The sequence below is a fragment of the Sinohyriopsis cumingii genome, chromosome 4 (genome assembly GCF_028554795.1).
Source record: "Sinohyriopsis cumingii isolate HCF-2022 chromosome 4, ASM2855479v2, whole genome shotgun sequence".
Taxonomy (NCBI): Eukaryota; Metazoa; Mollusca; class Bivalvia; order Unionida; family Unionidae; genus Sinohyriopsis; species Sinohyriopsis cumingii.
The window spans coordinates 116422678-116494766 of NC_142964.1; the positions used below are offsets into that span (position 1 = coordinate 116422678).

Sequence of the window (72089 nt, forward strand, 5' to 3'; positions counted from 1 at the left end):
CTGTTCTTATAGTCCCCATCGAGTGAAGATGGAGATCAACAATTTAAGAAAAGTAAAGGACATGATCAGTGCTCTGATGAAAGAAATAAAGGAGGAGAAGGAGGATGAAGAGGAAAGGATAAGGATGAGAGAAAGGAACGAAAAAATTAAAAAGAAGAAGAAAATGAGAAGAGGAAGAAAGAAGAGGAGGAGAAGCAGAAAGAAGAGAAAAAGAAGAAAAAGAAGGAAGAAAAGAAAGAAAAGAAGAGAAAAAGTGTAGACAGAAAATAAGAAGCTGGTGGAGAAATAGAAGAAATTAGAAGAAGAAGAAGAAAACCAAAGGCCCTTTTCAGGGCCACTCCAATCTCTCGAAAAGAGATAGACTTTCAATTGCCTACCCCTTTTTATATTTTTTTTATTTTTTTAAAATAGGGTCCCGACCCTGTTCCATTTTCCCTTGTCACTCAACAGTCCCAAACTCTATTCCCCATGTTCAATTCCCCTTGGCGCTCAACAGTCCCACGATTTATTCCCCATGTTAATTTCCCTTGTCGCCAGGGTACAAACTTTTTTCTCTAATGTTAAATTTTCCATTGTCGCCAGGGTACAACCCCCCTATTTTAACATTAAAGTCCCATTGTCGCTAAAGTATCCCCATTAACTACTCACAACTCCTGATCTAACATGGCCATTAAGGTTATTAATCTTGCCAGAATGAAAAATACATACACCAGCAGTTGCAAGCCCTGAACTCCGCTGTACTATAGTGGGTTGACCTGACATTGTCATTTACTGCAGTTTTGACGTAAACTTAATATCACAACGTTGGTAGTGACTGACGGTCGAATCCACGTCGCACAACTTCTACAGTCTTTAATTTTCTCGCAATTAATTGCAGATATGCAAATGAGCACTTTTAATCTACATTCCAGTTGCTTTAGAAGAGTGGAAATGAGAGTAGTGTTAGTTTCCATTTAATCAGTGAATATCAAGAGCAGACATTAAAGTCGGAACAGTACCTTGTTTGCTTACTGTAAATCGCCATTTCCTGTAAACAGCGGAAAACAACCCCAAAAGGCATTTACTTATACTGCTCTTTTCTGTAGAAACAGCCAGTGTCAGGTGGCATAAGAAATTTAGTAAATTCAATATCGCACATATACCGCTCCACTGTAATATAGTGTGTCATTCAACTGCTTGTATGGTATCAAACGATTAGATTTCAGAGTTCATTGTTTAGAATCCGAGGATTTCCGCGCACATTTGGAGGAGTGCGTGAACCTTTGCTTGTCACATGACAGAGTTTTTATGTTCAATTTATGTATGGTACATAGTGTATTGATCCATCCGTCACTCTTGTGTTATGATAAGCTACCAAGGAACGGATCGGTGAGAGAGGGGCCGAAATTGGCGTGCCCTTCCAGCTCCCCCCCCCCCCCCTCCACGTCCCCGTGATGCCACTATAATAAGGCAAAACTATTACATATATATTACAGTTATTCTGAGCCCTGATACATGTTTAGCTATGGTCTGGTTAATTTCAATGGAACCTAGTCGAGAAGTTATAACTTCGTCATTATCAATCCAATCCACCAACCGTTTGGCATGCTTCCATTTTTAAGGTCAAACTGACAACACTGTTTCACTATTATGCATAAGCCAGCCCCGGGGAAGATAGAGTAACTCAGCGTGCCTCAGGTCTTAGGATGACAAAGTGTTAGAAGAGCAATCTTGGTTTAAATATTCATTTATTATGTCGCTTCACTCTTTCATGTTGAAATTATGAGCAGACGTTCTCAGCTAAACGATGTAGACGACGACATGTTAAAGTACATGCACAAAAACCAGCTACAGCTGTTGATTAACAGATAGTAGTGATTTCAACAGGTATGTAGATTTTATCTATCTATCTATCTATCTATCTATCTATCTATCTATCCAAACGAAAACTTATAATATGGCTCGCAAGTAGTCAACAAGAAATCAGCTTATTGTACAGCGCGTAGTATAACAGGTGGTGCACTATAGCGAACGAGGCAGTGCTTTATAGTGAACAAGGTAATGGACGGTAGTGATTAACGTAGTTTACTGTAATCAACAATATAGTGATTAACGTAGTTTACTACAATCAACAAGGTAGTGTACAACTTAGTTTACTAAAATCAACAATGTATTGAACTATAATGAACAGCGTAGTCTACTATAATCAATAAGGTAGTGAACAACGTAGTTTACCATAACCAATAAGGTAGTGATTAACGTAGTTTGCTATAATCAACAAGGTAGTGATCTGTAGTGAACAATGCAGTTTACTATAATCAATAAGGTAGTTCACGACAGTTTTTCTTCATTTCGACACAACATGCGGACAGCTGTATCTTAATATGTTGCATTGTTTCACGTATATTCATTCATACACAGAATATGCAAAACTTAACAAACTATCCATGCTTTGTAAAATTAAATTCCAGATGGACGATGCAGGGAAATATTACACCAAATTCTTAGATTTGGTAAATTGTGCCTTGAATCCATTATTAAAATACCAAGAAAATGATAGAGAGTTAAACTCAAGATTCATTAATTAATAATGTTTAGAAAACTGAATTACCAATTGTGGTATAATAGGTAATTCAGCATGCACAGAGAGACACGTGAACAGAAAATATGAATAGTTCATACTCTTCATACTGCTGATCGCGATGATGTTTGGGAATAGAACTGTGCGATTATTATTATTACCAAAATGTATACATAACTGTGTTTTTGTCTTCATCATAAAATGCTGCTTATAACCAATACAGGCCTTGGTAGCGTTTTTAGGAACTACTATCAAGGTTGTTCAGGACTGACTAGAATCCATTTTTTTCCCCAAAAGCATGTCCAGAGAAACAGCAGATGTTCAATTTCTCCAAACTACATACAAAATCCACTTCTCCTTGCCACTAAATGAATTATTCCTAAGTGTAAGTGGCATTTCATTTTCGCCTCATACCGATCCACAATACTGTACACTCCATCAACGTATGTGGACAAGAATGAATGGATTTTTTTTATTAGAAGATATTCTTTCACGCACTCTCTGCTAATTGGTGCATGAAACTTTACTGAAAGAAATGGGACAAAACTATTGCCATACGTTTTAACCGTTTCTTCACAATCAAAGTACCATACCCACTCAACCCGTACTAAATGTAGCTTTACCATTAGCCCCTAATAATTACACATATGCTTGGTGTTACAACTCTATGGTCCTAAAATGAGTAACAGAAAGAAGCACACACACACAAAAACAACTTGAGAAACGTAACAAACAATTTAATTATCAAATGTAAAATGTGAAAATTGAAGAGCAACTTAAATTATAATGAATTGATTCCAAAATAATCCTAACAAATTCTACTCAAGTCCTAAAGAATCGAATGTTCAGAATGACTTTCAGATCCTCGAATATATTAGGCTACCAATAGTCCTGCTGTATCGAAATGGTATTGTCCAGAAATCATTTGAATATTTCCCAATAATCCCAGAATAATATTATAGACCAATGAGCACGTTGTTTTTCCAATGAATAATCTAAACACATGTTTCCTCTTAAATAATATCTAAACACAACATTAAATGCATTTGTAGACTCATGTACAACAAGAACGAAGGAAATAAGAATGAAATAATTGTCCAGCCCTATCCACTTATATGCAGGCTTTAGGGGTGAAAACTCATTTTGCGCCTGCTCGGTACGTTACATTTTGCTAATATTCCACAATCGTAAAAGAAGCTACCTGATCTAACCCATCCAATGGGAAATAGATTAATTCTTCTAAGAACCCACCTGAGAGATCTATCTAATGGGAAACAACCCCAAACTTGTAAACAGGTTTTATTAAAAATATTACTCTTTAGGATCGTAAACACCTTAGTAAACACTTATTTATAGATCATACGCAATCTACACTTGTTATCTAAAATACAATGTTATACCCATATGCAAAATTTAGTTATATTTAAGGATGCAAATTTCTGTCAATCTATGAAGCACACATTAACTTAGGGCCAGAGAACAATTAATTAGATTTATGGGGACATGTGCTTGTTAAATCGCTAAACTGCAATGATTTATAATAGCTGTGTCGGGAAAGGAAGTGATTCTTCATTAAACCTTCGTTTACGTAATCGTTAGACGACAAGAAAAGGGAAGCTTGCCTTCGATTTTGTATCGGAACTGTCAGATTTGAAATTTTCCAGGTCTGCTGTTTGGAATTCTATAAGTCGTGCTGACCGCAATTTTGGTGCCTAGATATAAAAGGCGGTAAATATATTTAATCCTGATTGGTTACGCTAAATAAGGGGCGGGGTACTCACACGAAAATTCTTTGAGTCAAATTGTCCTCATCGAAAAAGTATAGTCAGTATGCGTTTTTCCTGCAAGAGTGAAAATATAAGGGACTCCGATAGTGCATGTGGAAGAAATTCCATCGTAAAAACATTGGTCAAAGGGACCGGAGTAATGATATGTTCCCAGTAGGACAACTGACAGAAGATTTAGGTCGCTTCTCTGTTTATTTTGGAAGAGGAAATAGCTCCACGGATGTATCCACTGACGTATCCACGTACCTACTTATCCAAGTATCTACGAACTTACGTATACACCTACTCACACATAGTTTGAGGCCCGAAAAGAGGCGAGACAGTAGGGAGGTCGGAACAGGGAAAAAGCGAAAGGACCTGGAGAAATCAGCATAGTGAAATCAAAGAGGACCGGAACAAGCAGGTTATGAAGCTGTTCAAGGCAATGACTTCGATCGTTCACTCGATTATATCATGAACTAATTCTATTATTTAAAACGGATCAGCTATTTATATGAATATATTTGTGTTAGAAATTCAGTGGACGATTTATTCCAAAAAGAAGTGTATCTTCCTAATGTAATGGATTATCCCAGTTGTTTATGTAATTGATTAAATGTTTGTTTTTCCACGGGGGTTCGTGTCATTCTGTTCTATATATCTGCTCAGATCTCTATTTATTCCATCTATAATTTCACACTTTATTTTAAAATTTACTCGATCTGGGCAATATTACCAAGGGCGATCACCCTCTTGATAACGATAGCGATATGGCTGAAACATTGTTATATCTACGTTAAAAATCCAAGTCACCCACCCAGCTACACACACACACACACACACACACACCACACACACACACACACCTAACCGACAATACATTTGACTCCAGAACTGATATGATCATACAGGCCATTCACTCTTACCAATTTGAAACATACTTGCACAAGCATTTGCAACCCATGAAGTCCTGTGTACTAAAATGGGTTGACCCGAGACTTGTATTTACTGCAGTTTTTAACTCAAACTTTATTTCACAATATTGGCAAGCGACTAACAGTCGTAACCACGTCTCAAACACTATCGTCTGCAATGTTCAGGTAATTAACTCGAAATATGCAAACGCCACTTTTAATTCGTATTCCTGTAGATTCAGAAGAGTGGAAAAGAGAGCTGTAAAGACAAAATCTTGTCTGTTTCCATGTCATAACTCGACATGAAAGGCAGACATTAAAGTAATCGGTAATATTTATTGTCTAAATTGGATTGTATCGAGCCTACACTTAGGGAAAAGATATCGGTCAACTGTCGACTGTCGACGTCTTGGTACTTAGATTGGATAACACCTTGCTTGTTTACAGTGAATCGCCATTCTCTGCTTTACAGGAAACAATCCCGAAAAGCATTTACTTATATTGACTATTTTATGTCGAAATTACCAAGGTCAGACTAGATTTTATAAGACACGTACAACTGTCATATCTTTGTACACAAATGATGTAATATTATATAAAAAATGACATGATATTTATCTCTCTTTTCATATCAGTAAAAATATGAAATTGAATCATGCATATTCCATTCCAAAGATATATAGTTTGTGGCTTTGTTGTATCAAACAATCAGATTTCATATTTAATTTTTAAAACTTAGATTTCCTCCAACATATGGTGTATGGCGTTGATCTGTTCCTGTTACATAATAATGCTCTTTCAATGTCCATTTTAATATTTGAGGTCTGCTTATAGTGTCTTCATCCACCCGAAACTAGTTTTTTTTGTGAATCAAATCATGCACAGTAGCTGACAGGGCGGAAGTGGCCGAGATTTGCGCCATTCAACCCCCAACCCACCCCCAAACTTAAAGTGAAAAAAACAGGACGTTTCCTAGATAAAATCCCTTAACAGTTAAATGATTAAAGGTATGCTGTCAGAACGCTTAAAAAAGACCGCACGCAGTGTTTCCGTCACACCGATACTGAAGTATTTATACAATTGCGAAGGCAGCTTTTAGCCGTAGTAAAAACTATGTTCAGAGCAGAAAGTACAAATGTCAAAATGGTTCACATATGACAGTTGCTAGTAAACTAAGGCTCATATTTATGCTCTTTAGTCTAGCTGCGACATAGTTAATTAAGGACTGGTTAGTTGCTTCATTTTTTATGTAGTGTATAGTAATTTACATTAGTCACTCAGTCTAATGACTGTCCTTATCATTAATGCACTGCATCTTCTGTTTAGCATGCCTGTGTTTAGAGATCAAACTTATATAATACATTCAAAGTGTGAGTTCATATATCTTGGAGTAAATATTCTCAGTTTAGTATGCTGTCTCACGCTTTAGTGTCGAAGTTATGGGAGAAGTTTTCAGCTCAAGGATGTAGATGTCGACAAGTTAAAATGCATACACGAAGACCATCTTCTGCTGTTGTTTAATAACTAGTATATATTTCTTCAGGTATGGATATTAAATCTATCTGTATATATATATATATATATATATATATATATATATATATATATATATATATATATATATATATATATATATATCAAGGCAGTGCTTTATAGTATCAAGGTAGTGAACTGTAGTGAACAATGTAGGTTGCTTAAATCAATAATGTAGTGCACAAGATATGCTTCCTATTTCGACGCAACTTGGAGACAGCTGTATAACCAGATATAGACAGATGTATAACCATATATAGACAGCTGTATTACCGTTGACAGAATATGCAAACTATCATGCTGTATAACCATGTATAACCTTTGACAGAATATCATATCATGCTGTTTAACTATGTATAACTGTTGACAGAATATGCAAACTATCATGCTGTATAACCATGTATAACCTTTGACAGAATATGCAAACTATCATGATGTATAATCATGTATAAGCTTTGATAGAATATACAAGCTATCATGCTGTTGAACCATGTATAACCGTTGACAGAATATACAAGCTATCCTGCTGTTGAACCGTGTATAACCGTTGACAGAATATGCAAACTGTCATGCTGTTGAACCATGTATAACCTTTGACAGAATATGCAAACTATCGTGCTATTTAACCATGTATAACCGTTGACAGAATATGCAAACTATCGTGCTATTTAACCATGTATAACCTTTGACACAATATACAAACTATCATGCTGTATAACGACGTATAACCTTTGACAGAATATGCAGACTGTCATGCTGTATAACGACGTATAACCTTTGACAGAATATGCACACTGTCATGCTGAATAGCCATGTATAACCGTTGACAGAATATTCAAACCGTCATGCTGTTTAACCATGTTTAACCGTTGACAGAATATGCAAACTGTCATGCTTTTTAGCCACGTTTAACCGTTGACATAATATGTAAACTGTCATGCTGTATAACCATCTATAACCTTTGACATAATATGCAAACTGTCATGCTGTTTAATCATGTTTAACCGTTGACGGAATATGCAAACTATCATGCTGTATAACCATGTATAACCGTTGACAGAATATGCAAACTGTCATGCTGTTCAATCATGTTTAACCGTTGACAGAATATGCAAACTGTCATGCTGTATAACCATGTATAATCTTTGACAGAATATGCAAACTATCATGCTGTATAACGATGTATAACAGTTGACAGAATATGCAAACTAACCTGTGCTGAACAAATGGCGTTAAACCACACAAAACAAACAAAAAAGACAGGAATACGTTATTGTCTCAAGAATCTCTGTAAATCTATTAAATACTATCAGGTGAATTTTTCTGAACTTCAGTAAGGTATGCTTGTCCACATTAGCCGCTATTTTAAAATTCCATGTCTATTTTATTATATAGTATACTAAATGTATTTGTTTATTTGATACTTTTTATGCTTAAGTGCGTTATTTTAAAAATAAGGTTCGTCATCGTGTGTTACTCTCATAGCTCGTTGACCGTTTTGAACGCCCCAGAAGTAATTAGTTGTCAATAAGGCTTTTCTATGTGTGCAAATATAATTATTGCGGAATGGGACTATTATCCGTAATGAATAATGGTATACATTGCAGGATAAGACAGCTCAAAATTTTCATCGAACTACTTTAATGGCTGTATAACATCAAAGCAAACTATGAGGCGCCGTAGCGGACAAAAGCTGGTTAATGGCATGTGTTTAGAATTTCAATTTCACGTATGGTATAAAAAAAATTATTGTCCATAAAGTTCCATTTTCTAGGTCGAGATTTTAGATTGCATCTGTTGAATTAACAGTAATGGTTGAGAGTTATATTTTCTATGTCGAAGTTTTAGATTGTGTCGTTTGAATGTGCAGGCCGTGGTTGAAATTTCAATGTCATACGTTGAGAATTTCTTATTTACGTATTGGTTCAAAGTGTTTATATTGATAGTTCCATTTTAGATGTTGAGTATTTAGATTTCATCTGTTGAAATACACAACGCTAGTTGAAAATTCGTTGTACAATATCGAGTTTTTAGACTGTATCTTCTGAATTACACGGTGGTTGTTGAAATTTTAACGTCATATGTCGAGAGTTTCAATTTAACATGTTGAATCACCTTGATTGTGCTGAAAGTTCCATTTCGTATGTTGAGTTTTTAGATTGTATTGGTTGAATTACACAGTGGTGGTTGGACATTTATTGTGCTTGTCAGCATTTTTATTTTTATATGGTGAAATGATGTGTTGGTGTTAAAAGTAACATTACACAATGTCCACTTAACAATTCAAAATAATATCGAGTATTAAGATACATCATTCGTGTATTCAGTTATGAGGCGCCATTACGTTTCATGCATTTACAGTTTGAAAGTTAACATTCACAGGTCGAGAATTACTATAAATTTCTTCGCTAGAGGTCGCTCTAGTAATCGAACCGCGTTATTTTTAAACAAGGAGGCTGCTTTTCGTTTCTGTGAAATTCAGCAGATGAAATCTTAATACTCACCATATAAAATGGAACTTTTATCACAAACAGTTTACATACAACGTGTGAATTAGGGATTCTCGACATATGATATTGAAATTTCAACCACCGCTTTGTAATTCAAAATATACACTGTAAAAGACATAGGAAATAGAACTTTACACCACCACTGTATAATTCAACATATAAAATCTAAAGTCTCGACCTAGAAAATGGAACTTTAAGGACATGCAGTTTCATCCAACACGTGATATTGGATTTCTCAACATACATCAAAATTTCAACTGCAGATTTCTAATTGGACCAGCTTTTGTCCGCTACGGCGCCTCATAGTAAACCAGAGAAAACACACTCTAGTTCTCACGCTAATGCTATCATAAAATATCGAGAGTTAAAACTGAGTTTGGAAACTGGAGCTTACCTTACGTGAACTGTAACTATCAGATCATGCCTTGCAACAGACTGTTAGTATCATATTACAACAAATGAACTCAGCTGCGGTTCTGTGATAGGAGTTATTCCGTATTTATAAATATTATGGTGACCAAATATTAAGTAAAACTATATAGCAATGACCTGTAGTGTCGTCGTGTCGTCGTAAATTAGAGAAATGGTCATGATGGCAATGCTGACATTGATGATTATATTGAGGATGACTGGCACAAAAGTAACTTTAATAATCTACTTCTGTATATATTATAAATAGAATAAATGTAGAAGGCGCATTTGCCTAGCCGTGTGTTATCTGGGCATGAAGGGAAGGATTGTCATCAGTCCCTATTATGTACAATTTCTAACATATTCTGACACGGTAAAAAGACAAATCAGAAAGCATAAGACAACACTAAATTGTTAAATTTATATTTGTTTAAAATGATGTGAATTTTTAGTTCTTTTCGTTTTAACTTGTTCTCAATCCCAATCCGAACACTCCAGAGCAACAGTCGAGGAAAAATATATATTGCAAAAATCACATTAACAACCAGAGAAATAAATGTGCGTATTTGCACATCAAATATAGGTAGTCATGAGAGAAAAGCGTTCGGTTATGTAATGATTGGGTTTTTGTAATGAGAGAGGAAAAGACCTGTTTCTACAAACACATGTTTATTCCATAGCATACAGATTATATCTGACTTGCTTGTCTGACCTACATCTAGCACCGAATATCTCAGCCTTATCTCCAATCTCTAACATGCTGATTCAGCAGTGGGAAAGTCTATATTACTGCATAGCACTGCTTCTAGAACACTACAGGTTACAAGTCCAGTCTGAGAAATTGAAACAAACAAGTCATTATAGCAGTGGGATTATGTGTTTGTAAGTAGTAGACAGTTTGCCTAGCAGGTTAATCACATTATTATGGAAAGATATTTGTCCCACGGTCGATCGTTTCATTATGTACTAATTATTTATGTAATGTTCTTTTCAGCATCACTCCCACTTTATTCTAGAGACAACTCTTTCAGCATCACTCCCACTTTATTGGTGGGATAACTCTTTCCAGTATCACTCCCACTTTATTGGCGGGATAACTCTTTCAGCATCACTCTCACCTTATTGGCGGGATAACTCTTTCAGAATCACTCTCACCTTATTGGCGGGATAACTCTTTCAGCATCACTCCCACTTTATTGGCGGGATAACTCGCAGATCGAACGAGAGAGCAATAAGAGTTCTGGCCTGTTTTATGGAAGTATCACTCCGTGCGATGTCGACGGTTACATCGTTGTGTGCGGAGTGGTGTTGGCCTTGAACTGTGATAAGAAGAAGGCTGAACTCTATAATGTGATATTTAAGTCGAGCATTTTTATTAAAATCACACAAGAGTCGATATAATAATAAAGTATTACACTTGAAGTTATAAATTTTGGATATAGAAATACATCAGCATGAGGTGACACGTTTTAAATATAGAAAATTACACAGAAATTACAATATTACTTCAAGCTTACCAACTTCATACAATTCTAGAATTTATATATTTTAGAATTTGATGAAAATAATAAAATATCGAATTAGTTAACGCTAGCCAAAATGTTTAAGAATTCGATATTTCAAACTAATACCAAAATTGTTTGCAGTAAATATCTAACCTTAAATACCAAAATATCATGTTCTGTAATTTCAAAGGTATTTTATTTCTAAATTAATTATTACTGACAATGAGATTGGTAGCGAAATCGTCTTTACAAACAAATCAATAATTCGATTACAGATGCATACAAATTCTTATCCAGTTTAATAATCCATGACACAATATATTTCGTGATTAATATTATATAATAAAAATCAATAAAAATTCTTCAAATTTTTCGAGAGAGAATTGGATCAAATCGTTTTTAAAATAAGCCAATATTATAATGTTTTCAAACATATAATTTATTGCACAGCTGTCCCAAAAGAAAATCTTTAAAATGTAGTAACGTATTTGACCATGTTTGCAAGAAGAAGGTGGAACTCTGTAATTTGAAGTCTAAGTCGAGCGTTTGCCCAACGCTTATATGATTTCAGACCGCGAAGAATACAGCATCGCTCCATAAATGGCCACAGGTTTAGGCCATGGACTCCCCCTTGTGTTTTAGAGTTAAGTAAAATGACTAGATATGTTTTCCAGAAATTTACGTAACATTCTAAACTAGTTTCTATAACACATTCCTTTTTTTCATCAATGGCCTCAATTGTTTTTTGGGCCAGAGCTCTTACGATTAGCTTCAGAATCCACAACCTTTCCAATATCTATTGTTTGCTTGACAAGTGCATATAGACAATCTCGCTGAAACAGCAACTGTCTTCATATCTGTACCGGATAATGATACTGAATTCGCTAACTTAGAATATAGGAGAAATCTTTGCAGTGTGGTTATACAATGTTAGAATTATTGTGGTACTTAACCAGCAGTCACAATCTTTATTAAATTTATGCAAAATTGAGTCATAACAATAAAATTGTGTTCAATGAAAGATCTTAGAAAATTCAGTGGTTACATTATATAGTCTGAGCAATTTTCAAGTATAGACAACATTATTTTTAACAATACATTTCTTAAATAAATAAGGCTTAGTCATTCCTCTGGTTTAATTGTACCTTTTAAATTCAGCCAAAAAGAGATGCAATTTTTGTGTATGGCATGTGCTCCATTAGGAGCTGGAATTAAAATGTTAAAAAAAATTCTTAATATTACCATTATTGTTCATAAACCTGAATATTTTTTATAGGCAATATCTTAAAGCGTAGAAAAATAAAAGAAACGCAAAAGTAAAAGATAAAGAAGGAGGAAAGAAGGCTTTTTGTAGTATCTAGTTGTCTAAGTAAACTTTATCAGATTTTTATATATAACAGATTAGTTTCTTTTTTTAAAACCCGGGATGCCTATTATCGAGAGTGGAGTTGTTGGGGTTTATTTTACTGTTTTGGTTTTTTTAGCATGTGCGGTTCATGATGATCTAACATTGGCTGTGCTTGATTTTCCTCTTTGTCTAAAAGGAGAGCTAGAATACACCTTTACATAGCCAATTCACTCGCAGTGTGCATAGTTATTTTACTCCCTGTCTTTGTATATAGTATATAATTTTGATCATAATTCCGTGTTTATCATATGTACGTCTGGTTTCTTACCCGCTCTGTTTGATACATTGGGTCATAGCATGTTTTGGGGAGTAAAATTGTGTGCTGTATAACACATTTCCATCATGCCTCTGATACCCTAAATTGTTAAATTGCTTGTCAATCAAATATTCTGAAAATAAGTGAATATTATAACCTATTTGATGGCATGATTTGTTTATCACATACTTTCCATACATCATTTCAATTTAAAGTTACATTTTAAAGTGCTATTTTATCTTTACTCTTATATTTTCCTCTTAACAATATGAACCGAATTCCTTTTATTATCTTCCATGATGTATATTGTTTTCTGAACCTTATTAATAAAAGCAGCCTGTTTGCTCTGTGGGTTATTCAAGTATTATTATTATATATATATATATATATATATATATATATATATATATATATATATATATATATATATATATATATATTCATAGCGTACATTTTAGTTATATTCTTTATGGTGTCTTAATCCCATTTACTGTATATTGCCATCCATGGATAGTTCTTTTAAACTGCCATATTTTTCAATTTATTCAACTAAAACGCTTATTTCTTTAGTTGTTAGGTTGGGTACATTTACTGCCCCTTGTACTTTGATTTTATTTATTAATATATTCTCCTTTTTGCAATTTTAATATAACAAAATCAACCCAGTCTTACTATGCACGACACGCACCTGAACCCATGTTTCGTAAATATCCATAGCCTCGTCATATAAATAAATATACGTGACTTAAGCAAGCGGTATGATTGGGTTGACATAATCTGTCACAGTAAATTAAATTTTTTCCATTTGATAAACTATTTGATCCTATATGTAAGTCCGATTCAGCAATACATCACAACGGGTTTTTGTGGCTGTTATCAAGGAAGTAAGGGGATATAACTTCAACAGTGCGCTAATGGAATCTGGTCAAATTTCATTATCAAAGATTAATTTCCGTGTCTGAAATGTAAGGCAGTTTTTATTTATTTGTTCTAGTTCACAAGGTACTCTTTTTTGTTGTTGCAGGTACAACATTTGTAGGCACACACAATCAATCCTCGCATGGCATGATGGGAAATTTTATATAGTCACATGTGAAATATAAGGATATAGGACTAAACATAATTTGACAATAATTTCGCCACAAAGTCTCCATATTTCACACTTAGGTATATAATAAATTAATTTATTTCACTAAAAAAACAAAGGGAAAGAATTAAAAATAAGAAATCACCATGATATAATTCCAAAATATCTTTAGATGAATTCACTGTAATTCGAATACAGCTATAAATCAAAATGTTTTTGAATGAATGTTAGAGCACTATCAGTCTAACGAATGACAAGTAAATAAATTAATCAATCCTCTGAATTTAACTGCTAAAGCTGACAATACTGCTAAGACTGACACATTCTAAGTTTTAATTTTTTTATATAGAATGCTAACGCCAACAAAGAGAAATGAAATACGAAGCTTGAATGAATCATCTTGTCATTTCGAATTACTCTATCAGTAAACAGATAAGCCGTTCTACCACATGCCGATAAGGAATTAGGCCAGTTTGGCGTCTCACATTAGAACTAATGCCATTGTCATAACACGTGTTGTAAACTTGTACTAATAGTAGGAACCAATCAATGAAACAATTTACGAACTACACATGACTCATCTTTAACGTGTGAACTTACTGTAGATAAGGAATTTAGTATTTAAAATAGTATAAATTTAAAATAGCATAACTAAATAACCCTTACGAAATATAATTATGAATGAGAATATGATAAATATAGGCATATATAACACACATTGTGAATGAGAATGTGATAAATATAGGTATATATAACACACATTATGAATGAGAATATGATAAATATAGTCATATATAACACACATTGTGAATGAGAATGTGATAAATATAGGTATATATAACACACATTATGAATGAGAATATGATAAATATAGGCATATATAACACACATTGTGAATGAGAATGTGATAAATATAGGTATATATAACACACATTATGAATGAGAATATGATAAATATAGGCATATATAACACACATTGTGAATGAGAATGTGATAAATATAGGTATATATAACACACATTGTGAATGAGAATGTGATAAATATAGGTATATATAACACACATTGTGAATGAGAATGTGATAAATATAGGTATACATAACACACGTATGCGATTGACTAGGACTATCAATAGTTTAGTAACGATTTCTGATCCGTTTTGTCAAACTTAGCAAATAGGCTTACATCATTGATATATTCATTGATTTGTATTATTAGCAGAATCTGCGTATATTGGTGAACTTCTGTGCAGTTTACCGTCCAGGACAAATATAGGTTCAAAAAATTAATTTGTCCCACGCACTTTCTCACTTGTTTCAACATTTCAATCCCTTGCCTATTTTAGTTTAGATGTATGAACTTTAGTTTATTGAAGGGATCACAGAAAAGAACATGAATCACATGTATTTCTTCTAAGGTTTTACGTTTCTTTAAAACAAACACAAAAACATAGGTTGTTATTATATATCTCGCTGGCCATGTACATGTCAGCGACCTCGACCAGCACAAAGACAGTAGTTCTTAGTAGTATCAGGGATATTATCTGCAATAACTACAAAACATCTTTCCTTCAGAGAAACTGAATTCAAGCCATGTGTATAAATATTTCACGGTTTTGTCATATCTGACAGTTTTTACTGCCACAGAGTCTGCCTTATGTCTTTTTGGAGAAATGATTACCTCAGACTCAGTGGCAGCTTTACGTTCTATCCCTCTACATTTATGTGACTTTTTTCTCTCCAAATCTTCCTTATTACCTTCCTTGTGAAAATAATTTGGTAAACTCATTTTATCCGCATACACCAGTATGGATCAACTCTCTTGATAACTACCTGAAAAGTGATCATAACATACATTTGGTCGTTTAAATATAAATACAGACAGATCCCTAATTAGCGTAATTGTTTCGCTTCAAATGCAGTAAGTTATTCAGTTACAAATTTAATCATTACTGACATTTAACAGATTCATAAAAGAATCTGAAACTACTGTCGATACAATGCTTTTCAATAATTTAATTGTATTGTCTCGCTTGATTGTGACCACTCCGGTGGCCTAGTGTTAGAGCGTCCGCCTCTGATGTGGGAGATCGTGGGTTCGATCCCCGGCCGAGTCATATCAAAGACTTACAAAAATGGTACTAACATCTGCCTCACTTGGCGATCAGCATTGAGAGGTTAGTGTTATGACTGGTCGGCCTGATGTCAGGATAATGTGACTGGGTGGGACATCATGCTACATGTCTGTGGCATCGTGCCCCAGTGCTAGACATCATTATAAACTGTCACACTGCAGACATCGTAGCGATATGACTGAAAAAATGTTAAACTACGTTACAAATCCAAAGCACACACAAAGACACACATACAAGCAGACTCGCTTGATTGAAATTAGTAGTCGATCCGCTTTTGAGGATCTGGTTTGAGTAAACACAATATTACCTGCCCGCTTAAACACTGCTACCCAGTCAATAAAAGCTTTGTTTGTTTGAAGTGTTCTGACTGGCCAATAATTTGGTTGATTCGACCAATATGTAGTCAAGCCGTATTTAGAACAATCGCACATGCAACATATATATGTATTTTGTCTGTCGTCCGTCCGTCCGTCCGTTAGCACAGGTTTGTTATCATGACTAATCATATGGTAATATCAACGTGGAGTTTCATCAATAGACTACCTATCATGCCAGTCTGGTTCAAAATGAAAATAGAGTCCCAATATAGCTTCCCGTGAGGCCAGTTTTATCGCTGCTCCTCCTTAACGGAAAGTAGTACTGACGTGAGGTTTTCTTCAAAGGTTTTACTACGACGTCTAATTTGTTCTTAAATGAAAGTGGTGTCGATTTGACTGTGAATTTTGCTGTCACAGGTGTCATATTGAAAATCTTGTTATAGACACTACTCCTGAATGGATGAAACATGGCTTCAACACTCAGCATTAAAATGAAGAAACGGCCTTGTCTTCAATGCCTGGAAAATCATTTCAGCCACTAGAACGTCAGTCCCTTTGAGGGACTCTTGTTTTATGTAGGTCCTCATATTTTCCTATTTGTACTTAGGTTCGCTTTCCCGTATGTTGCTACAAGTTTTGATACGCCTCTTTCGTATTTTCCTCATCCTTTATATATTTGTATAGGCTCTCCGTTCGACATGGTGCCTTTTATTTTTCTACAACGAATAATACCAGTTTAAAAAATAAGAACATAAAATAAAAGGACATACAGATACAAAATAAAACGACCATTACCACGAATTTTATCACGGTAAATAAATTGTATATCAGAAATTACAATCACCCAGTAATCTACACTAACCATTTGAATACTGCCATAAACAAAACAAATAATAACATAATATAGTTTGCTCTTACATTAGTATAAATGTATAATATTTTGAACTCAAATGAGGCTTGGGGATGATAATTTAAGAATTACAGACATAAACGCTGTGTCCATTGGCTCAACATTGGCATATATATATATATTTTCGCGTTGGAAGAGCTAATTTTTATTTTACTGTCGCCGAATTTGAAACTGCTTGACACGACCGAGAGCCAAATCTCTCTTGATCGAACACTGAAAGAGACTAAAACTCTTTAAAAAGTCTGGGAAATCAGGGGTGCAGAGTTTTAAAGCAATACATGTGTTATTAGGGATGCTTTATATATAAGGGAAATAATCATAATATACGAAGAGCAAGACGAAATGTTCTAGAATGTGTGCACATGCATACAAATTTGTGCAAATGTGGCCAGTCAGTTCTATCTCCGATGCCTTAATTGGTTCACATTTGCACATATACAGCTGTGTGACACCTTGTTGGCAGGCAGAGCACATACAGAGAGAGAGAGATAGCAGTGAACAAGCGTTCTTAATAACCTGGCATGTATGGTGACTGTGACGTAATCTATACAGATATATGCACAAAGCTACATACATGTTTTTGTACCGAATGGACGGACATATGTTTCTTAGTTTGGTAGGTATTTGTATATCAAAAGAGTTATTTTCTCCGACTCAGTACACAACACGAATGCAGTTTTGAATTTATGACATACTCCAACTTTTAGGCCTCTATGATGTAGAGAAATATGATATTCTAATTTGCATTTATTTTGTATTTGAAATACTGCTCAAACTCTTAATGAGCCCCATATACGTTAATATTGGTGTTGACAATATACAATGATAAGTTATTAATATTATTATTTCTTCGCTTATTCTCCCACTGAACACATGCATGTATAGTTTGAAACCAACGTCTAACCAGATAAACATGCACGTATATATATATATATATATATATATATATATATATATATATATATATATATATATATATATACCTATGGACTCAATAATCACCGAGAATTATCAATGCCGTTTGCACTTACGATAGTGACCTTGAACCAGGTACAAAAGTACCCTGAATTTTCATTGTCCCATAATTGGAGTATTATCATAATTGAAAATTAACACCAGTTACAATCAGTTATTAAAAACCTCGTCTTTTTGTGCGTTTGTATTACAAGTGGACTTGGGACAAGTTTATAATACACGTATAAAACAAATTGGACAATTTTAGCTAGTAGCAGACCTAATTTAAGGAAGGAAGAACATGTTTCGATATGTATATTTTTCCCTTTGGGGTGTGTGATAATTCAGCATTAAAACTGAATTATGTTTTGAAATCTAAAATGAGACTTGTCTTTTGATTATGAAATTTTAGTTTATTATCACTTAATAGCTTACAAAATAAGAGACAACATTAATTTAATTTGTCAGCTGTTTTGCAAAGTTAAAATAAAGACAAAATAAAAATTATTAAAGGTATAACACCAATAACATCACGACAACTATCTACACTACCACCAGCAAAACAACCACAACTACAGCAATAGCAATGATAAAAAGACAAAGGGTATACTTTATCACCATGTCCTTCAAACCAACAGTAAAGATAAAAAACAACGACACCATCACACTACCACAACAAAAACAACAATAATAATGATAATAATAAGAAGAAGGAATCAGATTGAAACTATCATAATGCAATTAAAGATCAGCAGCAACATCACCATCGTCGTCGTTGTCATCATCACCATCAATGCAGTTATAACATCAACAACAGCGAATTATGAAATTTACGTCTTTCTAGACAAAGATTCTGCAAACACTTAGTATTTTTTTCCGAATTTTGAAACTAGAGTTTTAAGTTAATGTTTGATATCTTCATCATCAGGCGTGCAGATTTAAAACAGTATGCACAAAACATTAGTTAGTAATGAACAAAAGAGATTTAACATGTAGGTATTAGTATTGTACCGTAACGAAATAGGGCACAGATACCATTAAACCTAATTAATAATAAGTATTTTATTTCAGTGACAAGTGCTTGGTAGCAAACATTAATACTTCAGACAATTTTGCATGAAAAGACACCAGTAAATAGTAAAACGAATGTTTAATCACATGATATGTTCATAAAATGAACTAAATTTTGAGCGGATTGACGGATGTGAAACAAATATATTGACTGATTGACATTTTGTTCTTTATAATATATTATCTTAAGTCTTTTCTCACTGCAGAAGTACTCCCAGCAAGATCTGAAAATGAGAAGAATTTGAGCTCAAATACTGGCAAGGAAGAGGGAGTACTCATCTTTGAAACTAGTTCAGTGACTTTTCATCAAAAATGATCCAAATACTGCTGGCAGTTATTAGTATTTGCATTATCTTTCTTATGTATCCATCATGGCTGACTAGATATGTTTACTTTATATTAATATGGATGCATAGATCAAAATGGCGGAACAATTTCATCAAGTTTCTCCTTAAAGGCAAACCACATTCAACCACAAGAGGATTTTGCACCGTGCCAGAAGAAATCGATCTCGTCGACAACCTAGATAAAACGTTAATGGACAGAATTGGCTTCTGCGGGTTTCACGAGGATGGGACTATGATTACGTTTTCTCAGCTGAAGGTAGCCAACTTTAAGAAAAACAGACTCACCTTTCAGAATTCCAGTGAAGAGGTCTTCGTGTGGGAGGACGATGTAATTGAACAAAAAACTATCAATAAGGTGTTTACAGGAAATATGAATCTTACAGTATTGGAACCCTTGAGGAAATGGAGAATTAGTTTCCAGGGCTTTCTGAAATCAGTCAGTGGAAGAGAAAAGTCAATTTATGCCAACATTTCTCTTCTCTGGCAGTGTTCCTCGGATCCATATGAATGTGTGCAAAATAGCACATTGTGGTCTTTTGCGAAATTCTCTGCAGAACGCCTTATGGCTTACAACGAGCTGAAGAAAATAATTAATGGAGAGACTTTCCGCTTTGATCAATGGGGAGGACTTTGTGGAACTCTGGATATTAACCAGTCAGGAGAAAACTTTTTTCAGTTAACTTCTCCGAGGAGCAGATCTTTCTCAAGGTTCAGTGAAAGAGACGGAACAACTCGAACAATACACTACATTAAGATGAAGGACAAGTGCTGGATGTTGATGCTAATGAAGGACTGTTTATATGACTTCAAAACTCTATCTGGATATATAGCCTATCCGAACGGTGAGATATGGCCCTTGACATGGAAAGATGCCGCTTCAGACACAACAGTTCATGAATCTTTCCTGGAAGAAACGGCATTTACCCAAGACGGAGACTGCAAAGCTCTAAAGATATCGAGTCAGCTAGATGCTAAATATGATGAGAAAATATTTGCTGGTGAAACATTTAAAAGATACCATGTAAACGATGAAGCTGCCTTTGGTTGTCAAGTGACTGAAGAAACCAAGCACACCGTATTCAAAATGAACATAGAAACCTCGCCAATACATAAATATGTTTATGACGACGAGGTTTGTAACTTTCCACTAGCGATATCTTTGAAAGACTCCTTGAGTAAACGTAGTGATCTTGTCGGAGGAAAAGGAGCCTCTTTGTCTAAACTGCTGGATATGGAAGATGACTTAGGTGTTATCATTCCGATGGGGTTCTGTGTTACCACTAAAGCATATTTAGAACACATACGAGAAAACAAGGAATTAGCATGCAGTATTGAAAGTATACATTATTGTGTTAAAAACAAACAAATAGATCAACTACTTAAATGCTGCGAGAATGCCACACTGACCATGGAGCGAACAAGAATGTCTGATGTTACCCGAGCGGTCTTGATTGGACAATTACACGCCCACTTCGGCAGTGAGTATGAAAATGAATGTCTGGCCGTCCGATCGTCTGCCGTCGGAGAAGATGGACACGAGTCATCTAGCGCTGGACAAATGGAAACCATTCTGAATGTGAAAGGTTATGACTCTATAATTGAAGCCATTCTAAAATGCTGGGCATCATCTTTGAGTTTCAATATTGTGGAGTATAGACGACAGTATGGACAGAGGCTGATGGAACCCATGGCCGTTGTGGTACAGAAGATGATTAAATCAGAGGTGTCCGGTGTTCTTTTCACAGCAGATCCTTTGACTAACAAAGGGAGCACTATAGTTATAAATGCTTTTCCTGGTCTTGGAGAAGTCGTAGTATCAGGGAAATCAAATGTTGATACAATATTCATAACGCGAACCCTAGGTCTACACCTGGATATCAGACAACGTATTTCGGCCGAAAAGAAACAAGATAGTGAGAAATGTACATCTCAGCAGGATATATGCCTGCCGGACGAAATGGCGTTAAAGATCTGTCATGCAGCTATATTGATTGAAGTTCAGTTCGGTGGTCATGTGGATATAGAATGGGCTGTTGCCGAGGGATGCGTCCATATCCTCCAAGCCAGGCCTATTGTCAGTGTTTTTGGAGAAACAGACAAGGAATTAATGCACGAGTTTGATACTCCAGTTACTGACTGGAAAGAATGCTTAACAACTGGTAATATTGGAGAAATGTTGCCAGGTATTGCAACGCCTCTTACAATTGATTTATTTGGACGCGCAGTGGACCTAGCTGCGAAAATAATGGATGGATGTAATTTTGCCCTTGGATACTCTACATATGCATCCATGCTTGTATGCACATTTTACTACCGAATGTTTATTAATCTTTCGGTTATTTGCTCAGGGTCTATTAGCAGTCTGGTATCGGACAAGAGCAAAGTGGAGATGTTTGTCATGGGAGAAACTCTACCGGAAAATTCCATGCAAAACTTAGTATCCTTTCGTGGGAGGAAACCGTCACTTCTTTCTCGATTGACTGGGTTTTTAAAAGTACGGTTTGAAACATGGAGAGCTGAAAAGATACTACGATCTTACGAAAAAATGCTACAAGAATCCACGATGATTCATCACTCAACCGATCTGAACGACCTAATGGAAGAAATAGAGTCGAATCATGAACATTATTTTAAAGTTTGGGGTGCTGCCATGTACCATAATGCCCAGTCGGCTATGGCATCTGCGATTTTAATGTCTCTTCTGTGTGGAAAGGTAAATAAGATAACTGCGGATGTGAGTGCCGATCTTGCCAGTCTCCTGTCCAATTGCAAGAATGTATACAGCGCTGATGTTCCAACGGCGCTTGCAGATCTTGCAAAGATAATCGATGAGTCAAATCAGAAGGACTATTTTATTGATCTTCCTGATGAAGAAAGTCATGCTTTTTTGATTTCATCAGAGATATTTGGAGAAAAATATCGATCATTCCTGGACCGACACGGTCACCGATGTGTGCGTGAAGCCGATTTTTCGGAATTGTCTTGGGCCATGGATCCGACAAAACTTATTCAGTGTCTCAAGGCTCTCATCTCCCGTGGTCTAGTCAATATCCGAACAGAACCACAACACATGAAAGAAATAGTAGAAAACTTGCGCAGTCCTCTTACTTCCTTTCAGAAGTTATTATTAAGAAGCTTTCTGGTTTCTCGTGCCAGACAAGGTGTAGCAAAGCGTGAGTGGGGAAAATCTCTTGCAATCAAAATGGGAGATGTCCTAAAGCAAGCCTACTGGAAACTAGCAGATTTGATGGTGCAGGAAAGTCGATTGCCTGAGCAGGATTTGCTTTTCTATTTGACACACAGAGAAATCAAGACCTTGATTGAGACAAGGTCACCAGAGCTGGTTAGAAAGAGCAGAAAAAGAAGGAACATATCTCAAACTCTGCTATTATATAGCTTCAAGAAAGTCAATTATGGCGCACCAGTTCCTCTGCCTATAGATGTAGAAATATCTGGATCTCCGACAGTCGAAGGACAAGGCATGCCTGTAAGCAGAGGGATCGTGACCGGAAGAGCATGCGTGATAAAGGATATCAGTGAGGTGGGACTAATACAAAAAGGAGACATCCTTATCTGTTTGTTCACGGATGTAGGTTGGACTCCATACTTTCCTCTTCTGTCGGGTCTTGTTACTGAGATCGGCGGACTTCTATCTCATGGTGCAGTGGTTGCTCGTGAATATGGACTTCCATGCGTTGTGTGCATGTCCTATGCAACAAAACTGTTCAAGACTGGTGACATTGTCAAGCTGAATGCTACGGATGGAAAATTGTGCAAGATTGAAATAGAATTGAAAAACTAAAAATAACTATAAACATTTAGCTGTTCGTCATACTTGCCAGCAATTGACATGGTAAGTTAGACAAACACTAAAGCGGGGGAAGGCGCAATATGAAATGATTCACTTAGCTTAAGTCTTGTATCAGTCCTTGCCCTTAAGAATATTCAGGCAACATAGATTGAAAGCCATCCTAACATTGATAGGTCGAAGGGATAAGATTCATATTTTGTCCCGCTTGTGTCCCGCTTGTATAGGATGGCTACAAAGCATTTCTGTGTGATGGGGTAGATTGCACATCGGATAGACAGATAGGTTGGTAGAAAAGTAGATTGATGATGGATTCATTCTTTTTCTTAGCTCGTTTGAAGTAGGACATATCTTCATTATGATGTATGTAGATTTTCAGAATTGGTGTGAATACAATATATTCTATCCTCCTTGTAATTACCTCTGTTACTCTAATGAAACAACTGAGTTGAATTTTTCTAATTATCTTTTATTATTCAATTTCAGTGCACCAATTGTAAATCATTTTTTGTGTTTATAATGGTATTAACTTTCCAAACTTATAACATATTGGTTTCTGTGTTTTCCAGTATCAATGTAATTGTATTGTCAAAAGTTTCAAATAAATTACTATGTATTTCCGACATTTTAGTCACGTTTGTTGGACTAGATCCTACAAAGTGACCTATATATTGCACCGTTATGCAATTCTTTGCCTAAGCCCTCATCTAAGAGCCCTCCTCTTTCTTATTCGTTATTGATAGATCGACTAGTCTGTACCTCAGCAAAACGTTACGCATGTTATTGATAGATCGACGAGTCCGTACCTCAGTCAATCGTTACTTATGCTATTGATGGATCTAGTCCGTACCTCAGTCAAACCTTACACATGTTATTAATGGATCCACTAGTCCGTACCTCAGTCAAACTTTACGTATGTTATTGATAGATCGACTAGTCTGTACCTCAGTCAAACGTTACTTATGCTATTGATGGATTGAGTCCGTACCTCACTCAAACCTTACATATGTTATTAATGGATCGATTAGTCCGTACCTCAGTCAAACGTTACGTATGTTATTGATAGATCGACGAGTCCGTACGTCGGTCAAACGTTACTTATGCTACTGAATTTCTTTATTGAAAACTAGATTGAAATGGATCTATCATTACGTGTACCGTATAAAGTTATGATCTTTGTGCTAATTACAAACGTGTAAACTGCAATGTAGCGATGTTCTAATACTTAGATGATACGCACATTCTCTACTATATTTGTTCCGAATGCCGAATTTACATCTTTACATCTTAGTGTGCGTTTGTTGCCCAGCTCGTGTATCCGTGAAAACAAACTCTGTTAACATTTATCTATAATGAGACACAGGAACAGTTACCTACAGAGAGAAATTTTTGTTAGTATTGTGCCACAGGTATGCAAAACATAATCATCATGTACATTTCTCTAACTTGAAGTCCAGGCAACATACTTCTCGACTATAAAGGTAAGTGCTTAACCCAGTTTTTCTCAGGGTTGCAAAGGCTGCTTATTGGTCATCTTCATTTTTTTTCTGAGTCCCCCTGGAGCAAGAGGCATTTATCTATATTATATTCGTGGAAACAAATATAGGTTACCTTTTTGGTTAGGAATAAGTAAATGTTGTAATAAATTTCAACGCAGCTTTGTCATGATGCACGGTATAATTGTATAATTAAAACAACATTCCTATTTAAAGCTAACGTGTTTTGCATCGAAAGTACTGTCAAAATTCGTAATGTGCATAAACAGTCCCTTTAACAGATTGCTACTAACTATTGACCGCTGCGTGTGTGTGTGTGTGTGCGTGTGTGTGTGTGTGTGTGTCTGTGTGTGTGTGTTTATCTAACTGCCTGGGGCAGGCATATATCCTGTTTTGTTGAAGTAGCTCTGACACCTTCATTACTGTCATTATATCACATTAAAATAGTCATAACTTCCCATTTTTGTCCTTGTATCTGTATATACTGAGAATGTTTTTCTTTCAATGGAACTGTTAGCCATGTTAAAGACTTAAACTGGTCTATGCATTGATATGTACATAATTAAGTAGGCGGATCTTTTTCTGCTCGGAAGCTCCATTAAGTAAGATTATCGAGGCTATCAACCCTGAGCTACTTCGGTTATTCAATTTGGAAAGTTCGTTGCCTGGTGCATATTACACGCGTTACTGTATATAATAAAGATGTGAATATATAGGTAATTAATTTAACCTTTAATATCAAATATATCACGGGGTATTTGGTAGGATGTGAATTATATGTGACATGATCCCTCATACCCATGGTGCGCTAGTTATGTGTATATCCTGTATCGAGCAACAATAAAATAATATATGAAATTAACGGCTGGAATGACAGAGATCTGGGCAAATATATAAAACATATGTAACATATAACACTTTAATCAAATACTTAACAAAATGAAATTGAACGTGACGTTTGAATAATACACTTTCTTTTAGAAATATAATGAAAAAATTGTGCGAAATGCAATTAGCCGTTCTGTTATACAGTTAAAACAAATTTCATCATAGAAAGGAGTGACAGATCGAACCCAAATTGTCAGCATGTCAGCATAACCTTGTTGCAGCCGGTCCTTTCCATATTGCTGTGAAAGTTCAGTGTTTCCATATTTCTTTTCCTTCTCTTTCCCTCTCTTTCCCTTCTCTCTCTTTCTCTCTCTCTCTCTCTCTCTCTCTCTCTCTCTCTCTCTCTCTCTGCCTCTTCAAGTCCTCAGCTGTAACTTGGCTGTCTGCTATCGTTTCCTACTTCGTGATCCACAGGTATGGAGCTATTATTCATTGTGCTTTCTCGAGACTCGCTCCTTTTTCATGAAGCCGAATATCATATCCGTGTCCCTCAATGTTATTTGGACAATTTTAGCGAGCAAAGTACTTTCTTCTGATCTAGGAGCCAGAGTCATCTAGGCAACACTCTCTCCCCCTCGATTAGATTATCTAACCAGGATTGACTTTGTTCCAACCGCCAAACTGTTAACACTCCAATCGAAGTTAGACTAATTTTCTCTCGTCCACCTTTATTAGTAACTATTCTGTAAAATATCATTTTACGCCACCTCTTTCAAATTGCCCAAGATTTCCCAAAATTTATCTCTGGCTTGTCTCCATTTTGTTATTTACTCTACTTGACCCTACGTTAACATATATGCTGGACAGTTGTCCTAGCGGGTCATAATTGAAATCCAATCACGCTTCCAAGCAATAGAGGTTAACCATCGAAAGCTGCAAATTTATGGCGCGCTTAGCCAATCTTAATGGTTACGCGTCGCGCTGACCACGATAGAATGTTCTGTTAAAATATCTACAAACGTCTGCTCCATGTCATTCATATTGATTCGAAAATATTTCCTGCCTGGGAAGAATATGCTTTTGAAAACTCATTACTTTCACAATACACTTTCTTCGGTTGTAGGCAGCAAAGTATTTCATGTGTTCCAGTACCATCGCAATAGAATTATCCCAAGGTTCAAAGGAATATATAGCACTGGCGAATGTACATCCTTCCATAATATCCAAACTATTACCAGAAGATACTAATCCAACACTACAAGACATTGTTGGAAACAAGTAAAAAGAAAGAGATAATTATACGCTGGCAGAGGTTTGCTGTCAAATATGTGCACTGATAAAACTGGAATACGTTGCTAAGTAGTCTTCGTAAATGGGGTTTCTGAGCCAAACCCTATTTTGTATTAGGACGACAGCATAATGTTTAAGCAAATACAAAAACTGCTATGTTGAGGCAACAGTGTAGATTTCATTAACGATTACCTGACTCGAAGACCTGTCAAGGAAATCATCGTCGTCGAATAGAATTGGGTCGGCTCGGAAACAACCCCCTTAATTAAGTCTACTGCGGTTTTTACATGAAATCGCAAGCAATTGTTTTTACTATTTACACAAAATTTTACTATTCCTATTTTTGACATTCACAGAAAATTTTCTGTAATAAATAATCTAAAAGAACTCCACCTTGCTATAGTCAACATCAGACGTTTTTTACCCTAACACAAATGTAATTATTAAATCAGAGCAGTATATTTTGTCATCCAAATTACGCAGACCAGATTTTATGATTACGTCAGTCTCAATTTTATGATGACCTGGTCATATTGCCATCTTTTCAACATAATCAGAAAATCAGTCTAGCGCAGCCTTAAAAATATCGAATCCTATCACCTTATCTCTTACATTTCTTTTGATGACTTTGTTCGTTTTTTAACTTTATTATCAGCTAATTTAAAATAATACATTTTACTCTGTAATCCGACAAACCTGTCACTGTGAAATCCGCTGGGTTTGTTTTGTTGATCATCTGAAAGATCAAATAGTTCTCGGCTATCGTAAAATTCTTGATAAATATCACCAGATTCTATCTTGTACATTAGCGAGTCAGTGTCTGTAAATAACAGCTCAGCACCAGACTACTTAACCGTAACAGAATCGTAGTGGATCCAGTGCATTAACGTCTTTGATATCTCAAGCACTGCCACACCAATATAAACTGGTTTCTTCAACTTCAACTTTGTCTTTCTTTTATGAACGACTACCAGATTGTCATTAAATAGTTTCATACTAACAAAATCATCAGATGCATTAAGTTTATTACGACGTTCCATTTTATTGACAATCTCTATATCGACTCGCTTTCTGATATTTTCCATGGTCTTACCAAAGACGCCGTTGTTCATTATTTTTAAAAACTTTTTTTTTTCTTATTCCGTTTATGCAACACCTGCTCGTCGGCTAGTATTAACGTTGATATAATCTTTCATCCAACATGATTGATTAAATTTTAGAACTCGATAAACTTTTATTTAGTATAAGACCATAATCAAGTGCCTGTCTCAGATTTTTATAATGTAAAATGTATCTACGTTTGTCAAGCAGATTAGGAACTAGTTTTCGAACAACATAATTGTTTGAGATAGATTTACCGTGAGAATAATTTCTTTGTTCATCAGATAAAACAAATTATAGTCGATCAGCATTGATTCTGGACGAAATGGATAATCATCATGTGCATCATGAAGCTCAACAGGATATTCAAGATCAACTTCAGCTAAATAACTAATGTCAGGATGCTCGCATTCGGCTGTGATGATTTTATCTGTTTCATCAAAACACTGTTTTTCACTGACCCATCTGAAACCACCACACGGCATAGAATCGGACATCGCATACTCATAAAGATTGTTGGCATCGAGATAGATTATACAACTTGATGGCGCCGTGTTATCATAGTCGGGCAGATATCTATTATTTGCCTTTGCATATTCATTTGCTATGACACTTATTCCGCTTCGGATTCCCCGCTCGATGTAACAGAACATAGATTGGTCTGCTAACAGTTCTAGTTTTAATTTGTTATGTTTCAGTAATGCATCCCAGCTTTGTCCCGGTGCAGTATAGTACCAACCTGGGTCAAACCCGTAGATGTCAGCGCTGACGTCTCTGAAATTTTCGAATATAGCTGCAAGCAACAGCACATCTAAGATCAGATACAAGTCATGATAATCACCGACGTTCTTTACAGCCGATCGAATCCCATATCGATTTAACATAAGCAGTATCATCATCACTAACACTTTCAAGATTCAACTGAGAATAAAACTTATCTTTGTCAGGTAAACTTGTTTCGTCACATCTGCTCCAATCATCGAGATACTCATAAGGAAAGAATCTCCCCACCAACAACAAAGCGAAGACAATATCGAGGTAGCAAATATTATAAACAGCAGGTGGTTCGTAACAAAAGAAGATTCTAGTTCCGCTTGTTTTTGATAGAGAAGATTTTATAATACCACCAGCAACATATTTTACTGATGCTGAACAAATGTCAAAACGTTTCGCTGCTGCTGAGATTGATAAAAAGTATATTTCTTCACCTTTAATAGAGTTAGTTGCTATAACAGGTCTAAGATTTGTAAAGCTGCCATCATTTCCAGAATTACCTCGCCTGCTGTTTTCTTTCCAATGGACAAGATCAATGTTCTCGAGTCTATTATCAATCTTAATTATGTTACTGTGATCGATGGCTAAACCACTTTGATAGGCCCATAAAATACTTCATAAACAAGACGATGTGAGAGATACATAATTTGTTTAGTTTGTGTTCCTCGTACTATTACCAGTAAATATCCACTATTAATGATACTTCCAATAACTTTTCTTTTTTAATATATCTCGTCTTGCTATGATAAGTTGGCGATATTATTATTAGCTACCTGATCATTCGCACGATAAACTCTCTTCCCCGCTGGAATCTCCTCACAGAACAGCGTATAAATCAAATCCATGGTAGCATCATTGTTTTGTGACCCGAGCTATATATGATCGATTTCTAATAACAGTATTATTTATAATACGATTTGCTACTGCTAACATTGCAGTTCCATCAGCATCAGCAGCTGGTACAGTAATTTTAAGAAAATTACAAGCTGCTATGAGCGAATCCCTTACTGCATCTTCGTTTTCAGCTGCAACTGATGCATCAATACTAATTCCAATAGGAAAATCTCTTACTATATTTACTTTCTCAGCAGCATCAGCTCCAGGACCTAGTGCATTAAAATACGGAAACTTGCTTGAAACAGCTGCTCCAGTTTCAGTATCTTTTAACCACAGCATATTTGTTGCAACAGATCGTGAATAGTCATCGATGATAATAATTGTACTTGCTACTGGCAAATGCATAGAAATATATTCTACTGTTTGATTAGCTAGTTGATATCTTTGCGCTTTTAAACAAGCTCAAACCTTTATTCACGAGATTTATGTGTGTGCAGTACTAATATTACCAGGTGATGCTCCACCAGGTGGAGCTGTTCGGATTCTACCTCGAACTTCATGTACAGCTTTATGCAGCAGCAGAAACGCATCTTCATCGCGTTTGTGAAAGGTTCCTCTGTCCATTTTGTTAAGTGCGTTTGAATTTTCGTCGAGATACACATCATACTCAAATTATGTTGTTGAGTCATCTGCAGTTATTTCCTCAGTCACGTCAAGGTAATTTTTGATAGACATTTTTTATTTGTAATTGTTCACTAAACAACCGCAATATCAGCTAACAGCTCCGCAGTTCGAGGTCGTGTTTTAGTTACTAATTTTCTAATAATTTCTTCGTGGTCAGCTAGCTCGCTCCATCAACTAGTTTTGTGCTGTTTTATTTTGTAACTTTTATATGTTTAGGTGAAGTTTTTTCAATAATATCTTCGGCAACTTTCTTTTGTCCCTCCTCGAGAAAGCCGTTTAAACCTTTTTCTTTAAGCTTTTCAATATCCTCTGGCGACACTGCAGAAATATCTGGCTGTTTGCCAAATACAGCTTCAGTCACTGGTCTAAAACGTCTAGCAGTTTCTTCTGCTGTGTGCTGTAGAACCCGACGTTCCTGTTCAACTTTATTCTTAAAAGCACCTCTCGTTGCAACAAATTTCTTTAGAACCTCTAATCGTTTGGCGTCCATTTTTATATGTATCTGTGCGATAAATTCTCACATTCCAGAAATTTCTCTATTCCACATCAAAACGTGCTAGCTTATCAAATAAAAAGAAATTGTTATTTCTTTGAGCAACAGGCTGCTTCGACGCTGGCGTCCTACCAGTAGCTTGTGACAAAGTTCAGCAAATTTATTTTTTAATACAACTCCGTACTACTATCGTGCTATATTTTGTACGTCATTGTTGTCGAGTCCAGCAAATAATGTAAAGCAACCTGTATTTCGCCTGATAAATCGATAAATCGATCGACATTATAGTAACTATGTGCGAGTTAAACTGCATTACATTTTCTGTTATGCGACAGTGAAAAATAAGATTTTTTATCTTATTCATCTCGGCGTTACTAAGCTTTATGTCATCAAAGACAATTATGTTATGCTCGTCTGAATCTAGCTCGGCAACTGAAATTAGATCTTGGGGTTGTTTTATGATAAATTTATCATCATCAACGCGTAGTTCATTTCTTAGTTTTTCGTTATACGTACAAATTGGCTTATATTTATCCTGCTGTGGATTTAGAGTGCAGATATCAACTCTATCGTAGCTGAAGATGTCGTTAAGTAATAGATTCATCAGCAGGTTTGTTTTGCCTGATCCAGTTCGTCCTACTATCAGATAATGGCGATCTGGAAAGGTGTGGTTGTGTTGATGTTTTATTAATCACTCCGTGTCAAAGTTAATTATGATCGTTTAATTCCAGGGTATTCACAAAATTTTATCAGGCGGTCAAAATTAAATTTTATCGCGCAGTAATTATAAGAATAAGCTATTACACAAAATTTGGTAATCTCATTGGAAGCTCACCAGAAGAAATAACAACAACTACAACTGCCACAAACATAACAAATTATCTCAAAACATCTGGAGATACAATAACATGTAATTTAAGTGTGTCAGGTCAACGAGTGCTAGACCTTGAAACAACGTATCCTCCTGTCAATGTGGATAACACACAATCTATACATTTTGCCAATCTAACCACGATCGAAAATAGTAAGTTATCGTAGAGACATAGAAATATCAATATGACAGGAAAAATATAGTAAATCTGGAAACTGTATATCCTCCTGCTATGATAAATAACACACAGGCAGTAAGTTAACTTAGCGCGGTCGATAATAACAAGTTGTCAATAACTGGTGGAACAATAACTAGAACTATAGATATCGGCAGTAACTTAATATATTTAATACTCAACTCGATAATACAACATTGACCAGTAACGATTTTGTAACTAATGTAAAGCTTGTCAAAGATAATTTTGTGATAAAATCCTGTGATACGATGACAGGTACGTTAAACATGGGCGCTAACAAAAACAACAACTTATAATCCAGTCGCCCCATTTGATCTAACAAATAAATCTTATGTTGAATCTGAAATAAGTGCAGCATCAGCAAGTAGAATTACTGCTGCAGATGCCGCCTATGTTATACAAACCATGAGGCGCAATTACAGGTGCGATCGATATGGATGCCAACAAGATAACTTCTAAGTATATGCTTGTTTCTAAATCAGATCTTGTGAATAAGCAGTACTTGAACAGTGTTGCCCAATCGCTTGTGATTGTTGGTAGTACAAAACAAGTTAAAAATAGTGTCGGTGATATTCCACATCTCGCTGATGATATAAATAATCGTTCGGGTTATGTTGTAAGTGCGTCAATTTATTATTCGGAGAATATGCCAAATGATGCGTTTGCATTTAACAGCCCTATATATGGCGGTTAGATTAGACCACACACGGAGAAATAAGTGGCTTTTGGCTAAAAATACAGTGTCCAGAAGCCGTAGCAACATGGAACTTTCAGCTACGAGGTCGACTAAATGCTAATGTCGGACGAAATTATTATTGCAAATAGAAGGATCTGACGATGATATAGTATAGACTAGAATGTATACGGCATCAGTTTTTATATTACTACTTCTCAGCAATTTATACTCGACCCTAGATCAACCACAAACAAGTACTCGTATTTTCAAATATATGTCAACGTTCCTTACCCAGGTTTGACGTTGTTTCAGATATATACATTTGACGATTTAATGTGATTGTAAGTGAATTTGAGGAACGGAGATTAAAGGTTGAAACGTTGTTGATAATAACGTTGATTGAGCTAAACAAAGAAAAATTTGACGATCGAAAAATCTAACCTTGTAAAAACAAAATGTCATGGTGGTAAGCGACCAGAGCAATAGCGACTAAAAAAATTCATGATGGTTTTGACAAACTTGCTGAAACAAGGTTAAACGAATTTTTACAAAGTGGCAATGGAACTGCAGAGGAATCTTTAAAGACCTATCAGAACTGCAGAACAAACTGAATAATACGGCCGTAAAACCAGACGTAATCTGCCTACAGGAAACCCTCATAACACAAGAACACAAATGCCTGCCCAAATTAAAAGGCTATACCCAGGGAATCTTTAAAAACAGACCCATGGGGCAGAAAGGGAGTGGACTAGCAATTTTTTTAGTAGATACACTAATCTACTATGAAGTAATAGAAGTACCCCCTAACCTAAACATCAATAAGAGCATCGAAATAATGTCAGTAATGATAAATATATGAACCACAAACATTCAAATAATAAATGCATACGATCCAGGGGTACCTTCTGCCCTACCAACTTAATCTCACTAAAGGGAATCACTAATAACAACAACAACAATCTAATGATCTGTGGCAACTTCAACGCACACAGTGAATTATGGGGAGGTAAAAAGAAAGATCAAAAAGGGAAAATGGTTGAAAAATGGATAACTGAGAACAATCTGGTCATCTTAAATGACGGGTCGAACACTAGATTAAACCCTGAGGATGGCACTCTCTCAGCCATAGACCTAACCATCACTACCCCAAAATTGGCTCAAATCACAAATTGGTGGGTGGACCAGGAAGATACGTTAGGTAGTGACCATTTTCCCATAACAATCAATATTCAAACAAAAACTCAACATATTCCAAACGAAACCCCACCTAAATGGAGGTACCAACAGGCAGACTGGGACCAATTCCAATTATTACTAGCTAGAGTAAATCCAGATAACTTAGAAAGCCCAAGGATTGACATGTATTATGATAACATAACAGACACAATTATAGAAGCAGCTAACCGATGCATACCAAAGACAACTAATATCCAAAATAAAAACACTGTACCATGGTGGACTAAACAGTGTACTATAGCACATAAAGAAAAAAAAGGGCCTTAAATAAATATAAACGCACCAAAAATTCTATCTACTTCCAGCAATACAAAGATAAAGAAAAAGCACTAAAACAAACTATAAAAACTGCTAAAATTAATCTATGGCAAACCTTTTGCTCTAAACTGAGTCTAAAATCAAACTCAAAACAAATATGGTACAAGATAAAAGCCATCAAAGGGAAAGCAACTAACTCAGCCCCAAAAATTAAAAATACCATAACAAATAAAGATAAGGCAGACCTCCTAGCGAAGCATTTGTCGAACATGAGCAGCAACAATAATCACACCAGAAACTTTCAAGAACACAAAAAAAACTAATGGAGGGAACCCAACCTCAAATGTTTCAAGACCAAGGAACAAAAGAATCTCACCTAAATAGCGACATCACAGTACATGAATGGAACATAGCCCTACGATCCAAAAACGAAACATCCCCTGGTAAGGATCAGTTAGGTTACATTATCTACAAAAAACTACCTATCAATATAACAATAGCCATAATCAAACTCTTTAATAGGATATGGGATAAAAGCCAACTACCCACCAAATGGAAACAGGCCATAGTAATACCAATCCCCAAACTAGGTAAAGATCCCAACAACATAAATTCGTACCGACCCATCTCTCTAACAAACCATATTTGCAAAATAATGGAGACAATAATCGCAAATAGGTTAAAACACCACCTAGAAACCAATAACCTACTCTCCATAAATCAATGTGGCTTTCGGAACAAACGGTCCACCACTGACCAACTTCTCAGATTGGAAACAGACATCAAACTCGCTTTTAACGCACATAGGAAAACTGATCGCAACCTCATAGCGGTTTTTTTAGACCTAGAAAAAGCGTTCGACCTAGTATGGACCAATAGACTAATGGCCAAATTAAACCAGTTTGGAATAACTGGACGCTTGTTCAAGTGGATTGGCGATTTCCTCATAGGCCGGAAAATTACCACAAGAATAGGCAACACCCATTCGGAAGAATTTTCACTTGAAAATAGAACACCGCAAGGCAGTGTAATAAGTCCCTTACTATTTGACCTAATGGTAAACGACCTTGACCTCAATGCAGCCTCCACAAAAATAAACTTGTCACAATTTGCAGATGATAGTGGCATATGGAGGAATGGAAATCCTGCCAATAACACAGTAGTTAAAGAAATCCAGCAGAGCCTAGACTACATAGGGAGATGGGCGGACAAATGGGATTTCAAAATATCTCATGAAAAAACTGTGGCAATCATATTCACCCCCAAACGAAATAACAACATAGTCTATCCAAACTTTTATATACAAAATCAATTAATCAAATACGTAACAGTAATAAAATTCCTAGGAATGTTCTTTGACAACCACCTCACACGGAAACAGCACATTGAACAACTCACCCAGAATTGTAACAAAGATCTCAATTTATTCAGGAACATCACAGGGACTGACTGGGGATCCAACCAGGAAACCCTCCTCACGATATATAAAACCCTAATTAGATCAAAACTGGATTACGGTTGCTAAGCATATAACTCGGCTAAGCAGCCTGTACTACAAAAAATTGACACTATCCAGAGAAAAGCCTTACTATTATGCACAGGAACACTCCACTCAAGGTCATTAGAAGGACTACAAACACTAACAGGAGAACTACCCTTAAAATTACGTAGGCAAGAACTGCTCCTCCGATACTCCATTCGATTAAATACCCACCCAGACAACCATCCCACCAAAATAGCTATAAATAAGTGCAAAGTTGTCTTCAAACCCAAAATCATCCCCATCACACCAGGTGTCAAAGTAATCCTTGAACTAAGAGAAAAGATACCTCTACTAAAAAAGCAGGTAACAAACAATACAGACCAGAACAAATCACCATGGTTACAAAAACCACCAAGGATTAACATTGAAGCTACCAAATTAGGCAATAAAGAAGGACAAGAAAACTTACTAAAATCTGTACTGGTAAACGAAATCAACCAAAAATACCCGGACTATGTTAAAATATATATCGATGGATCAAAAACAAACAACCCACCAAGAACAGCAGCAGCAATAGTCATCCCTGAATTCAATATACAAACGGGATCCAGGTTACCTGACTACTGCTCCATTTACACCACTGAATTCTGGGCTATACTTGAATCACTACAATGGATCAAAGACAACCAAATACCTAAAGCAGTCATTATAAGCGATTCCCTAAGCTTTATCAAATCGATCCAAAATCACAATGCACACTGTAGGGAACAATTCCTCGACTAAGCATGCCAATTAATCGACGATATCACCACAGCACATCAATTAGTCGAGCTCATGTGGATACCGTCGCACATTGGAATCTCTGGCAACGAAACAGCAGGCAAAGTTGCACAAACCAAACTAGGAGGTCAAAACTCTATCAAGCTTAACTATAGCTCTACAGAAGCAATAAGCTTCGCACAAACATATATAGACCAAACATGGCAAGATTTTTGGAACTCCTCCACAAAAGGTAAAAAGCACCATGAACCCCCCCCCCCCCCAAAAAAAACGTAGATAGGAACATACAGCTACCTAAGGGTACCTATTTAGAACAGAAAACCATAAACAGGATAATAACTGGAAAAACTAAACTAGCAAGCAGTTTTGGAAGGTTTATAGGACCCAAACTATCAACCATTAACTGCTTTAACTGCCACACCACCGAAGATCTACACCACGTATTCAATATATGCCCAAAATATCAACCCGCTCGGAAAATATTTATCAAAAACCAAAAAGAGATTGGATCACCACACACATACCAAGAGTTACTTATGGACTTTAATAAAAAAAATAAACAATCAGCATATAAAAATATAAATCAATTCATAGACTCAGCAGGACTTAGGAACAAAATATAATTACTATGCCCACAAAACTAAAAGACCCAGTAATAGCTAAATAAATTTAGAAGCCACCATATAAAAACCCATAACATATCATTCAATTTTATAAAAGTATTAATAAATAATTCACTTACGAAGCACCTATAAAAAAAACTAAGGAAACCGCAAAATCGGATGTCCTAGATGTCCTTAACGAACCGTATAATCGGCTAGGACTCCGGTCTCTTGCTAAATAAAGTATAAATAACATCCAATCTCTAAAAACATTAATTAATAAATAACTTAAAGAGGTAATATCTAAAAACTTATAAATAACATAACGTAGGAAGCATACCCTAAACACCTCGACTAGTAATACCATAATAACCTTGAAAATCTCGCTTCATACATGATTTCTACTAAGAACCTCTATAAGCAGCATAGAACATCCCCCCCTCCTTTTAGAACATTTTGAAGGGAAAAAAATAACAAAAAAAAATAACAAAAAAAAAATCGCAAGAAACACCAGGCAAATGCAACAAGAAACCAGCGATGTAAAGCAAGCAGGACCGTTCACGAGCTCTCCTTCTCACTAATGACAGCCAACCATTCAACTGTAGGGACCTTTATGGACCCACAGATTGAGGCCAAACTATCAGGGTTCCTTGAATCCATAAAAGCCTGGGGGAGGTGGCACCATCCCCTTCCCCAGGAACAACTAGCAGGCTGCGGTGCAGTCAGCAACAATTGGCACATGCACAATTGTGCGCACGCCACTATAATTAAACTCAACAACAACAATTTCGTGTGCTAGGCATGGACTACTATGACAAAAAGACTTTGTTGGAAATGGCTAGATAATAATGCTAACGTTAACCTGCTAACAACATCATATCTTGTTCTAATAGACTCTCTCACCAGTGATAAAAAAGTATGACGTATATCACATTAATGATACACTAAACGCAGTATCAGAAATTGAGCATATGATTGAGTCATATGATGATATTGAAAGAGACATATTTTATCAGGAACTTGACAATATTACAACTGTAGAACCTAGTAATGATGAAGATTATGGTGCGCATCAAAGTTCTAAACAAATTGCGTTAAAAACTATAACAAAGAAGCTGGAAAGTTCCTAAAGAAATAAATTATAACAATATCAAAGAGTTGATTGGCGGATACCTAAGAATACCCGTCAATGACATAAATATAGCACAAGCAGATATTCGTTGTCTTTTAAGTTCAGCAACATCATATACAATTTTCATGCAATAACTAGTAAATTCAAACAATTACTGAAACGGTTTCATAACGACAAACAAGAAATTATTGACTTCATTCATATTTCAACAGGTCTCTCAGACAACGGCAGGGACGATCAAATACTAAATATATTATCATTAAAACAACGTTACTGCTTCAGACCGACCAGAAAATATTATATTAAAATAATAGGCGTACTGAATTGCATTCCAGTCATACTAACTATAACTGGAGTTGTGTCAACGGGTGAAACATCAAATCCATTGCTCCTTATATTGTATGGGGCAGGTGTTGTATTATCAGCAATAAATAATAAAGATGGAGCCAAAATACAAACAACAAATTACTTCTTTTAAAATAGTACTAGCGACCTATAACACAATTCTTAATCAATTTCGCGCTTATCTAAGAGGTGAGAAGTTTATTACGTTCGAACTCATACAGGAGCTACGTGTCAGAGACGATTTGCTTGGATGGATGGAGTGACAGAGACAAAGAAAGAGATAGAGACATAGAGATTATACTTTAAGATAATGATCATTAGCAAACAATGTGCTTACTTTTGATTTGAGTTCATGACATTGGCTTTTCACTTGAAAAACCACCATGGTCTGCCTTATTTTGTATCGGGTTGTTTACTAAAATTTAAGTAAACCAAAGAAAGAAAACCAAGTAGACAATGTTGTACTTCCCAATTTCATGCCCGTCTTTGTAGAATCGCTTTTAGTTGTGTTCCGCTTCAATTTGAGGAATTGTTTCTTTAAAGTATTCATTGGAATTACAAAATGCCCATTAACATTTTGAACCAAAAATTACTCTGGGATAATTGACAATTTACTCAAAAACGTTCAGGATTTTTCTACTGTAATACATCAAAAATATTGGTACATCAGCACATTTCCAGAATGGAATTAATTCGGAACACCACTGGACTTCATTTAGAACGCTCTATACATTTGAACTTGTAATATTACTTGTACGATTATTTTGGATATAATCTGTAATGCTGCAAGCTCCTTTTAAATTTTTATATTATGTTCAATGAAAATAGATTATTTTTTAATTTTACCAAGACCATAGACCGCTCCAGTGGCCTTGTGGTTAGAGCATCCGTCTCGGATGCGGAAGGTCGTGGGTTCGATCCCCGGTTGAGTCATGCTAAAGACTTACCAAAATGGTACTAACAGCTACCTCGCTTGGCGCTCAGCATTAGAGGTTAGTGTTAGGACTGGTCGGCCTGGTGTCAGGATAATGTGACTGGGTGAAACATCATGCTACATGTATGCGGCATGATGCCCCAGTGCTAGACATTACTTTAAGCTGCCGCAATGCAGACATCGTAGTCATATGACTGAAAAAGTGTTAAAGCTACGTTAAAAATCCAAATCACACACACACACGCTCACACACACACACCAAGACCATAGAGTCGCAAAAATATCAAATTTACTTACCTTGTTTTAAATATTCCCTTTCGTAAAGTTAAAGAAGACAGCTGTTGCGGTTGTTTTAATTTTCAACAATTTTGCTGAATAAATGCGTGAAATGAGTGTGTTTATGTGTGTGTGTGTGTGTATGAGAGAGAGAGAGAGATGTCGATTTTACCTTCAACAATTTGAGTCATATCGCTGCGATGAAACACACATGGCATCATTTCCTTCAATAAACATTTGTAAATTTATATATTGAATCTCTCACAATATAGGTTTGTATAATTTATTATGTCATCCGGATGAAGAAGGGATGACAAAATAAATGTCCGCTCTAATTAGAGAAAAGATATGCTATAATGTTGTCGCGGAAATAGAGTGTATTTTATTTTATGTAAAATATGAGTGTTTCAGAGTAACATGCTCGCACTCTCATATATATATATATATATATATATATATATATATATATATATATATATATATATATATATATATATATATATATATATATATATATATATATATAAGTAAGGCAAAATAAAGTTCATGGTTGGTAAGGTGTTTTCAAAAGATGATTTCTACATAATTGGAGGTCGAATTTGTATTCAATTTTAGAGGTGTTCCCTTCTTCTCGTATACATACTGCCTCTCACTGGCCCGCAGCCAGTCGGATAATTGCCTGATACGTGATTATATCAACAATCCAGAGAAAAATAATTTGCCTTTGGTGGGATAATATTATTTATGTAGTGTGTGAAATACTCGGCAAGGGATTAATATGAGTCCTTGTGACTTTATTCGGATTAGTAACAAACTACAGAACGAATTAACGAATCAAAAAGTCTTTATTTTTAACTAAAATTGACAGAATCATTCTTGTTTAGTTCATCACTAGCTTGCGTGCCATCGTATTCAGTTCTTGTGAATGAAACTATTGGACTTTTACACTAGTATTGACGTAATGCATTCTAGACAAATAGCATTATTTTCATTTTTCAAAAACCAACACCCCACCCACGCGAGACCAAATAAATTTAAGAATATCCAACCCCATACCACCCACGATAATTGTTTTTAAATAATATGCATGCTGAGCAACAAATAAATAAACCTTTTGTTTCATTTTTCAAACCCACATTCCTACCACCCATCCCTACAGACAATAATAAATTTATAACAGTAAACCCAACATCACTACTAAGTCATTTTATCATAACCCAACAACCGAACGTAAAAACAAACATTTTTATATCTTTGCGTCCCGCCTCAGACCACCAAAATAATATTAAAATTAAATATTTTTTATATAAATCCCACCAGTAATTGTGACCACATACATACTTTCTTGACCATAAAGTATATAAGATAATGAAAAAGAAGGAGGGATTTTAATACATCTTGGACATTAAAAATGCACTTATTCATGATCACATTTTGATATGCTGACAAGTTGACAAGTTAAGCTAATGAAATCAAAATTAGTATACTGTATGCAAAACAGCAACATTTCCATATAGCATTGATTATTAAGGTCGTTTGTCAAACATGTGAATCAATTTATATCATCGGATTGTTGAACTATGCGAATTATAACCAGTGTTTTTTTGGTTATAATTTAATTTAACTATAGAGGAATCAAAATATAGTAAACATACGTTTATAGTGTTCAAAATTTAAAAACAAGATTGTGTGGCTTCAAACGATTTTGACAAAATCACAAACACAAATAAACAAACACAATATGTAGCTAGATCGTTATATAAATGTATGTAATGCTGACATATTCGTTCTCTCTGCTTATCCTTATGTAATATTTAGTACATGTAAATTCAGAATTAGAATTAGACACCTGGACCAAATTTAGAGCAACAAACTATGTGGAGATTGATTCACATTCCATTTAGAGTAAATCCAGTACATATATTTTCTCCTTCTAAGGGTACTATGGGTTTCAAAAGATGTTGTTTCCTACTGTGATGAAAACGTATCAGAATGCTAGAAACTGAAGAAACAAAACTAAGAGGGATCAAAAGTGCTTTCAACATACATAGTTTTCTCATACAAGATTGGTACAATGGATTGTATATACTACCGAAAGTGTAACACATGCGGGGAGACAGGAAACACCGCATATAAATGAACCAAAAACCGGCGGAAACCCATTCAGGGATCATATAACAGACCATTACAGAAACGCTGAAAATCTTCCTGACTATAAGGCAACAAGAACAAAACCAACAAAAACAACAAAAGCAACAACAAAGGCAACAAAATGGATAAAATAAACTCCAACAACAGCAAGAGAAACAGAAACAAAAGACAGAGCGACTAAAACAACACAAAAAGCAAGAAACTAAAAGCTCAAAACAACAACAAGGAGAGAAACGACAACTCCAGTTAGTACAAAAACAAATCCAGCAGCAACAGCAAAAGAAGGCGCAACAATTAGCAGAAATACAGAAACCAAAAAACATAAGCAATGCAAGAGAATCAAAAGAAACAAACACAGCCAGTTATGAAGAAGGAAAACACACAACAAGGAAAATTTAAACAAAAACCAGAGCAGAGTAGAGAAAGATTAAAACAACGGCAAAATTAACACAAATAACGGAAACAATGCAAACAGAGTTCGAAAAATATCTGGAAGACTATGATGATTGTCCGGAATACAGTTTCGCTAGAAGAAGAATTAAACAGAGACAGACGTAGAATGATGGCTAGGGAGCATAGAAAATCCTATACAGAAACGCTGGAAATCTTCCCGACTATAAGGCAACAAGAACAAAACCAACAACAACAACAAGAGCAACAACAAAGGCAACAAAATGGACAAAATAAACTCCAACAACAACAAGAAAAACAGAAACAAAAGACAGAGCGACTAAAACAACACAAAAAGCAAGAAACTAAAAGCTCAAAACAACAACAAGGAGAGAAACAACAACTCCAATTAGTACAAAAACAAATCCAGCAGCAACAGCAAAAGAAGGCACAACAAGTAGCAGAAATACAGAAACCAAAAACAGAAGCAATGCAAGAGAATCAAAAGAAACAAGCACAGCCAGTTATGAAGAAGGAAAACACACAACAAGGAAAATTTAAACAAAAACCAAAGCAGAGTTGCAGAAAGATTAAACCAACGGCAAAAACAACACAAATAACTGAAACAATGCAAATAGGGAGAGAAAAATATCTGGAAGACTATGATGACTGTCCGGAATACAGTCCGGAAAACCAGAAAACTAGAATCATAACATCAACAGAACCAAAGCAAACATTATCGCTAGAAGAGACAACAGAGAGAAGAAGAGGCTAAAATGAGTGAAACCTACCTTCTGGAAGACGACGAATGCATTGAATAGATTTTCATCTTATTTTCCAAAAACATCTTCTTTTTAAAAAAAACAATAACAAAAAAACAACAAAAACAAAACAACTACAACAAAATTTTAAAAAATACATATATACAAAGATTACAATATGAAATTCATATAAGAGATGGAAAAATATAAAAAGACAAAAAATACAGCACATATATAACCACAAGTAGGGCAGGAGGACCTCCCTAAATGGTCTGAGAAGATCAACCATAGAGACCACCCTCCATAAAAAAAAAGTAATTTGAAGGGCAAACTTGGAGAGGAGATTCTAAGGAAAGACAAAGCTTCGTAAAGGTCAGTAAGTTATTTGCTCGATTTTTGTAGAATATTACGGCATTGTAATTGTAATTATGTGTAGTATGTATACTTAACTACTAGGATCGTTTAGTACGTAGAAGTAGCTTTGTAGTGTTTAATTTACACGCGTATTTGAGAAACGAGCTAGAGTATTATTTAGAGAACTATATAGAGTGTTAGCTTGTGGTCAGAATTAATTTTGTAATTCGCTGTTAGGTTACATCATAGTAAACTAGTGCATTTATTCATGTGATATGTTAGATTTTACACATGCTTGAATTGTGAATTTAGAAAATGGTTGAAGTGAGATTAGTTAAAATGGACGTATGCAAATATCAGAGCATTTATATTTGAATATTTGTGTACTTTGTATGAGATGTAACGTAAAGAAATGCGTCTGATTATTGTGATATTGTTTAGTACAACGGGATTATGAATATATAATGATGTGATGCAATTTATTGAAGTATGTATGAGAAGTAATTGTTACCGTGCTTTTATTACGACGTTGTCTTACCATACAAGAACTTATGAGTATTTCGATGTGAATGAATGCGTGACCAAAGAAATTTAATAGCCGTTATCTGGTGAAAGGCTGGGTGTAGAGTAAGATGAGAGGGCTTAGGGAAATATTGTGCCTTCCTTGTGTTTTCACAGGAAGCCTTTTGGGGAGACAGAACCTCCGGTTCAGTGAGTCCCGAGTCTCTAAGAGGGGAGACGGAAGTAAGACTAGCAGAGCAGTTGGAATCGACAAGTCTAGTCGGTACAGAGTCAAGGAGAAGGAGGAAAAGGAGTCGAGGAGGAGAAAGTGGAGAAGGAGGAGGAGTAACGAGGAGTCGGTGAAGAGAAGAAATTTGGAGACAGTCGGGAGGAAGAGGAGAAAGAATTTGAAGAACAGGAGAGAAGAATACACAGATGAGTAGAATAGAAGGACAGGTGGAAAACCATCTCACACTACAAATCAAATGATGCAATAGGCTATCACAGGGTTGAGCAGAAGGAGAGTCCATGAGAAATTGTAATCATTTGATTATTGAATTGCATTAAATAGTTATTAGTTGAATTTCACTTTTTTGTATATTCAATATTTTAACCGTCGGCATTCCTGACTGGGGGCTCGGAGCTTTGCATCGTTCACTAATTTAACTTCCAACCAAAATCGAGCCTAGGTGGGACTTCTATAATAATTTAAATAAATAATGGAAGCACCGCATCCCACACCTACCAGTGTCGGCATAACAAACCCCGACAACACACACACACACGCACACACACACACGCACACACACAGATATATATATATATATATATATATATATATATATATATATATATATATATATATATATATATATATATATATATATATATATATATATATATATAGACAGTATGACAAGGTCTTTTTTGCAGACCTCCAAATCATTTAAAAACAACTTCATAATTGCTTATATCACCATCATCATCATCATTCAGATGCATTACATGTCAGGACGATGACGATCATAATCTTCGACTTGTACCGGTTTCGAGCAGCGCCCAGCACTTCATTTGGTTTCAGGTTCATCTTCTTGCCTAAGCTGGTAACGAAGGTCTCTCCTGGTCTCATGCTTTTCTTGCCGCTATTTATTTGGTAAAGATTAAGTTTTCCTTTCCACAGAAAGTGTCCAATAAATGTAGTTGTCATTTCCTGATATTACGCAAAAGTTTATTTTTTAATTTTTTATTTTTTTTTTTTAAATTTTTTTTTTTTTTGGTGTTCTTTTGTGGGAGTTTTGAGCTCCCATAAGCACCTCTTCATTAGCTGTGAGAGCGGTCAAGAAATCTTTGACTATCTTCTCAGGAACCACATTTCTGCCGCTTCGAAACGATTTCCATAGTTGATGAGCTTGTGCAGCACTCAGATCGGTATGTTAAAATCGGAAGTAGATTACATTGAAAAACTCTCGTTCCTGTTGTGATGGTTACCATTCTGTTGTTTAATATGTTCTTTATGTTGTATAATGTATTCTTTGCTATTCTAATTCTTTGCTTATTTTCATGGTCGCATTAAAGCTTTACACAAAATCTCCGACCTGGTCCCATGTAGCTTCTGCTTCGTAGTCGTCCGCAGCGATGGTGTCCTCAAGGAGTCTGTGTTATTTTCAGGCAAGGAGACGATCACCACTTTCATCCAGAGCAGCGAGTTTATGCTGTTGGAGGTCAGAATGGTGTTCCGAAATCCGGCAGAGATGGATATGGATAGGAGATGACCGCAAGGTGCTTCCAACAGCCGTAGACTGTCACATCTGTGGAGAGGCATTGGGTACCGATAGGGTACGAGACAATTATCACATTACTGGAAAGTACCGCGACTTATCCCTATACGGTGCAACCTCTAGCTGTGGATCTACCCTGTGGAAATAAGTTTTGCTTCGTAGCATGTACAGGTAAGATGAGTACCCTATCATGGATAGGATGGAACAGTCATGTCGGGGAACATCAGTGCCATCCCAAACAACATTGAGAAGTACATGTAACATGACGTTATCACTGATGCAGTTACAGTCTATTGACAATCTCCAATTAATTAACAACAACCTGGAAACACTGGTACCTAAACTGCAGATGGAGACATTCTGGGCCACAGCAGCTCGCGGCAATTTGCGCTGACATCGTCCTTCTCATAAGAAAGGTTGTAATAGTATAAACACTTGCACTTCGAAGAAACAGAGCTTTCGCCGATAGCGGCCGTCTACAGCCATCCAAGCCTCGACCGTATAGCTGAAAAAGATGATGACGGTGCAAAACCCTGTGAAAAACATTTGGCTCACAAAATGGGCAGCTACCACGATCTCAACCTCAGGACCAAGGTTATTCTGCTGACAGACGTGTTCGATGCATTCCGCGTCAACGCGCTAAACTACAACGGCTTATACCCGGCTACATCACATCGGGAATAATCTGGGACTCAGTCGTGCTTCCACAGGCTGTCTGAGTTCCAGAGGGTTGGTGCAACGCCTTTCAGCGTGCTTTAACGAGTCAAATGAGCCGCAAGTTCCATGAAAACACGAAACTCGTATCAGGCCTAAGCATAAAAAGCAATATGTGTTGCATTATTGAAACCTCCAGCTAAACGCCAATCCGTGGATGCTGCTCAGAAAGTTTTACTGTGTGACGAAGTTTGACCAAAGCGCGTAAATGACCCCGTACATACAGCTAAAACAGACCTTGAAATCATCTGGTCTCCATAAATTAAAAAAAATTAATTACGAAAGTCTGAAATTATTTCGCACATTATTTCACAATGAATTCTATTCGGTTGTAGTCTGATTGATTTCTTAAACTCTCTTAATTCTGGATCAAGTGCTCTATGATCATCAGCTATGTCTTCATAATAATCCACAAGTTTGTTTCAGCCATTTATGTGGAGACAATCCAACAATAGGTGGTGGTTGACCATAATCGCCACACATTATTACAGTATAATTTTATTTCAATAACCAATCAAGAAATATTTATAACGTCTCTAATGAAACGGTGCATATTTCGTCCCAAACAATAATCCTTGGATAAGTCTGTGTGTAGGTGGTAATACAACTATATCAAAATTCTGAAATAATTCAATCACACTAGCGATTTTACCATAATCTCCAGGCCCATTGAGATAAACAGTCTTATTTCTGGTCATAGGATCATATACCGATGCGCAGATGATAATTTTCATGTTTAATTTTTTGGCAATAAATATCCTTAATTTCAATGTCGGAGGATTCAGAATAATTAATTATATTTTCTTGTTTTATTCTCCATTCACCCCATGATGCATAAGTGCCGATACGTAGTTGTTCTAGCAATCCTGTATATTTTTATTGATATAAAATGAATCCGTAGCGACTCTGACAGCTCATTCACACATACTTAATCTTGTACAATGTCGTTTATGATCATATGATCCTCCTTTGGGTGAATTTCCCGATTATTTTACTGCCAAGATCTTTTGCGATTTTATTCTCAAAATCAGTCATATCAGGATTTCATCATCAGAATATTTCTTTTGTCGTGGTAACCAAACTTGTTTCTGCGGACGATTTGATATAATTGCTCCACTTACAATCGACATATATGGTAATAATAATGTTGGTGCCCACATTTTTTCTGAAAACTGTTTGCCAAACCAGATATAATAAATCGGATGAAGATTTTCAGCAAATGTAAATGACTCGATACAAGCAAATCCAGTCAATCTGGTAATGGTCCATTTATCGATACCCTGGTCATCTCGTGTGTTGGATAACTAAATCGCTCAAAATACTTAGAACACTCTCCCATACCAAGAATACTTCCGGGATAACATGCAACCGTATCAAGCTAGATAATATCCTTGCAATAGTATCTGGTATTCCATAATCCACCGTGTCCGTATTCGACACAACTCGATATTATATCATTGAGAAAATCAAGCCTCGTAGGCTTCCACGAATTTGTCTCTCTAGCAAAATGAGCCACGACTGTTGGAATTGTAAAACAATTACTGAGTAACTATTCATGTATTACATCGTCATGCGTGTATTTTGGCGCAATATCTTTATTTCTTCGTGAAGAGATTATGTGCGATAAATATCTCCATTTAGTAGTACAAACTGATTATAGTTTCCATCATCGGAACTCTGATATAACCATACTGATACAGGGTCGTTCTTATTTATTTCGTTAATAGAATCAAATATATCTCCATGGTAAAATTTGACAATTCGATTTCGTGGAAATATTGTTACTGCATTAGTCCACGCATTTGCATTATGATCAATAATTACAATCGAATCTCCTTTCGATTTATACTTTGATTCGTACAAAATCTCTTCGGTTGTCGTTTTCATCATTATTGGAAATTTTAATTTCTTTCCAAGCTCAGCGACGTCGTTGATAGACTCTCCGTTACCTTTAAATATTTCTGCCCAATCATTCATTTGTTTACGTCTTTTATCTGTTAAACCATTTCCACGAGTCGAAATTGTAAAATGTTCTTTATCTCGCTCGGCTACACAATTTATTTTCGAAAATTTCATCGGTTTACGATCATGAACGCTGGGTTTATCATTCAGCGGATATAGTGCATTAAAAAAACTGCGGTCACAGGATACGCTCTTTCATAATACAAGTTGACAATACCAGTCAACATTCCTAGTTTGAAATAATTTTTACTTTATACGGCAATTTTTTCATTATGAAGGACAGGGTCACGTTTGTCACTGATAATCCAAGTATTGTCTACTTCCTTAATAAACTTTACTATATAAAATTCTCTTTGATTTTCGAGATAATTAATAATCGTCGCCTCTCGTTGGTCGTTCATTGTAGCATCAATAACATCGATGTTGCCTATCATTTTAAATCTATACGAAATTCTTTTTTAGCATTACGAATACTTTTCATGAGAGTTTCAGTCGGATTAACAAGAGTTCGTCTTAGTGTGACAGGGGTTCTTCTCTCAAAATCGAATCTATATTCAGATTTTTTAATCTTAATCGCAGATAATATCTTAAATTCATCCATATTATAGTTAAGACAAATATATCTTTAAATTGAAATATTATATACTTAACAAAGAATAAATGCAAATGGCTCTACAACTCCTTGTGTGTGTGTGTGTGTGTGTGTGTGTGTGTGTGTGTGTGTGTGTGATTTGGATTTTTAACTTAGCTTTAACAATTTTTCAGTCATATCGCTATGATGTCTGCAGCGTGACAATTTATAGTGATGTCTTGCACTAGGTATAATGCCGCAGACATGTAGCATGGTGTCCCACCCAGTCACATCATCCTAACACCAGGCCGACCAGTCCTAACACTAACCTCTTAATGCTGAGCCCCAAGCGAATCAGCTGTTAGTTCCGTTATTGTAAGTCCTTTGCATGTGGTGTTGGGGTTAGAAGAAAAACTCAGCTGTGTGTGCAATGTGGTGGTTCAAAATACAGAGAACTGAAAAGATATTATAGTAAACAAAACAACGCTGATAATAATGACTCATAAAAGGCGCAGAAGATTATCCAGGCAGATTTTCAAAATAACCATTTATACAAATACTATTATTATAGAAATGGAGCAAAAAGAGTTTTTAAAACATGCTATCATCAAGAATTATGAAGCGTCTCGTGATGGTGTAATTAGGTACTGTAGACTAAACAAGCAGTCGGTTTTTGTCACTAATACTTGTTATCTAATGTTTCGTATTGATGGGAATAAAAAATATTACTCTCCCAAATTTATTTACTAATTTTTTACTAATTTTTTGGGATGGGGTAATCGAAGACAGTCTCTTGATCGATCATATTAATAATCAAAAACTCAGTAACTCTTTATATAATTTATGAGTCATTACAGAGAGTCAAATTTTATATTTGGAAATACTGGCCGTAGTAGTAAGTACGACAGAGCAGTTGTATCTACAAATGTAGAAACTGGTGAAGAAAAAATATTTCAATCAATGAATGTAGCTAGCAAATATTTTGATATTTGCATGCCTTCGGTTTAGCGCGTCACAAATAATATTACCAGATCTGCTTTCTCTAAGAAATATAAACAAAATATAATTTTTCATTATAGTTGAAGGGAGATAATTATGTCAAGCTAAAGCTCTCTGCTACTAAGTAATTCAGTAGATACCTCGCTTGTTACTGCGAATGACCTCAAGAAGGGAGATAACTCTGTAGCATATCGTTCTCCAATAGAGCTTTTTTGTCATCGTAACTAATTATTAACCATATGTGTGATAATTAATATCAGTGGAGTAACATAACTTTATAATAGTTCAAATTATACTTTCTAACTTATCGACAAAATCAAGGGAGAAAACAGTGGGTACGCGGCCGCTTATTATCAATACAGCTCAGTTATTTTTAGATCTCTCTGTTTTTACAGATGCATATACCTACTTTGCCAGGTGCAGAAAAATATATATACAATTATTTAATACGATGTTTTCTGGAAAACGGAAAATAAATCCACGCCGTGGTTCATTTGTATAAAATAGGGCATAGGTATCTTTACAATAATTTCTGAAACGTACATTCGCACAATGTTTACAGTGGTGCCATGCTCGCTCGTTGAATTCTCATGCTCGAAGGTTGGCGTTCGAATCATATGACTGACATACTGTCGACAGTGGCGATATTTCGCAATTTTTCATTAAAAATGTGGGGTCCTCCTCAAGCTCGAACTTCAACAGAAATCATACACCCTCCCCACCATGCACTACATGCTGCGTGCTATTTTGCACTCTCCCGGGGTTGATTATTGGGGTGTGTGCAGAAATCTGTTAAGCGTAGAGAATATGTATTGTGCCGTCCATAGAATTAAGATTATATGCATTGTGCCGTCCTTTGAACTAAGTTAATTAAGTTAATGTTGTACCGTCCTTAGAACTAAGATTGTATATAGTGCTGTAAATAACTTGATACAATGCCGTAAATATGTTTCTATATGTGTTGTGCCGTCCTTAGAATTAACATTGTATATACGCTGTAAAAAGCTTAATACAATGTTGCAAATATGCTACTATATACGCTGTAAATAGCGTAAAAATAAATAAATAAATATGTAAATATTCTTTATTTTAAATATATGTTTATTATTATTTTTATATAATGAACAACGAAAGTATTAATTTTATTATTTCTGCAATTAAAAAATTAAGATTCGACGGTATAAAAATTGAACTTGATCCAGAAATAAATATTTGAGACTTTTAATTATTTGAGACACTAAAATTCGAAGATAGATATACACAAACAGCAGAGTATTGATTTATAAAGCTCATCAAACAGACTATGTTCCAATCTTTGGCTATATTTAAAGATACGAAAGTTTTCAAAAAAAATTGTATCTCTCTCACATGCAATTGAAAAAGTTAGATCAGAATTAGCTGACGAAAAAGAGAAGAAAAAGATTAATAACACACGCGTAAGGCAGTTGAAAAGGATTATGTCATATTTGTAAGATCGTGAAAATGAAAGTGATTGTGAAAGTGAAAGTACTGTCAGTGACTGTAGTAAAAACGTCACTAAAGGGGATTGTGAAATTGAAAGTAGTGACAATGAAAGTTATGGCAGCTGGGGTCCCTGTCGTGGCTACTGAACGTTAATATTTATCCTTGAATTTGTTAATTATTTTTTTAAATTCTCTTATATATATATATATATATATATATATATATATATATATATATATATATATATATATATATATATATATATATATATATATATATATATATATATATATATATATATATATATATAATTCTTCTGTTTTTGATCAGATTTTCCTTCTTTTTAGTAGTTATTACCCCATTAAATTACAAATTCTGACTGATTTTCTTTACTTTTAATAGCTATTACCCCTTTAAATTACAAAATGAGACTGATTTTACTTATTTTATGTACTATTTACCTGAAATCTGGACGAGAATCAGTAAAAATTAAATTCTGTTATAATCCACGAACGTGAAGATCTTACATAAAAATTAATATTAAAAATTGTTTGTCCTAAATCAAGTAAATGGCCGTTTTGGTCAATATGTTTAAAATTAATTCGTGTCGATAAATTATTTTGACAACGTAGATAAACTGGATTAATGGGTTCTTGTACAATCAAATATCCAGGAGGTACTTACCGTGTAAATGTATATATAATATATCCTTGTTGAGCTTGATTGGACTTTTCAAGATCAATCTGATAGCTGCCATCACTGCCATCAATTACGTAACATACAAGATTAACTACAATTGCTGAAGTTATATTAACAATTCCTGGTGATATATGACGACCTTCACCGTACGGATTATTGTTATGTTTAAAAGTCGTTGCTGGTGGGGCTATTTTGTTCCATGACTCAGCAATATTTGGAAATATTTCATTTATAAGATCGTTGACTACTTTTTTTAGTTCGTCAGCAGCAAGTATTGATATTATAAATTCAACAGATCTTCTTCGGTTATTTTCTAATGATTGCGAAAATACTGTTTATGTGATATTATTTAACGAAGAACCTTAGTATGGAGGGAAGCACCTTCAACAATAATGTTATTTAGATAATCGAGTTCTAATACAAGCTGATTCAAATGTTGTATTGTCTCAGTGATGTGTAAACGTGTAACATCGCTCTAATAAAGCGTAATACTAGAAAATAAATCTCGCAGTTTCCTAATTGATTGTTTATAATCTGATTTGATCGGGTCAGAATATTCTTTAATTTTTTCTTCATCAGCCACCCAACCACCTTCTGGGTTAACAGTATATATACATATACCTATTTCAGGGAGTATTATGCCATCAGATCCAATATAATTATCGGTCGGAATTACCCATGAAATTCTTTTTCGATATTCAGTGATCATTATGCATTTTTTCTCATCTGTGATAAAATCATTTAAATTTCGTTCTGGTGGTCCTTTGTATTCTGGTGGTGGAATTTCAGGCCATCATAATACGGATCTAATTGACATTTGATATATACAAACAAAGCTATGCTATTTTCAGTTACTCCATTAATTTTAACGACAATATTTTTAAATGAAAGATTGCTGGTTTTAATATTCCTTGCTTATCTTGAAATACAACCACTTCGTTTGAATCTACATTTGCAAGATTTAATAATTCAGATATTTCATCACTAATTTGTTTACTTATATTTTCATGAGTTATTTTGTTTTTGTTTAGAGGAAGCTCTTCCGTAAATATCAGCCATTACACTTTAAGATCTGTTTAAAACGACTCGTCTACTTATATAATCGTGCACGACTTTATGCGGTGGTAATGTTGATGATGACACAGCGTCCAGTACAGAAATTACTACACGGCCACATATTGTCTGCTCGGTTATTGTTTGTGTTGGTAATGTTGAATACCAGACTGGAGTTTGCGTTGACATAATTTAAAAATTCTTTTGATGGAGCCAACCCATACGAATCAAAATAAATAATTCCACGTGGATCAATCGCGTATGCCACCCAATGAGTACCAGGACCAGAACTTTTATCGAGATTAATGACACCAGTTTCATTATTGTTTGGTTGTTTTGGTAACTGATCACGCATAAAAACACGTCTGAAATTGTTTATATTTAATTTTTAGCAGCATCAAGGAAATCAAAATTGGACATTGAAAAGATTAACGAAGTGTTCCTGAAAGTCTCAGACCTTTTCCGTATCGATAAGGAGTTCCTGGCAATCTTAGACCATTTCCCCTTTTCTTAAATCCTTGTCATGTTGCTTTCTTTAATGCCATCCCAGCAGCAGTTCCAACAGCACCAAGTGCAGCTGCTTTTGCTATAGCTGGGGATGCAGCGGCTATTAACGCTGGTATAGCTGCAAGAAGTGGAAATATACCGCCTGTTTTAATTAAGTCTTTAACTGCACCAGCAGAAAAATTGAGCTTAACGCCTGTTTTTTGATTGTTTGGCATCATTGAAATGCCTCAGCTGACGTTCTGGCAATGATAGTTTATTTTTACCACCTGTGATCTATCTTTTTTAGTAATATTTTTATTCCACAGTTCTTTGCTGAATTTGATTGAAGCTTTTTAATCTGACCAGAAGTCAGACTGACACTACCATGATGTGACACTATAAATATCGTGAGCGATTTAATTACATGTTTTCTACCGGTACAGCAACAACTCGAATTCGCTTGCCAGTGCCTACAAGTAGCATTGCTTTATCGCTGAGTATAACTGCAATTGCTCTGTACTTAGGAATGACAGCAGCATCTCTATTTACGCGAGCTCGAAAGTAAACATCAACAACAGATTGTTTAAATAATTCTTTATGCTCCAATGAAAAGTAATAGATTCGATACAGGCTTATAAAATCTGAGATATTTGTAAATCAGTATCTATATTTTGATCACGCCCCATAAATGTCATTAAACGATGATATGCACGTGCTACATGATTCAAATCAAAATTTAACAATATGTCTTCAGATGGTCCTTGATGTCTATTTATATGAAAAGAAACTTCACTAACTCCACATTTGTCAAATGTCATATGACTATGTGTTTGTGAATTTACTCATGAAGCATTTTGTAAAGCAATAAAAATATGTCTTGGTACGCAGAAACTCCTTGTTGTGATGTATTATGCCATGTGAATAGACCATTAATATTACTTTGAGTGCTATCTGTGGTCATTATCAACCATGATAGCAATGATTTTCTGCCTGAATTCATAAAACTAATTAACTTTTCTTCTTCAACAATTGCTGGGGTCATTACTGTCATCCACAGTGAAAGTTTTGTTATCAATACTTTACCAGCATCACCAACAGTGGCTGCAGGCCAAAGTGCATCATCACCAGTAGCTTGTCTTCCATGTACAAATGTATGTTTAGCTCCAAATATAGCTTTTCTAACACTTCTACAAAAGCCAAAGATATGAGATAATGGAATTGTGCAGGAAAATCTAAATTGTAATTTACGTTGATTAATACAAATGCTGGTGTTTTTGCAGTGTTTCTTACATTACCTCCAACTTCTTTAATATATTCAGGAGCATCACTGTTATCTTTATTAAACATCATTGACAGCCCAGCTGATCTTGTATAATCATCTGAATATCTTGCAAGACCAAGTATTGTTGTAGCAACATCGACTTTTTGAATTGCTTCAATATTTCTTCCATCAGCCATGTATATAGTGCTGTCAAACAATGCCATAATACCATTATTAACAAAACCGATTTTATTATCACTCCATATTCTGTATTATCTGGTTTTGCAATTTCTCCTTCTACTTCGATAAATGCTTCGAATCAGCAGGCAAAAAATATCTGCTTGTATCTTGAACTTGTAATTTGATTCGACCACATTGATTTGGTACACATGCATCATAAGAATAAAATTGATATTCGTATAGAGATTCATCTTTGAGAATTGGTACATCCATATCAAATGCTGGATCGGATATCCACTTAAACATTTTTATTATAATTGTTATCATCTAACATGAAGACCACTTCCTAAAACTTGTATTTGCCTGCATTTCTTTAGTCAACTTTGCAGAAATGACTTCATTAACAGCCAACTCTGCTAGCTTTTTATTTGGCGCTTGATTTTATATTTTTATGATATTTACAGGCAATATTTCAGTACTGGGTAATTTTAATGGCTTTGGTTTTCTTCGTACTAATCAAGCTAATCTTTCTTTGATTGCTGAAAATGCTTTACTGGCAACATTACCAACAGCACTGATACCTTCATCTCAAATAGCTTCAATAGCTTTCATTCCTAATTGTTTTACAATCGGTATTGCTTTTGGGTTTATTCCCTTAAATAAACCTTGAGCAACATCACCAAGTCTATCTCCGTAAATCGCTTTGTATGTTGGTAATCATGAATTTACTACCCTAACTATTACACGCCCACATTGAGCATTGTGTATTATCATTTTTTAAATTACAAGTTGATTAATTTATTGTTTTCAGTCAGTGTAATAATCATTGACAATTTCATTAATGAGATAGTGATAAACATTATTATCCATAACACCACCTGTAAATAATCTTTGGCAAATATCAGATATTTCATTAATAATTTCTGGATAATTATTTCCTGCACATTTTCCTCCGATCAGAATTTCTAATCATTCAACATCGGAAAGAACACTGTCAGGACAAGTTCCTAATCCACTTCCTTGAGTAACAAAACTACTTCCAATTGTTTCTTCTGCATCTTTCGTACCTGGTGAAGAACTTTAATTCCCACACTTGTCTAATTATCTTAAATTCTGGGTCTTTTTCTTTTTCCCTCATTTAGCATCTTTTTTCTGTTCTCTTTTTTGTTCAGCTTCTTCATCACTTATTGTTTGAGATGGTTCTTCTTGTAATGCTAATAGTTGTGATTCTAGTCTTTGTAATTTTTTAATAGAAAAAAGATGCAAGATATGATGATTTTGTTGATAGAATGTATCAACAAAATCATCATATCTTGCATCTTTTTTCTATAAATCCTATCAATTTGATGGTGTACTTTATAAAACCAATTGTACCAAGTTTTACTTCTTACATATCTATTAGAGTACTCAGGTTTTAAAAATGCTTTTATCATTATAACTATCCACAGCAATTACAGGTAAATCTACCTCTTTAATATTCCTTATGTGGAGAATACTATCATTGCTAAATTTATCAATTGCACAAACTCTTTCTTGTTCTGATATATCACCCTCCATTTCATCCTTTTTAATACGAGCTTGCTCAATATCATCAAGGACTTCTTTATCATGTCAATAAGCTGAGCATCATCTACGTTAATAGGCTGAACAGCATCTACTTCATCTGAAATGTCTTTTAAAATCTTTTTTGTTTGTTTAGTTCTTTTTGCTATTTCTTTTAGTTTGCTCAGCTGTTTGTTTTAACATTGGAAGACCTTCAGTAGCTTCTGCAACTCTTTCAGTAACCTTTGTAACAGGTTTAAATAATTGTTTTGTACCTTCTGCATATTCAACTTGTGTTTCCTGATGTTCCTGAAGTTTTTGTTTGAGAGCATCACAAACAGGAAGAGATCTTCTGATTGCTTCTAATCTTTCTCGAGCTAATCTACATGCACAAGATTCCATTATTGATATAATAATGATTTAATTACTCACACATTTATAGCAGCAGAGAGGTTGTGACCACAAATAAGTGTCCCGACAAGTAAACACAAATTTTGAAGAACAAGAACGACAAAGATAAAGTAACAAAATAAACTATCCCAATTAGAGAAACTCTCGTTAAGTTAGAGGTTTCGGTTTGATGTTATTGACCTTGTATTTTTCATTTTTTTTCGTATCAGGTTTTATGTTAATAAATGGACTTTAAAGCAAGTGGTCTGTTCACCCACTCTGATGCTGGCCCAGTCTAAGACTATTAACACCACACGGACAGAAGTGAGATTAGATGCCAGTTATCTATACAAGGCAAGGACCTTAGACTACTCAGCAACCTGGGCTCCCAAACTTTTTATATGTATTTTCTACCTTCATATCGTATGTGTTTCTGGGATACCTAAACCCACTCTTCACTGTACAGCCAGGATTATGCTGATGTGCTTTTAAACTGTTTACATGCAATTTTTATTAACAGTGCCAACATATGATGATGACTCAGCATCATTTATACAGATTAAAGGGGCTGCATGCCAGAAACATTTATGTCAAGTCTCGTAAAATTCTGCTGTGCAGTTTTTTAAATGTATTTTTAGAAATGCTCAAGTTTTATGGCTGATCGGCATAATTTACATTTTTTAAAAATCGAAAGGATTTCATGATTTAGTCCTAATTTGCCTAATATCCACTGTCCTAATTTGCCTACTAATATGTACTGTCAAGCAATTTTGAGAATTTAAAGACTTGTCTACTTTTAGGAACAGTGGCCATTATTTGGGTTGGCTTCATTTCTACAAATTTGAAAGTCCTTCATATCAAGATGCTCATCATCGTTGGCATATTCTGTACAGCTGTTTTGAAGAAGTTTACTGTAAATGGCTGTTTATTATGTCTGACCTCTACGTCGGTTTCCTATTTTACGTAACACTGACCATATCTGACAGCAGATCAGCATGATTTGTACAAACTTGAAAAGCATTTATGCCTGGATGTCAAATTCTGTTTTGAGTTCGCTTACATGTGTTTCTATGCTTTGTAATACTGGCTACAATTGAAATTTGTTGTTTTGCTTTTGTGGATCTAATGTCATTTTTCAGCACATGATAGGCTATTGTGGTTTATATATTTGGTGGTGGAACCTGGAAAAACCCTCGAAGAACCACTGTACAGGGAGCTACTAGCAGCTTTCTCACATACCCATGTTGGCCAAGTCGATGCTTCAACCCACAGAGTCAGAGGTGAGACACCACTGATATGTACAGGCATACCTTAGACCTCTTGGCTATCTGGGACACCAATAGTAGATAGACACCATTTGTAAAAATTTGAAAGGTCTTCATGCCAGGATGCTTTCTGTCAAGTTTGGTCAAATTCTGTTCAGCAGCTCTGAAGAAGTTGTTTCAAGGTTTATCAATCTTTACCAATGGCAAATAAATTTACTGTTAATCAGCTTCATTTTTGGAAATTTTAAAGGCCCTCAAAGCCAGATTCTTGTTGTCAAATATGATCAAGTTCTGTTAACTGGTTTTGGAAAAGAAGTACTTTCAACTTTTTTCACATTTTTTATAACAGCCATATTTGATGGCAGATTGCCATCATTTGTACAAAATTGAAGATCTTCAAGCCAGCTTTATGGCAACTTTATTCAATATCTGTTCAGCAGTTTTTGCGAAAAAGCTGTTTTAAATGTTTTACTGGGGTTTTTTTTAGTAAAAACAGCCACATTTGACATCAGATCCACATTATTTGTATAAATCTGAAGGTCTTAATGAGAGGATGTTCTATGCCAAGTTTTGTGAAAATGAGCTAATGGTTTTTTGAGAAAACAGCTGAAAACTGTCATTGCTGAGACACATGAATGACAAAGGGCCATGCTGTAAGCCTACCTGGCCAAAGGCCATGTGAGTTAAAAGCTGAACCTTGATGCATTAGCACCTACTGAGTATGAAAGACTCGTGTTCATGTAAACTTGGCTGCTTACATGTACAGTGAGTTTTAGATTTGAAATCAAACAACTACATATTATGAAAATGATTTATTTAGCAAAATACCTGAAAATTGTTTTAATACAGAGGTCATTAACTGTGACACAAAATAATTTGTATGCTGATAAACAATGTTGAAGATACATATAATTATGACAAATGACCTAGTAACAGAGGAAGTCGATATAAGAAAAAAGCATTAGTTAGAAGAAAGCAATCAATTGTTTTCTGAAGAATGGCATCCATTACCAAAACATGGCTCAAACACTAAATAATGCTGACAGAGATAGCAATGACTGGTTGACTGCACAAGATCTTTTTTGCAGAAAGAAAAGCAATAAAATGTAAGCGTTCAAAATCAGTAAACATGTTTCAATGTCAGGGTAGGACTGAAAAAAACCTAAATTGGTCTACTGGCCCAGAACTGAAATTCTCATGATCAGGATTTTCCTTTTATGCTCTATAAAAATTTCTGGGCAAGTGACTTGTCCTGGGCTGCCTGCCTTTGGATTTTTCATTCCACAATGACACTGATGAAAGAACTTCCTTATTTTCTTGAAAATGTGTTACCGGGTAAATTCATCTTTTTTCATCTGATAAATACAAATCACAGAGAAATACAAAAGCTATTTCCACTTTAATGATTGGCTAAATAGGAATTTGGCACACTAAAAATATGACATCATCTGTTAAATTTACTTGTAAATTGTATTTTTAGACAAAACAGATGCTTCAACCCCTACATAGATTACAGATGTTATTAAAAAAAGAACCAATTTTTAGCAGAAATTAAAAGAACCCATTTTTAACAGAAAAATTACCATGTAAAGCCAACATACTGTATATGGGTACACAGGAGCAAAGAGTACAAAAACTGCAATTAATCAAAGTTGTACCAGGCATCTTCAGGTCATCGAAGAGCATTAACCTTTTGTGCAATTCCATACACTTCAAAAAGAGAACAGTTGAGCTACTGCTGCACTTCAGATTATCAAAGAACATTTGAGAAACTGACCCATTTCCCATGGCTCTAACCAATGATTTCAGTGTTGAGCTACCTTACAGAATAAATGAAATACTGTCACAGCTTTTGTGATGATATCTTCAGTGATCCCAAAATTCTGATCCTCATACATAATGTCCAGTATACATTTACAGTATCAAGACAGCATCATGTCAAATCCTGTGAGACAATATCCACAGCATTTTCTTTTTATCATTTTCCTGCTCCTTCCTTTCCATCTCCTTTTCCAGCTACTGCTGCCATCTGCTTCTGTCTCATGATATCTGCATCCCTGAAAAGTATTACAACTGGATTTTAAAAAACAAGGAAAAATATAGGACTGAGAACCCAACATAAATACAAAACATAACTGACTGTACATGTACTAACAAGCAAGTCTTGTCAAATTGCTAGTGGATTACAAAGGCTTTTCACTGCATAGCTTTTTAAATATCAATTACATTGCTTAGATGTATTTGTTTTGGGTACACTCAGGAAACTCATAGTAAGAGTATCATTTACTTGTATAAACATATATATATATATATATATATATATATATATATATATATATATATATATTGTAACGGCCAAGCTAGGTCCTGATAATACTATCTTGGAGTATCGCACCATGGATGAGTATGCTTCTTATCAGCTGACTAAGGAGGGGGAGAATGGAGTAAGCTCGAACTCTTGATTTCTTTTCAACCATAACACAAGATGATTCATTTATTAAGAAACAGTGAATAAAACCAGTTCATGACCATGACAGTCTTGTTGTTTTTGTCCTAAGCCAAAATATTATCATTGTTTGAAGGTACTGTATGGTATATGATAATTTCATGCAAGGTCTGGATACACATTAGCACTATCCTATTAGTTCATCATATTATTTCTTCTGATGAGTGAAGATTATGTTAGGGTTACCATATGTGGATTTAGTTGCAATAAAGGTTACTACAGACGAGAAACTATGATTCGATTGTAATTGTGAAATGTAAAAATCTGCAAGGAGAACACTTGCTTGACTTTACACCTCAACTATAGCGTAATACTTATTTGAAGTGAATTGGTATAAATGGAAGTAAATTGGCTGTCAAGTCGGTGAGGAAAACACTCACAGTGACTTAGACAACTAATAAATTATAAAATAGACACATAACTTATGTTTTATAGATTGCTAGAATAATCAAGTATTGTTGAATTGAATTTAGAATGTAAAGTCTGTGAGGAAAACACTCACAATGACAAAGACAACTAGTAAATTATAAAATAGACAAATAACTTATGTTTTATAGATTGCTAGAATAATCAAGTAATGTTGAATTGAATTTAGAATGTCAAGTCGGTGAGGAAAACACTCACAATGACTTAGACATTTTATTTCCCTAAGACCTTTGTTGGACCTATAATTTAAGAAAAAAAGGAATTATATATTTGTAGTGTAGCAGAACTTTTCTGTGTGTCTTTAGCTTCATAAAACTAATTAAATAAAGAAAATAAATAAAGAAATGAATAAAAGTACTGGTCTGTGAGGACAACACTCACTTGACCATATAACTGAATTTCAAATAGCAAATGATAAAACAATATCTATGTTGCTTGTAAAATAAATTAGAAATGACTAGAATGTGTATAAGTTGGAAGAGAGAAAGGAATTAAAAATAATAAAAAAAGTAACTTAAATAAAAATTGATTTGCACTTAAATAAACTTTATAAAAATATTTACTGTCCAAAATATTGCCTAAAGTTACATAACTCTCTAATAAACTAAACAAAACAAAATTTAAAAAAATAAAAATAAAACTCACAATAACTGATGTACCTAGTTTGATGGCTGCTAGCTGACTGAACCCTCTCAAGCAGCCCACAAAGCCTTATATACTCCTGACAAAACCCACAATACCCACAAAACCCACAATACCCACAACGCCCACAATACCCACAAAGCCCACAAAACCCACAATCCTTGTTGGAATGTTCAAACCATCATGCGCTAGTATTGCATGGGTGGCGCTATACAGTTTCGCATTTTGCATAGGGTTAGGAATTTAAAGAAAAAGAATGTCCCTGGCTTTCCTCACTGGTTATACTGGCTATTTAAAAAAGACCTTGTATATCTTAGGTATAATGCAAAGAACCTTTAATTCCCTTTATTTTGGTGCATGATTGATGGGTGTACTATGGGTTATAGAGTATACAGCTTGGCCTTACTTCAAATGTGCACCTTTCAAAAAAGTGCTAGCTCTACTTGGTCATTTTCACTTCCTGAACTTCAGAGGTCAATTGTATAAAAAAGAGCCGATAACTTTTTTTATATTTTATATATTTGGTAATTCATTCATTGCACTTTCAGAAGCTGGTATTGTCTAGTCTGGCAAAATTCATTTTCCCTGTTTTAATAGCTGCTATGTATAGTGTACTTTAGACTAATTCAGACTGATTTTTTAACACAAGGGAGCAGTCATTTTAGTTAGCAGTGTGCTTAAATCATGTAAAATTTCCAAAAGTACAATATCCAAAAGAAATATCATCCACATTACATTAATGTAGCATAGAGGTATGCAAACATTCTCTCCACTGTGCATGTTTTAAATGCGAACTACTTCACCTTACATACGTCACTCTCTCAAAAGTACATATTATCTGGTGAGCGCCACCATAAAGAAGATGTAGGTATTATTTTTTTATGATTTAATTATGTTTATATGGCTGAAACATTTAAGTCGCAAGCATCAAAACAATCCTTATGAATAATTCTCCTGCCTTTTTCCCCACAGAACAGTATTTATGAGTGTCAGAGTCTCTAACAAGTCCAGCCTACCCCCCCCCATGATAAAAGTGAGCTATTTTAAGAATGCACATTACATTCTGTAAACATAGCAACCAATGTTATGCTGAATGATAGGAACATGAAACTAGCCAGAATTATTTCTGAGATATCAACAATGAATTTTACAATTAGAAAAGGGAGGTAACTCATCAGCTTCATAAAGGTCAAAGGTCAAAGTGTAAAATATTTGCCTATTGTTTAATATGGAAGAAGCGAATTCACTTTCTCATCATTTATTTTTTTATTTCATTGCAAATAAATGAAAAGAAACATTTTCACCATATATTTCTGTCACTTATTGCAACAGTTTTAAATTTAAGTTGACTCTATTCCTATATTCTAAGTCTTCTAATTTCCCCATAATTAAGGTCACTACTCACACAAACATACCTCATGGCAAATTATGTAAGCAAGAGAAAAACGATCATAATTAGCTTATTTTCATGCTTAAATGCAATATGAATGTACCATTTTATTCAGAACATCATACATAATTATATGAAAATAAAAAAAAATAATTGCAAACCTTTTTTTATTTTCTTTAAGGTGGCGCTATACAGTTTCGCATTTTGCATAGGGTTAGGAATTTAAAGAAAAAGAATGTCCCCGGCTTTCCTCACTGGTTATACTGGCTATTTAAAAAAGACCTTGTATATCTTAGGCATAATGCAAAGAACCTTTAATTCCCTTTATTTTGGTGCATGATTGATGGGTGTACTATGGGTTATAGAGTATACAGCTTGGCCTTACTTCAAATGTGCACCTTTCAAAAAAGTGCTAGCTCTACTTGGTCATTTTCACTTCCTGAACTTCAGAGGTCAATTGTATAAAAAAGAGCCAATAACTTTTTTTACATTTTATATATTTGGTAATTCATTCATTGCACTTTCAGAAGCTGGTATTGTCTAGTCTGGCAAAATTCATTTTCCCTATTTTAATAGCTGCTATGTATAGTGTACTTTAGACTAATTCAGACTGATTTTTTAACACAAGGGAGCAGTCATTTTAGTTAGCAGTGTGCTTAAATCATGTAAAATTTCCAAAGGTACAATATCCAAAAGAAATATCATCCACATTACATTAATGTAGCATAGAGGTATGCAAACATTCTCTCCACTGTGCATGTTTTAAATGCGAACTACTTCACCTTACATACGTCACTCTCTCAAAAGTACATATTATCTGGTGAGCGCCACCATGTGTATATTTAGTTAATTTTCACAGTGATTATTTATGGAGATTACCAGCTGGATATTTTACACATTGCTACATTGCGAATGAATTGCCATAAGTAAAAATAGAAAAAGAAAAAAAATTCAGATTTGTATTTCGCGGCACATATCGTGTTAGTCTGTCGCTATAGCAATGGTTCGGAAACCGTGTTATGCACTCTTACAATATTACCGAGGTAGACCGCATGAAAGGGTAGTCAACAGTTATATGTACCAAATAAACAAAGAAGAGGAAAAACAAAATTAAATGCAATGACGTATACAAATGAAACCCCAGGGACTATAAACACATTGAGTATGTAGTGTACAGTCTTAAGCTGTTAACTAGAAATAGCCATTAATCGAATTATCAAGGATGCCAGCCGCCGGCATGATACTCCCTATTTTCGCTATCACAAAAACACGTAGACTACACCAGCTAACTATTAATCGACAAGTAAACAAAACACAGGATCCTAGAAAATAGTAATGTCAACTCATCTGAGCAATTCACTGCTAATGCACAGATTTATAATTTTTTTTAAAAAATCTATACCGAATTGGACGGCTTGTATGAATAGTGTTTACCGTATATATGCATGCATACCTCACTCCCTAAATGCAGGTTATTACAATATATATATTTCCAAAAACTTTTCCATAAAGTTTTCAATCACTCTTGTCTGTATATTGACATTTTTCTTTAATTTACATAAAATGTAACTATTGGTGGAAAAGGAAGTTTCTTAAAAAATGTTTTTTCATACTTACTATAATAACTGCCTTTAGATAATTTTCTGAAGACTATGTCTTAAAAAGTTTCAAAGATATAAAAGTTCAAAGTTGGGATTTTCTGCCATTAAATAATTGCATGCATGTAGTGCACTATATGGCACCTCAACACAATGGTGGATACATGGTGCCAACTAATGTAAATGTTTGAAGAATGTAAAAATGAATTACATGAAAACTGAAGCAAAATGAAACCTTAACAATGAGTGAAAATGTGAAGATACATGTATGATATAAAACGATGCTAAATTCTGTAAAATGAAAGTAAAACAGAAGAGAACATTTAACACATGTCTAAAGATTTTTACATAAACCACATTTGCTATAAAAAAAATCCAGGATTTTGATGGATGGTATGTCATCATAAACTTTCTTCATGCAGTGGATATTACATTTCTTCTGTCTCACAGGGCTGAAGATAACAAACTCGACAAGAATATATATCAGTGGACTTGGGCTAAAGCATCACTCTGGACAATGTTCACCCACAGAAGATATGCATGAGGCAGGCATGTGTGTCCAGGACACAACTGGCACAATAATGGTTAATAAGAGGGATGTCACTAGTTACTACTCTATTGTCTTAAACAGAAAAGAATGAAAGCCAGCAAATTTTGTAAAACTCAATGAATAATTTATTTCCCAAGAACAGAAAGTTGAAAAAGAACTTCAGTATTGTGAATTAATCCCAAATACTACCAAAAGTTCAAGTCAAAATGTATTAAGTTCCAAATGAATCCCAATAGTGTTCTGAAGACACTCTCTAAAAGTGGGTCTTATGTTCCTACGCTTAAGTTTTCATTCCACATTGTCTGCCAAGTATTACAAATATGCTGATGTATACAATATCTGAAGTTCAGAACATGTGGAATCTTCCAATACCTGAAGTCAGTACATGTGGAATCTTCCATGGGTGACTACAGAGCAGCTTTGACTCCTATTACCCCTGATAAAAAGGTAGCCAGTCAAATGTAATTTTCCTACATTATATGAGCATATCATATTTCTCTAATATCTGGTATAACAATAGGTTGTAAGATTTATGTTTTTATATGGCTTCAATGTGGAAAGATAATTCAAAAGATATTTTTTGAAACTTATAAACATACTTGAAAGCTTTCAGCACTGCTGTAATTTCTACAGTAAAAATTGTTGCTTCAACCTACAAGAGAGTACCATATCAGCTCCCAGATCATTTTCACTTTGGGCCAACTAGAAATCATAAGTCTTCTGTTGAAAACCCTAAGTCAATATGACATTCCATTCAGGAGGAGCAGCAATAACAAGATTTTCAAGTCAGCAGCTGTGGCAGCCATTTTGAATAAAAGATCAGCCCCATTTTCAGTTATGACCATCCCGACTTCATATGAAGACTTTCAGTGAAAGCTATGTTGATATTACCATCCAATCAGGAGTAGCGATACTATTGTCAAGATGGTCATCATGGTGGCCATACTGGATTTCCAAATGGCACCATTTTCATTTAAGATCAATCTGGCAATGGAATGAATGTATATGTAAAGTTTCACTGCAATTCTCCAATAGTTTAGAAGTCATCATGATAAACTTATTAACCAATCAACAAAAGACCATTCTATAATCTGTTTTGGTCAATTACGGCTGACATGGTTCATACATGCCCTGGGTACCAGAATTCAGTGACTTTCCAATTTTAAAGTTGTTACATTATTCAGCAACATTTTTATTAATAATTATGCATATCTTCATTCTAGCAATCACTTTAGTTCTGTCTGAACCATGACACAGCTTTACATACATCACATAATTATTCAAGTTTTTAACAACTGATGCATAAGTTCTTGTTTCATAACAGTAAGGATGATTCATTTTTTATAAGTAAAATAAAAGCACCTCATATGACAATATGCGGTCAGCATCAGTCACTTGTCAGATTTTTAATTTTCAATCAGATATAGAGATTTGTCTCTAACTTTCTTGGGGTCCTACACCAACATTTAAGCTGTAATTCTTGTTTTAAGTAAATACACAAAATGTTCTGCAATACAAAATGCCACCTTCCTCTGGTTTAGGTTAACAACCTGCATTTTAGGCTTCTTGCCTTTCATATGCGATTATAGGGCAAATTTCTGCATACTCGAAATGTCTATTACAGGATCACATGCAGTGCATAAGGCCATCCACTTACCTCCCTATGAAAAGGTTTAATCCATCCCTTTTATGCTCCATTCATGCCTTACTTTGTATTGTATACATTGATTTTATGCTCCATTCATGCCTTACATTGTATTGTACACATTGCTTTTATGCTCCATTCATGCCTTACTTTGTTTTGTACACATTGCTTTTAAGCTCCATTCATGCCTTACTTTGTATTGTACACATTGCTTTTATGCTCCATTCATGCCTTACTTTGTATTGTACACATTGCTTTTATGCTCCATTCATGCCTTACTTTGTATTGTACACATTGCTTTTACGCTCAATTCATGCCTTACTTTGTATTGTACACATTGCTTTTAAGCTCCATTCATGCCTTACTTTGTATTGTACACATTGTTTTTAAGCTCCATCCATGCCTTTGTTTTGTACACATTGCTTTTACTCTCCATTCATGCCTTACTTTGTATTGTACACATTGCTTTTATGCTCCATTCATGCCTTACTTTGTATTGTACACATTGCTTTTAAGCTCCATTCATGCCTTACTTTGTATTGTCACATTGCTTTTATGCTCCATTCATGCCTTACTTGTATTGTCACATTGCTTTTATGCTCCATTCATGCCTTACTTTGTACTGTACACATTGCTTTTATGCTCAATTCATGCCTTACTTTGTATTGTACACATTGCTTTTACTCTCCATTCATGCCTTACTTTGTATTGTACACATTGCTTTTATGCTCCATTCATGCCTTACTTTGTATTGTACACATTGCTTTTACTCTCCATTCATGCCTTACTTTGTATTGTACACATTGCTTTTATGCTCCATTCATGCCTTACTTTGTATTGTACACATTGCTTTTAAGCTCCATTCATGCCTTACTTCGTATTGTACACATTGCTTTTAAGCTCCATTCATGCCTTACTTTGTATTGTACACATTGCTTTTATGCTCCATTCATGCCTTACTTTGTTTTGTACATATTGCTTTTATGCTCCATTCATGCCTTTGTATTGTACACACTGCTTTTATGTTCCATTCATACCTTACTCTATATGGTTACGGTTGTATTCACTCATTTGTGTGAAAATATATATATATATATATATATATATATATATATATATATATATATATATATATATATATATATATATATATAACACAGAATCAAATACTATTTAAACAGTGCTTAACGTTACACCAAGTATATAGACAAATAATAAAATATTTATATTTGCAATCATATCAAAATAAAAATAGATGCATTTGAATGTTAACTGTGTTGATTCGGTTGAAAAAAAGGATTTAGTTAATTCATATATTGACTTTAATTCTTCAGTATGTTGTCTATGAACAGTTACAGTAAAGTTTTAAAGCAACAAAGAAATTAGGATGAACAGTATGACCTGAAAGATGTGTGCATTTTCTCTCATATACATTGCACATGGTTTGTTTAAAACAAGTTTAGAAAAAATTTCAAATGCCATTTTTAGTGAACTTTCATAAAAAAAAAAGAAAAATTCTTTATTAAGTGTAGTTTTTTAAGCATTTGTACTAATTTGCAACTACAATACAATAACAATACTATAATCTAGTTACTCCCTTAAAATTAATTGCAGTGTATAACTTGATATTCTCTTTTTAAGTCATACTACCAAAATAAAATGCATATGAATATGTTACTTTTTAAACATGAACCAAATGTGTTTATAATATAGATAGAACTCAGAAATTTTCTACTTGAAAAAAAAATATTGCTTAAAACCAATGTTAAATACAATATGCATACTGGGAAATTGAGGGCATAATTCAAATAATATATATTGCATGTCTTGCTTTGCTCCCACTTCTCTTTGTTCAGCTCTTACTTCTCCCTGTTCTGTCCAAAAGGAGAAGACACTTCTCCCTAAAATTCAAGGCTTGCTTGACCCCTGGTAAATATGTCCATTGATGCTGGTGAAAATTTAATACAAGCATCAATATTTTATTTGTTCCCAAATAAATTTTACTAATTACTTTAGGTTATTGTTGAAGAAGCAATTAAGAGCCTGACCTTTTTTTTAAAATGTAAAGATTTCTTTTATGTTGGTTTATTATCAAATGATGCAGAACACCTCCGGTCATCAGACTCGACACTGTTGTACTGCTGACTCAGTTTAAATACCTACCTGACAACCCTGGCATGATAAAATTTAATAATTACATGTACAAAGTAATTAGTCCACAGCACACATTGTACTTTGTAAACTTGCCAATTTTTTACAACACATCCTTATTCAAAATTACATATCTGTCCATAATGTAAGCTTTCTTTTGCTTTATTTCAATACTAATTCTGTTTATTGTATTATAATGCATGCATATGTCAAATTCAACTACTAAAGAAAATTTAACTACATTTTAGTCTGTTTTATTACACAAAGAAAGTTATTTCAATGAATATTGTGCATCTTTTTTTAAATTCAACATTAATAATCTTGAGGACATTCGGAAATATTGTACCTACATACACTGATTGTTCATGCAGCAGCAGTGGACAATTAATCAATCCACACTGTTATCAACTGCAGACACTGCATGGCAGCAAGTGCGATTTGGATTATCTTGCATGTAGTAGACATATCACGATTTTAAGTACATTTTTTAAGTACTGATTAACTACTCTCTGGATGAATATTTTTGCTTTTATGAACTCAACCTTGTTTCCATGGGAACAGCTGATCTTACCTTTGACGTCTTTCCTCTAGACTCAATCCTTTATTACCATTCTTATCTGATGCTGCCTTTGACTTGGACAATTCCTGTTGCTTTTTCAAATTTTTTTGTCGGGCCAATTCTCTCTGATTTCCACCTGGAATTGGGTAACAATTCAATGCAGGACTCAAAACTGACTTTTTTTTTTATAGATCCACATGATCACCATATTAATGATTTTACTTATTCTATTAATAAGAGAAGAGAAACAAAAAATAAAATTATCTTAGTAACCCACCCCTATTTTTTAAATAGATATGACAACATCCAACAACCCAGAACTTGTCTGAAGTCTCTAAAAAACATGAAGCGTGTATAAAAAATCTGAAGAATCTCACTGCATTCTACTTTACAATCTGCTGATCTTTGCATTTTCCCGTTCACTGTATAATGTACTTGGTGCAGATGACACCCATTTCTTCAAATTAGTGACAATCATGCTTATTTTCCCCAGTTCCTCCAGTTTCTAAACCTGTTTTCCCCATTTATATTCATGATCATTGTATGTAAGTACATCATCAAAAAAACTAAGTGAGCATACAGCTCTTCCACTTTCAAAATGATGGATATGTATTCCATCATTAATTAGAACATTTCTTTTCACTACCTGTTTGGAAAGTTGACAACAGTTGCTAGTAATGACATAAGTAGTATGAAACTGGGTGTTTTGCCCCACTAGCTAACTTTGCAGGCATTCCACCCATCCCCATCTCTACACACCTTGATAATTTACCCCACCCACCCCCACCCCCACTTGTGTTGCCTGTAGTTCACTCTGAAACTTGATCATCAAGCAGACAGGTGATTTCATCATGGTGAGTAGTGACTCGTCTGACAAAGTGAGCCAGTGGGGCAAAATACTGTACTACTCCAGTCTGCAGTGATCGCAGAAACAAAAATCCTGCAGAGAGTGAGTGAAGATATACTGAAGGCAGTAAGTCTATGGTAGCAATCAATGTATACACACTGTGTTAAGATATTTTTCTTTACTCTGCTTTTGCAATCTGAAAGTCTTCAACTGAGCGATTTCTTTTTTGTGCATGGAGCTAATTTTCCAATTTTGTCAGCAGTTTAAAACTCAGTTGCACTGATTATTTTATCCTCGATTGCCACCAAGTACAGTTTACTGATTGTATTGAGACTGCTCCATGAGGCCACAAGCAATTCAAAATAGATGCATACTCTGGAATTTAGTCACATGGAAATTAATTTGCTCTTGCCACCAGACCACTGGTTACTATAGATATAGATCTGACAACAATACTAACTGATGCACTTACAATGATAGATGTTGTCATGATTCCAGTCACATCAAAACCCACAGCTGCTGCCGCAGCAAGCCCACAAATAGCATCTATGATCAAACGCTCATTTGTACTTTAGGATTAGCGCAGTTCTCATGATGTCATTTCACAGCTTTGTACTGCTTCGATTATTTTTTCACGTTAGTAAGACTGAGGCTATATCACAGTTCTTCTATTAATAAGGCAATCATGTATTGTAACTGCACAACAGGCATCAGACCTTGTCCAATCTCACACCATGCTCAAGAGCTATAGGCACATGCACTTCTAGCCAGTTATTCTTTCTGACTGACACAACTGTCATGAAGTTATGAAAAGCCTCTGCCTTAGGAATATTTAAATCTGTCAATGCTGCATTCTGGTGGACTGGCCTCCCTCTCATACAAAAACACGAATTATGCCCACTAACTGTCACTCAAACTGTCTGTGTTGAATAACGTTCAGGACCTTTCTTTTCTCAGCTGAGTCAATGCTGGTTTAAAATATTCAATGGTGAACATGACCGGATACAGCAGTTAATGCTACCATTTCATTATAGAAACAATCTTGGAGTGCTTTTACATCTGTTGCTGCAGTTAATGCTTGAGCATCTTCTCATGCATGTGCAATGATTAAAAGCTGCCTGAAGTTGGCTGTGGCACATCAAATGGCAATTTCTACTTGGCCTTTAACAAACTTATATGACAGTTCATAGGAGGGTTTGGTGTCACCACTCTGATGCAGATGTTCCTTGAGAAGTGGAGCAAAATTGTTACTGAGGTTAACATTGGCTACCAGATGATCCAACACCCTGTCAGTAAATAAATTCTGCAATTCATCACTACATTAGGATTCCATCACACATACGGTAATCTTTAACACAAACGTGAAAGATGGTTATGAACCAGCTTGCAAAAACATTCAGTACATGGAACTGATTTTCATCGCTGACAACTATCGATGTTGATAATCCAACTGTGTAAAAAGTGTCACATTTAA

At 34.9% G+C, this 72089-nt stretch overlaps 2 protein-coding genes across 4 annotated transcripts in view; one reads left to right on the forward strand and one right to left on the reverse strand.

Annotated features, from left to right (window-relative positions):
• Positions 1 to 1587: 1587 nt before the first annotated feature.
• LOC149801945 (uncharacterized) lies at positions 1588 to 24108 on the forward strand. 3 transcript variants are annotated; one of them, XM_089956336.1, is made up of 2 exons: positions 1588 to 1866; positions 19540 to 24108. In XM_089956336.1, the coding sequence occupies exon 2, from the start codon at positions 19646 to 19648 to the stop codon at positions 23480 to 23482; it is 3837 nt and encodes a 1278-aa protein (XP_089812462.1). In that variant the 5' UTR covers positions 1588 to 1866; positions 19540 to 19645; the 3' UTR covers positions 23483 to 24108. The 3 variants fall into 3 exon arrangements, with proteins under 3 accessions (XP_089812462.1, XP_089812464.1, XP_089812463.1); XM_089956338.1 differs by lacking the exon at positions 1588 to 1866 and adding an exon at positions 6705 to 6783; XM_089956337.1 differs by lacking the exon at positions 1588 to 1866 and adding an exon at positions 17792 to 17924.
• Positions 24109 to 59098: 34990 nt separating this feature from the next.
• Positions 59099 to 72089, reverse strand: part of LOC149801946 (small EDRK-rich factor 1-like) — a 17691-nt gene continuing 4700 nt past the window's right edge. Inside the window, exons 2-3 of the mRNA XM_089956344.1 lie at positions 69781 to 69904; positions 59099 to 60358 (exon numbers count right to left, since the gene is read on the reverse strand). Of these exons, the coding sequence (XP_089812470.1) occupies positions 60280 to 60358; positions 69781 to 69904 (203 nt within the window). The 3' untranslated portion in view covers positions 59099 to 60279. The remainder of the gene's footprint in view (positions 60359 to 69780; positions 69905 to 72089) is intronic.

Bases quoted from the DNA above. Each gene is read 5' to 3' on its own strand.
- LOC149801945 (XM_089956336.1), top strand. From the start codon at position 19,646: ATGATCCAAATACTGCTGGCAGTTATTAGTATTTGCATTATCTTTCTT.